The sequence below is a fragment of the Mercenaria mercenaria genome, unplaced genomic scaffold, assembly GCF_021730395.1.
Source record: "Mercenaria mercenaria strain notata unplaced genomic scaffold, MADL_Memer_1 contig_3710, whole genome shotgun sequence".
NCBI classification, from domain to species: Eukaryota; Metazoa; Mollusca; class Bivalvia; order Venerida; family Veneridae; genus Mercenaria; species Mercenaria mercenaria.
Window position 1 is genome coordinate 1 of NW_026461876.1, and position 71,386 is coordinate 71,386.

General features: G+C 34.1%; 2 protein-coding genes across 2 annotated transcripts; one reads left to right on the forward strand and one right to left on the reverse strand.

The window, feature by feature from the left end:
- Positions 1-40: 40 nt before the first annotated feature.
- On the forward strand, positions 41-30,564 carry LOC123543467 (uncharacterized). Its single transcript, XM_053534467.1, has 10 exons — positions 41-135; positions 341-368; positions 735-1,313; positions 1,508-1,579; positions 1,813-2,199; positions 2,568-2,780; positions 3,078-3,226; positions 11,769-11,934; positions 13,451-13,501; positions 27,309-30,564. The coding sequence occupies exons 3-10, from the start codon at positions 1,256-1,258 to the stop codon at positions 28,469-28,471; spliced, it is 2,259 nt and encodes a 752-aa protein (XP_053390442.1). The 5' UTR covers positions 41-135; positions 341-368; positions 735-1,255; the 3' UTR covers positions 28,472-30,564.
- Positions 30,565-52,850: 22,286 nt separating this feature from the next.
- LOC128553331 (uncharacterized) lies at positions 52,851-62,695 on the reverse strand. The gene is made up of 5 exons (XM_053534468.1): positions 62,587-62,695; positions 61,130-61,871; positions 60,086-60,249; positions 59,575-59,801; positions 52,851-59,200 (listed from the first exon to the last, which is right to left on the reverse strand). Exons 1-5 carry the CDS (start codon positions 62,692-62,694, stop codon positions 59,032-59,034), a joined length of 1,410 nt encoding a protein of 469 aa, XP_053390443.1. The 5' UTR covers position 62,695; the 3' UTR covers positions 52,851-59,031.
- Between the last annotated feature and the right edge of the window lie 8,691 nt (positions 62,696-71,386).

Sequence of the window (71,386 nt, forward strand, 5' to 3'; positions counted from 1 at the left end):
GATCCGGGAAACGAGGTACATCTTCAATGCCAGTTTGAACGTTACTTAATACAAAAACTGCAGCCATGTATTCAGAACGAGCATGACACGAAACTGAAAGAATGGTATCAGGAGGTATCCAAAGCTCAGAAACAGGTATCTATCTATAATAAAAGAATTTTGTTGACATTTTCAACCGGACTGTGAATCAAATCTTATGCACTTTCATGATAGATTATAAGTTATTGAAAAACCTTATTGAGAATCTCCCTGTTTTAGGGATTTAGTAGTAATTTTAAATTTTCTTGTGCTCTGCATTATGTTCCGGTTACTTTTATTATCTTGTTGTCTTCTTGAATAGGTAAACGAATATCTCAAGAACCTTGAAGGTAAGTTAGATTCTATCGTGTATTTGCTAGACATGTAGGACAGATATATAGCTTTTCTCGTGTATGTACATTTTATACATATCACACATTATGAAATAAAACATTCTGCACTTAAACCATGTAAAGTGATTAAAAAAAAGAAAAGAACAGCAATACTATAATAATCTCATTTAATTCTTAGTATACTGTAACCTTGTTTTCCAATATTTGCTTAATTTTACCATATAAAAGAAGTAGATTTTATAAATTGTAAGAAAACATTTGTTATAAATGCCATTCTGAATATATCTTCTGTGTTTTTCTTTATAATTTGATTGTTTCTCTTCTTCTTGGAGTAGATCTTTTAATTATAGTTTTATTTTTAAGGATTCAACGTTTACTTAAAAGATAAGTCCGATCGATATGAACGTTACATAAAACTTTTGGTTAAAGGCGGGCGATTTGTATTGTCTGCTCTAATTAAAACAAAATGTCAGCAAAGCGATTTGAGATGCAAACTGGATGAGAAAGAAGATATACTTAGGGGAAAGATCACTGATGCGGAACATTTAGAAATCCTCTATCCATCTGCCTCAGATCGTTTGGCTATCCCGTTGGATTTGTCAGTTTGGGACATTTCGTTACTGGCTGGGGTATTACTGTATGCTTTTGAGTGCAGTGATGACCTGAAGGAAGCAATTGGCAAACTCTACGATGCACGGAAAAACTACGCAGAAGTAGCTGTTATATCATTAGATCCGGAAGCCTTTTTTGAATGCCTATATGGTCTCAAATGCAGCATTGATGTTGCTAAACCTTATCTAAATTCGGAAGAGAAATCTCATATTAATGAAATATTGGAAGAGAGTAAGAAGAAAGCAAAGGAAGATGGCTCATTTAAGACATACATGGAAGAACTCAAATCGCAGGGTTTGCAGATGAAATCTTTTTCAGACATTCATAAAGGTAAAACTAAATTATGAATTTCATGTCTATGTTGAGTTGCTGTAATATTTTGCTTCGATTATTAATAAGGGACAATAATTATGCTTTTTCAAATGGTCAAGATAAACAATTAAACATGTTCCTAAAATGACGAAATAAAATCTGGACTTGATGTAAATAATAAAAATAAAATCTGCACTTCTTGTTTCTTTCAGAGACTGTTCAGAAAACGAAAGAAACACTTCGACAAATGATTACACATGGAATAAGCTTCGACAGTAACCGCAGTATGCTATTATGTTTGTTTCTTTCTTTCTTGTTTTTTTTTTTTTTTTTTTTTTTTTTTTTTTTTGTTATTTTTGACTGTTGCAATCATTATTGCTGTTTTTTGTATATGTTGTACTAGATAAATTAATTTCTTTATACTTAGTATTTCTCCATACATAATAATATTTTCTCCATGTTCTATTATGATAGTAATTGAAAGTGCAGCAATCTTCTGGTCTTTTTGTAATTTCAGTGCTAGAATTGAAAATGATAACTGTCGGATCCGACGAAGAGAAGAAGAAAATTGCAGAAAACATTTTGTTTGAAGTGTGGCAGACAGCATTGGATCGAACAGAAGACAAAGACAATTTTCAAGACATCCAGGAGGAAGTAAACAAGATTTTACAAGAGATAAAGTCAAAGAATATACAAAATATATCCGTTGAACAGAGATGTATCCTTCTACAGATTGCAAGTAGGGAACCTTGTGACATGTTGGCCCTTATTGAATATTTCGAAAGTGACTTATTCCACAAAACCCTGGATGATATATGTAAAAAGGTTGGATATTATTGCGATACGATTGTTGCAATATGTTCAAATGTGACCATTGAATCTCTGCACGGCATACTTAATGCACGTAAGTATCACCGACTTAATTACTTACTAGTGTTAAACAATAATATCTTATGTTTGGATAAAGATTGAAATTGTTTGGATGCTGAGCATTGTGAATAAGTTGTCAACAACATCATGGATCTATGGCTGTGTTTGGGGTGTTCTGTGCTTCCGTGAAATCTACCCTTACCTTTTATCAAATATTCATCTAGTCTAAAGTTAGTCGTTCTACCCTCGAGTAATCATAATAAAGAAAACATAGACTATGTCGGTTCTCTTTATCCATTATATTGTTCAGCTATAAACACTAATGTGAAATAAATCATTAATATTCACAAATACGATTTTTATGTTGCTGTTCTTGTTACTTTCGTTCTCGTTAATGTACAGAAAATCTACCAGAGCAACAAGAAAGTGGCATAAGAGTTCCAATTACTGTTTCTTCGCCAGCTGCCATGTTTCAGTTGTGGAAATTATTTCGAAGTGAGCAATTTTCAAATAGCACAAATGCTATTGCGGAGAAGTTGTCAAAACACTCTAATACATCAGTTACCCTGAAAACCTTCACAGATATGAAAGAGTTGAACGGCGTCTTTGATGGAGGTTTGTTTTAAATATACATGTACATTGTGTCAAAGTTTTCTGTGACTTAAAGGAGTAATAAATAACAAGTAAAAGCACTTTCCTGCATGCTTTGAGTATGTCAACGTTGTGACAACCAGTTTTTCGTTCTACTAAAATAAAACACTACAGTGAGGCCTTGCAATAAGTTATACCAATAATTTAAGATATCTCATACTTCCACCATTCCATCATTAAATTCAGTCGTTGCAATATTAATAGAAAAATAAACATATCCTTCAAATCAATCTTCTTATGTATAAATCTAATATTCCACAGAAACTGAGCAAAGCAGTACAGACAGCGAAAATAATGATTCCTCGACTCAAGATAGTAGCCAAACGTTAAACACCGAACCAGATTCCACATACCAAGGAGATTTAGCGGGACATCCAGCTGATCAGTCGTCCCAATATAACAAACAAATGGTTAGTATAATTCACTTTGGGGCCCATATTTATCAAAGTTTTAGACTTACACTTCAAAATGCTAATTTTTCATTTGTTCTATCATTGTTAAGCTAGAACAGAATTACAATGTCACATTTTATGAATGTGTTTTCTGCAGATACAGATAGAAAGAAACTGTAGTGGACAGATATAGCGGACGAGTTGCTTCAAAAAATCCAACAACAAATATATATTGATCATATGAAAGATACAAAAATAGGTATGGGTTAGAGACAGGGATGGCGTTGTTGGTGAAATCATTGCCAAAGTCGAACTTACGTAATTGCGCTGCCCGTTGTGAACTGCTTCAATTTAGTCTATTTGGGTTTGGGTGTATAACGAACAGACAGAAGAGCTATATTCCAGTTGGGATCTCACAAGAGTCTTGTAAGCCGTGGACTTTTGCGTTGGCATTTATATGTCTGCAAAGGAGACATAGAATTATAGAATTTGATAAGCCTTTTTATTTGATCTATTTACGACAAAGATCTTTTAAAACGCCCCGTTTATTTAAATACTGATTTTGATGAATAGAGATTTGATTTTTAATAAAAGCGGGGAATTTGGAAAACCTTGTTGTTCACGAATTTGTAATCGATGTCAGCACATTGTGATATTTAATGTTTATAAATGTGTATCGTGCATTGTGTTTGACGTAAATACAGTCGTGTCCATTTAATACGAACTCGCTTGATACGAATTTTCGACTATAACGAACGAAGTCCGGATTCCCCGGCCGAGTCCTTCTATTTTCTTTGTAAAATTATTTCGGTAATAGCGAACTCGCTTCATACGAATTTTCGGGAGATACGAACACATTTTGGAAGTCCAATGAGCTAAAATGTTATTACTTTCCATTTTTTATACGAACTAATTTTAGAAGTCGGCGGCCATTTCGCCCTTGCTACGCTTGATTTTTGAACAGTTTGAATCTGTACAGTGCTGATATTAAATCGAAGTGATTATCACCTGTAATCGATAAATACATAATAAAGAGATTAACACTATGTTTGCAGTTATTTTATTTATTACAATATAGTCCAAGTAATAATCAGCACATTGTAATATTTAATGTTTATAAATGCGTATCGCGCATTGTGTTTGACGTAAATACATTTAAATTCATTCACGAGCCAAGATACACGTGCAATGGGGAATAAATTTTTCTATATGGATGAGGCGTTTTTTAAGTCCTTGAGTTTATCTGTGCGTCTCATGTGGATAGAGGTATTACGAGTTTATACACAGTAGAATTGGTATATCACGTTCATTCCGTCAGTCATGTGGCTCAAAAAGCTTCCTTTTTAAATGTCAGTCCGTGCATTTATTTAATAGAAAACTTAGGAAGAAATTGAAATCATATTTTAAAAAGAAATGGAACGAAAAGATAATCAGTTTACACTGGAAATTTTGAACTTTGCATTACCTCTCATGAACAGACTCAATTAAACCAAGTCTGCTATGTTTTGCCTGGTTGTAATCTTTGATTTCAAATTATCTTTTTACAGATTTTAATTACATTTAGTTTTACCTTGGAACATGGTGTATAGAAATGTGAGGGCTTTTTTACAGTTATCCGATGTAATCTCTCCATTGTTGTTTTTCCTCTCCGCACAGGGCGGAGCCCAACAGTCTTACTTCTTTTGTTTGTTTCGTCTGCTCGTTGTCTATATACGATTTAGTTTGTCTGTGTAGTTATGTGTACATATTAATCATGTACACATCCAGCGATATAATGCTTTACGGTTACAGTTTGAGAAGTCTGCTTTCTTGGAAACTTTTAGCATTTAAAGACTTTGTGCATGTTCCACCTTACAGCTGCGTTGGCAATTAGCGTCACGAGATAAATACATACCTATTTTATATCTCCCAGCAATTTATTTGCAACAGAACTTGGCAAGCTTCGTGTACTAGTATACAGTTACACATAACCAAGTATCCATGGGTGGAGTGCTGTATGTCAGATTGCGTTCTTTGAAGTTGTCTTTTCCTGTTGCACTTTTGTCGTTGTTTTTCAAGCTATTTCTCTTATATAATTATTAACTTTATTTTTTAATGGATAAATCAAAACTTGGCGACGTTGTATTAATAAAATCCTAATGCGTCAAAGAATGGCTTGTTCAAAATCTACTTTATAAACTTTTGTCATCAATTATGAAATCACATATAGGAAGTACTCTCTTTTTGAAATAATCCAAACCTTATACTCTAACGGACAGACTTCTTCCTTTGATCAGTACGCGCATTGCTTTAGTTTTCTTAAATTATACTTAGGTTTCAAGTTGTGTTGTTATTTTATATCGTGCTATATCGTCTGACATAAGAAAGATCTACAAAAGTCTTTTGACTTCCAGCTCAATGTATATGGTATATGTATATATTGAGCCCCAAATCAATGCTATGCATCAAAGGTATTAGTTGCATGATATTTCCACTTATAGTTATTTTTACTATTTTCAGAAAGAAATAGACGAAAACAAACAAACAACATCCTCCTTATCAAAATCTGAGGCAGGTATGGTAAATTGTAAAGTTTTCTCAAAACAAAACTCTCGTTTTATAGTTGCACAGTATACGTCTTATGATTTATTGTTGAACGATACAGTTTATGGTTGCACAATATGCTTGTACCAATAATTGCAAATATCTCATACTTCAACCACTCCATTATTAAATCCAACCATTAAATATTAATAGCAAAATATACATCTCCTCAGATAAATTATCATATGTATAAATTTAATATTCCGCAGATACTGAGCAAAGTAGTAAAGACAGGTACAGAGAAAGTAATGATTCCTTGACTCAAGGCAGTAGCCGAACGTTAAACACTGAACTAGATTCCCAATACAAAGGACATTTAGTGGGACATCCAGCTGATCAATCGTCCCAATATACCAAACAAATGGTAAGTATAATTCACTTCTCTTACATCTGGGCCTATATTTATGCCCCCCATTTGAAGAAGGTGGGACATATTGTTTTGCAGATGTCAGTCGGTCTGTCCGTCGGTCGGTCGGTCTGTATGTCCGTAGACCAATCCGTTTCCGGATGATAATTCAAGAACGCTTGGGTCTAGGATCATGAGAGTTAATAGGGAGGTTGATGATAACCTGCAGATGACTCCTATTGATTTTGAGATCAAAAGGTCAAAGGTTAAGGTCACAGTGACCCTGAACATTTATACGATTTCCGGATGATAACTCAAGAATGCTTAGGCCTAGGACCATGAAAGTTAATAGGGAGGTTTGTCATGACTATCAAATGGGTTCTATTGGTTTTGAGATTAGTCGGTCAAAGGTTAAGGTCACAGTGACCCAGAGTAGTTAAACAGTTTGCGAATTATAACTTAAGAATGCTTGGACCCCGGATCATGAAAGTTGATAGGAATGTTAATCATGACCAGCAGATGACCCTATTGATTTTTAGATCAGTAGGTCAAGGTCACAGTAACCTGGAACAGTTAAACGGTTTTCGGACGATAACATGAGAACGCTTGGGTCTAGGATCACGAAACATAATAGAGAGGTTTATCTTTACCAGCAAACTACCCTTATTGATATTTAAGTCAGTAGGTCACAGGTCATGGTCACATTGACCCAGAACAGTTTAAATGAAAGTTGATGGGGAGGTTGGTCATGAGCAGCAGATGACCCCTTTTGATTTTGATTTTAGTCGGTCAATGGTCAAGGTCACAGTGTCCGCGAACAGTTTCCGGATGATAACTCAAGAAATCTTGGGCCTACGATCATGAAAGTTGATTGGGAGATGGGTCATGACCAGCAGATGACTCCTATTGATTTTGACCAGCAGATGACTCCTATTAACTTTTAGGTCAGTAGGCAAAAGGTCAAGGTCACAGTGACCCGGAACAGTTACCAGTAACCATTACCGGATGATAATTTGAGAATGCTTGGGTCTAGGATCAGGAAACTTAATAGGGAGGTTGATCATGGCCAGCAGACGACCCCTATTCTGAGGTGAACAGGTCAATGGTCAAGGTTACGTTGACCCAGAACAGTAGAACATTTGTGCACAGTGACAAAATAATTTCTGTTCCTTGTGCAATTACTGAATGCATCGGGTGGGGGATAGCATTTCGTGTTCTACAAGCTCTTGTTATCAAAGTTCTAGACTTACACTTTAAAGACTTTAAGGGGACGCATACTTTGAAATTAGAAAAAAGTGGGTGGGGTATGATAAAATTTACCTGCAAAAAAGTACAAGGTTTTGGTACATGAAATGGATACTGTTTCAACTGTTATAAGTACACAAAGGATTGCTCAATAAAATAAAAATGAGAAAACTGAAACAAGAAAGTTATTGTTGAATTACATAAGACTTATTGTGTACATTCAAAGTCAACAATTAAGACTTTTTGGTGCGAAAATTATTGTGCTTCACCTTGTCCAAAGATTTATCAATGTCCTACAGATTCTAATTTAAAGAAAGAATGTGAAATATGGTCACTGTCTTGCTTTTCATTTCGCATATGTAAGCTAAAACACATTATTTAGTTTGTTTACAAAGTAGTGCATAAGAAAAGATACGATGGTCAAGGAATGCCACATTCCAAAACTAAAAGAGTATATTCCCCTTAATACATTAAACATTTATCGTTACAGAAGTCTAGTGGCTTACAATAAGGGCCTAGAAATGTTGCCATTATTAATTTTTAACTTGGTATTCATGAACTACAATGCACTTAAATATCAAAACACATTCAACAAACTTTTGAAAATGTATTGTCTTAAAAATCCCTAAAATAAGGTATGAAATTTGGTTGAGGGGTCCAATCAATGTGTATATGTGCAAAAGTAACATTCTAATCTTGTTCACAAAAGTTACTAATACACAGCAGGCATGTCAATGATCAAAACTGGACGAATATACAGTTATCCTCACTTTAATGTCATTTATAATTTGTCCTTGAATTCTCCACCATACTTTTCATAACTCTGTTTGCACGAGTTGCACGAGAATGCTGTCATTCACGTAAAAAATGGAGTCAAATAAGTTGTAAATGCAATATCATCTAAACGTAATTAATGGATTATGCAGTTCAAGATAAACTTTATCTCATAACGTAACGAACATGTATAATGTTGTAAACAACAACTTTACTTACACTGATTTAAGTAGCAGTCGGTTTATAAGTGACTTTATTGATTCATTTTGTGTTTTGTTATTGTTGTCAAAAAGTATAACGGAAGTGCCTCACAACTGAAGCGGAAACCAGTTTGATGCGCAAAGTAGTCCAATGTAAGTAATATTTTTTGACAACTGTCCACAGAAATTAATAATTTTCTAATATTAAAGACGAATATCTGAATAGGATTCATTATTTGATAAGAAATTATAATCATCGACATGTTTTTTAAAAAATCGTACACGTGCTGACACCTAAGTTGTCTCCCGTTGTTTATTAGAGTTACCTTTCGTCCGGCGCAGTAATACATTTGCAGTGAATCGCCGAGAAGTCGTGGGAAAATTAAAAACCATGTAAACAAACTGAAATTAACCACCTTTTCAAGATGAATTTCAAGTGATCGCCATTATGCATTTAACCCGCCTGACCTGTGTAGCATCTTAGATATCTGTTCTAAGGTATTCACTGTGTAGAACGTCATGTTATGCCCTTGCAATGCTAATCCCACTCTGATTTTTTTGTTTACATTTTTATCAATGAGAAATATGGCGTCCATCCCGAGCTGAAATGACGTTGCGTTAAATTTTTACATGTTTAAGCAAACCTGGTGTGTTAGAAAGAAAATCTCATCCCTTCAACATTATTTGGAACACTGTTATTGTAAAAAACCTGTTTCTTCCATATACAAAAACTTAATATTTTGTGTTGAATGTACTTTCACAAAGACCTCTGTTTTCCTATTACATTCATAGTACCACATTCTTATCCACAAAATACTGAATATTACAGGTGTCCATCAGTATTATATCAGTTCAGGAATATGTTTTTTATTTTCCCACCATCGATTTCTTGAATATGCACCCCTTCCCCATTTCTGTATGAACTGTGAATGTAGCAATATGCGTCCCCTTAAAGATACCAAATAAAGACAAATAAAAAAGCATAACTCTTAAAAAAAGACTACACATTTTGAAATATACATCTAAACATTACGATAGCCGTGCATTATTCCTTTCAAATCAAAACATGTGCAGAGAAACGAATGATTATTTTTTTTTTTGTATTTTCTTAGACTGACATGGGTGGTCATTTTGTCCTACTTTCATGTTTATCGTTTTTCCGTAACCGATCGGAAATTCTTCGGGATCACGTGATTTTATAATTAATTCAGACGAATATCCGTTTAAAGACGCGCCACAAACTATAAATAGAAAACGATAACGATAACGTTATCGGAAAAGTCGATTATGTCTTTACTGGTTATTCAGGGTTTACTGCATGGTAAATCAGGGTTTTCTTTATAGTCAATACGATTCAAATGTAGTGCACCTATTTTGTCACGGATAATGGTTTCACTACCCGATTCCCCTTTTCTCAATAATAACATAAATAGTTTTTGTACAAATACCGTTCGCGAGTACTATATAACTATATTTTTTGTTTATTTCCATGATATTAGTTATACTTGATTTGCATGAAAAATATGAGATAATCAAGCTTTTACTTTTAAAATGACAGTGACGTATATTAGGCCAAGACAATGTGTTTAATGTATAAAATTTTATTGAATTAATGTAGCAATATGTAGATAAGTCAGTGTATGTAGGCAAATTCCAATCACATTTTGTTTCTACAGTGTAAGATAGCTATTCATCTATATTCTTAAGAGATTGATGAAATAAGTTTGCAGATCAAGTTGTGAAAACACATTTATTGAGGAAGGGCCTAAATTGTCTACCCGAAAACTTGAGTATAGCTGTATATTACCTGTATTATAAGAATGATTTTCATGAAGTTTTTATGAGTTACAAAAATGTTGAAATCCCTGTGCTATGTTTGTGAACATCACGTTATCGTTGGATATATTTATAAATTATAGCCTCGTTTCGGAGCATTCTTCCGAAAAAATCCGAAGATGCGCGACGGGTTCGTAAGCAGTCGGAAAACATACTTTCGGTTTGAAACAGGCAAAAGGTTTTTGTTTATTTGTTGGTTATTCTTGAACATATTCACGGCTATTTGGTAGATCCGATACAGTGGGTCATATGTTCTGTAAATATTAAGTCTCAGCTATAAACTCTGGCTTTCATATAATACTCGTTCGGGTTTTAGTAGTGGACCTTTAAACATTAAATGATATTTTAGTTGTTTTTAATCAAAGTAAATGAATTTTTGCTGTTAATTATATTACCGGTATGCAATTATATATATTTTATTAATAAAAAGTAGTGTAAATGCAATTGATGTCATGTCTGTTGTCCCTGGGATGTTTCGTGTGTAAGTCAGAAGGGGAGCCGCGAGTTTCTTTATAAATGATTTCGGTAATTTATAACACCAAATTTCAACCTTAACACATTTTTTGCATATTAATCAAAACACTATGGAAATTTCTGGCAAAAAAGTAATTAAAGAAATAACAACTAAAACAATAAAAAAAATCCTCCTCCAATACCCTGACATGCTCCAAAAATAACATCCGGGCTTTGAATTAATGCCCCGTTTTCTATATGCAATGCAAGCCAGATTTGGATTGAATCCGGGCACCGACCTGAAATTGAAAACAGGTCTCAGAATTCTACTTTGTTGGACCTACGATTAATAAGTAATAACTGGAAACAGCTATAATTTTCCAGCGGTAACTAAGCAGCGCAGTGTAAACAAATAAAAATGAATAAAACTAAACACACAAACATTCAAAAATTATTTGATGACCGAGCAAGGAAAGCGGTACCTACCATAACCATTTGCATGGCCTTGAACGTTCAGTAATAAATACATAAAAGTTCAGTCAGGTAATGAGAAACGAGTATTTTCTGTTGGATTTATACAAGTTTGCCATACAAACCGGTCGTCAAATATTCATAATGTAGTTTATATTCATTTTTGTGCATGTGTAGTGCGTGGCACCCCTAGGTTAGAAACGGGACACCACAATCTTTAGAAAACTACTTTTCTTGTGTAAAGTGATTGTATTCCAACAATAGAAAACATTTCTTATTCAGGTGATCATGAATGTGTTATTTAAAGAATTGAAATAGTAAGAAGTCTTAATATGAATTATCTAATAGAAAAAGTGGAAACATAATTATGCATATGTGTGAATATGCAAGTTAAATTGTATCCAGACTGAGCATACTGTTTTGCTGTTCACCAAAATGAGTAAATAAAAAGAACAAATTAGATCTAATTATCATGAGTATTATGTTTTCTACTTCAGTTATTCATACTCAAACATCTGTATTATGTCCGTTTGTCACAATCTAAATTATGTACACCTTCCACTTGGGCTTCCCTTTATCAAAAACATTCCCTGTCTTTTGTTCGTCCATTTTGCAAAACTGTGTGTTCCATGTATATTTATTTGTATTTCAGCGAGGGCAAATGATGGCTACAGATGTTTCAAGTGGTCACTATTCACCAGAAAATGAGAACTTCTGCAGATACTTTCGACTAGTGAATGAAACTGGTGTGAAACCTTTATGGAAGATCCTTGAAAATGAAGCAACATCTCTGCAGATGACTGTCGAAGGTTTTATGGGTAGGCATGAAACAACTATGCAAGTTTTAAGGCAGAGGGGTACAATTCAGAAACATCAGTTCGATATAATGTATCCACCAACAGGAAACTTTCAAATAAAAAAAATGGATACAAGTCTTCTTTGTTTATTTATTATGAACACTTGCACTATATCATCGAGAGGTCGGACAGCAACGGAAAATCTTCAGAATTCTACAAACGATCTTTATCACAATCCAGTAACAGCTTTATCAAGATTAGATTATGACACAAAATTTTTGAATATTCAAAATGTCATTAAAACACTTCTGAAAGAGTGTCAAGATATAAACTTTGAGAATGACATCGAAAGGGAGATAACAAACATTAAGGAAGGTCCTTTAAGCGTGGCATCAATGCTAAAGCTATTTAAGGAATTTATCGATGTGCAACGCTCAATGCATAATTTTGATGACAAACTATATCAGTTAGAGAAATCTGTATATGTACTGTATGAAAGAACTGGAGAGTTACACAATGAATATGCAAGCGTCAAAAAGCAGCCAATGCTAACTACGGAAGCTATAGAAAAAATACTTCAGTTGGGTAAGTCCTCTTTTTTGCATTCAGTAAATTGTCACATATGCATGTACTAGAGATCAAACATAATGCCACTTTTTTAACCTGTGATTAAATAGAACACATGTTAAATCTCTGACTTCTGACTGACTGCTTAAAGGAGCACATGCCGTGTGGAAGCACATCATGTATCCTTCTTCTCTTACTTGTAAGAGCCTTAATTATCTTAAAAGCTGTGTTTTCTCCCCTCAATTATGAGCTGGTTATTATTTAGAAGCTACAATATTTTGAGCTAAAACAATTGGAGCATTTAGATTTGCCGTTCTCCGTACAACGTACGTACTTCCGTTCGAACATGTATCGTGTATCTCAAAAAGTTTGTTTGAGAATGTAGCCATTGATATATCATATAAGATAAAGTTATTTGATTTAATGAAATTATCAGTTTTGAGTTATGAATATGATATATGGGGTTTTCATAGGGGCATCCGATGTAGAAAGACTGATTTAAAATTCTGAAACATATCTAGAAAGTTCGCCAGCAGACAGAGAGCGCAATTTTTTAAAAGTTTAAAAGTGTTCCTTTGCTTATTATCCGTGAAGTTAGACTGGTTAAATACTGCTTTAGAATTACGAGACCCCAAACTAATTACTTTATATGAACTTAATCAGAGTAAAGAATATGAAAATTTTGATAATATATGATGTAAATGTGTAAAACAACTTCTAGACGGAATCTGGAGAATTTTCCAAACTACAAACATTTGTGTATTTAAGAAAAGTTTTAATTAATGAATAACTTTATTTTTGTCTATTATGTATTTTACACATTATTCACTTTTTGAACGAAGGAGATTAAGAAAATATCGACAGAAATCAGAGAATATGTACTAAACGTAACATGAATTCTACAGCTACAGCAAATGAATATCATTTTCTTCTATTTGAATTATTTACGGAGGTTTAATTTCTACTTTAGGTGCTTCTTCAGCACAGACAGGGATAAATCCAACGGTAGAAACACTTCTAAGTAAGTACAGTGTGTTTGTTTTATATCATATGCAACGTATGGACTCGTTTTTTAGTTCAAAGCAGTCAGATTATAGATTTTATGCTGTCAAATTAAAAATTTATTAGCAACAGATAAAGAACTGCATTTCATTTAGGGCAGCGAACGTCACAGTATCCAATCGTTACTTTGAAAAACCGGATCAGTAACGCATGATCTCGGATCAATTGCAGCGGTTTTCATATGGGAAAATTAGACCCATCGATTTTTCACACGAGTGAAAATATTTTATATAGCGCAAAGAAGGAGCCCTTTACTTTATTTAAATTCATGGAAAAAGTATTATAGGTATTTTAGCTTTGCTGTCTATCTACAATTATAATACAATTAAAAATGGAAGAACAACTTCAAACTGGTTTTTAATTTATTTCTAACTACTTTCGGCTTTCAATGCCTTCATCAGGGGTATAATGTTTACAATCAATAACGTTGATGACATCATGTAGAACATGACGTCATAACAACGACGTCAAAACGTATGCAACAACATGGCGTAATTTAACATTCAAAAACATTATACATATAATACAGAAATGCACAATGTAAAGGTTCTATGAAGATGCATTATTTCCAGAGAAAATGCAGATAGCAAAAAGGATATTAAAAGTCTGGAAAAAACTTCTACAATTAGAAATATAGTAAAATATGGATAATTTGCTGAAATTTCTTCTGTTTAACAAAGAATAAATAGATTCTTATGTGTGCTAAAAGACCTTTGCAAACGACTTCGTAATCTATATTCATTTAGCTATTGTTTCATACTAATTTCAGTTTTCTAGGTGAAGAAGAAAATGGTCTTTTTTAAGCATTTTGCAGATGAGCATAGGTTTTTTTTCCTTATCGGAAAGACTCGAACATTCTCGTATGGTTTCGTCAATTCTTACGGAATTTAAGCTCCTTAACGGTAAAGACTGATATCTTCTCACCCGCTAAACAGCACACATGTACGGATTTATAAATTAGTGGACGCTCCATAATATGATTTGTTTACATTTTTTGGCAAGTTAGAAGTAGAAAATTAAAATTCAAATTTTGAAAGGATGATGTTGAATTTCGCTTACATTGAATTTCGCACAGACTAGGAAATCGAAATTAAAAAGAATTCGTCGAATTTCGAGGCAGAATTGAAGCGGTCGTCCAGTGAAAAATGTGTCGGCTGCTCAACCCAGGGGTCGTGGGTTCGAGCATCCGTGAAAGGGGTCACGACCATGACTTCTCATATGACACCAGTACTGGGTTTTCCCGGAAGCTGGCTGTTTAAAAGATAGTTTCACATTCAATACCAGTTTTAAATTCGATTGCTTTGAAAATTCGAGCATGCTTGAAATATAATACCGAGAATAATCTATTTAGATTTTTAACAAGGAGCTGTGTTCAATAAACGCTTGATGCCCCCGGTGGCATCCTTGTCGATACAAAGCAACCTAAGTCCAAAACGAGGTCAAGTTCAAGGTCAAGGTCAAACTGAGGTCAGGTGATGTCTGAAGATGAGGAATGGTCACAGGTTACATCTGCATTAGTATCAAGTCATTCTAGTAAGGGGTATTGATGCTAGACGAAACGGTCCCATTTGGTTAACCTCGTGCGGATGGGCGGACGGACGGACGGACGGACGAACGAACGGACGGACAGGACAATCACTATATGCCTCCCGCATCAGTAGATGCCGGGGCATAAAAACTTGAATTTCGATATATCCGATCTTGCACGATTTTTAATCTTGAATCTTGAGCAGATCGCAGTTTCAGTATTATACTGAAATTCAGCTTTTCAAAATTTGAAGTACGATTTTCGAGATGGCTCGACACTAATTGCTTGCTCGATATTTGACTTTTTCATTTCAATATCAATCTTGGAACAGGCTGTTCATTCAGTACGAGATCGAAACTTGGCTTTTGGAATATTATAAATCTCGATCATAGAGCTGGCCCGAAATTAAAAGCTATTTTGCAATTTGACGTTTTTCAATCTTCAGGTGTAGCTTAGGATCAAAATTCGATAAGTTATGAAGTTGAATTTCGATCTTCGAGCTGGCATAAATTCCAAGCTAGTTGGACACCGCTCACGCCATAATAATAAATGTGCAGTTATTTGATTACATAAACAAATTACTTAAAATCTTTATTTCATAATCATGAACATCAAAGAAAGTATTATAAAAGCAAGTTTTCATCTGATTGTAAGAAAGTAGAAATTACTTTTGGAAAGTCATTGTTTGGTTTTATAATAATGTTTGTTGAGAATACCGTTATAAATGATATTCTGATTTAACCACCAACAGCCATTTAGGTTTCTATTTTCTAATCTATCTTTGCAATCACTGTAAATTAGACTTAACAATATCCCTAAATCCATATGATCAAAAGTATTAATGTAACGGTACATTGGCGAAGAAGGGTTAGACATCGGCCTTGAAATACAGAGTAGGCCGAACACTAGCGAACAGTCTCAACAGCCGATTTACCTGGCCAAACGTATTATCGGTTTTTGTGGTGATTTTCACGATGGGTCTAATTTTCCCATATGGGTGATTTTGAGTAAGAAAATCATATTTTTCTGTTATTAAGAATTTGTTGTCAAGAACGGCATATAGTGCAAGATGTGCTCCGAATATTATGAAATACTCCTTGCTATTCATTTTCCAGCAAATCTAAGCACTTTTCTCAATTACATGTACTCTTGAAAACCATGCGAAAATAGCAGGTAAACAATGTCACTACTAGAAAAAGTATCATGTCAGAACGTTATTTGGCAAAAACACTAAATTACCACTTCCACGATATCACTGACACATTCTTGTAACTTATTTTATCATAAATGATTAAGTACATATTTCTTGGAAGACCAATTTATTTTATGCTAACTGGTGAAATACTGAAAAATATCAGTGAGATATTTCTCTATATCACTCACAGTGCCGAACTTCTTTTTTTTTCAGATAAAATTATCTCCCTTGAAATATATTCTTTAATTAACTCCCTTTGTTGCCTATATAATGGCTGGTATCCTATTATTACCATAACATTCAGGCCATACAGGAGACATGTACAGCTAAACAATCCTATATAGGACAAGCTAGCTATAATAAAATTTGCAGAAGAAATAATATTATAGATCTGATGCTCTAGAAATGTTACCTTCAAAAGTGGTTGCTTGGCCTTGCTGTTAATGTTTTTTTATAGCTATAGATACTTTAGATACGTCTTTCCTCCACTTTAAGCACATTAAGTTTGTTGTTGCCTTAGTTTATTATCACAAGACATCAACTCAACCTTACGTAATATGCCAGCATTTTCGTCAAATTCTTCCCCACCCAGCCAGTTGTGTTCCAAATTCCATCACTATTCGTTATGCTATATAGCTCATGGACCAATATTTCCATTAAATCCATGATAATATTTAATTCTGCAGCTTGATTTTCCAAGGACTTTCGGATATTTCCCAGTTGTTTAAGTTTTTTCGGGTTGTTTTTTAATCTGACCTTCAGCGTTTGTAAACAAAACAAGCTTCCGGTTATTTAACGAACTGATGGCATTGACCGAAAAGTTTTAAATATGCTTACTTAACTACTGTCAGTTGGCCGCGGATTGTGCATTTATTAACAAAATATTTTAAATGTAGTTTTTGTTTTCACGGATCTAATCACCAATATTCGATATCAATGTGCCTGAGTGTCCATGGTAATTTAGCGGATGCATCATATGTAACACAGTAGCCTAAATAAATCCTAATATCATCATGAAGCATTGATTTTATTTGAACAGGATAGCATGTAATAAACAGAAAAAAACGCTTATCTTCACCAATTAGCATAAAATAAAAAGAAAATTTGTTTGTTTGCAGTGTGATATCGAAAAATTCCCTTATCGGTGAAGATATATTTCGATATCACACTGCAAACAAACAAATATCCTCTATATAAGGCCATTCATGACCGTGCCGGTCACTAACGCAGAAGACATATGATCACCGACTGCAAAATGCTGTAATATAGGAGCTTTCCTATTTTCTCATCAATTAACAAGGGAAAAGAATTATCATCAGTAGTGGCAACACAAAGAACAACATGATCAAAAAGATGCTCCAGTCTGGTAAGAGTTACGTTACCCTATGTTGTTACTAAATTGACGTATATGAGAACTGAATAGATAAAATTAGAACAAACAGGATGGCTCTAACTTACATAAGAACTTGAAATCAGTACTGATACTTAAGGTATACAATTAAACAGGTTGTAATAAAAAGCATTCCATACTGTGGACATACCATTGGGTTCCCTGTTCCAAGAAGGTTTACACCAGCTTGCCAGCATAGTAGAATGATTTATTACACCTGTTACACCAGCGAATTTTGTCTTTGTGTCTTTTCATATGTCTCTTCAGGTTTGATTTTATTTGAAAGTATATGGAGCACATGAAGCAATAATGATAAGAATTAATGCATCATTTTTCTTTGTTTGAAAATAGAACTACTATAGTTCCGTTAATTATAGCGCTGCAATGATGGTATTATTAACTCTTTTTCAACTCGCCTCCAAAAAGAGGAGCTAGTATTTAAAGGCCATGATTTTGAGAGAATAACTTGCAAAGCAGTAGCATGATAATTTGCTTTTTTAGACAAACTGAATTATTTCTGCTAAAGAATTGCTAATCCCGTAATTCTTTAGTTTAGATACTGTCGATTTTTACTATTTTATAAAGTTCATAGCGAAAAGTCTGTGATTGTCATCAAGGACCCAAAAGCATTTGCCTTACTTTTAATTTGAAAAAGGAAAATTTACACACTTGTCTAAAGGACGTAAAAATGGTAAGGATGAGAACCATCTAAGAACAGTCACGTAACTGGGGACAAGTTCTTACTTGATGAATCCTTAAAGGTATTCGTGTGTGTTCATTGCAAATGGGTATGACATTTTGGTAGAAACGCATTAATAGATGTGCTAAGGTGAGAAATAAAATTACACTGTAGTATGAAAAGTAGTTCTTAATCACGGCATTTTAATTTTGATTTCAGGAAAAATCTCTCGAAAATGGCTCTCTCGCCATCGTGGTTATAATTTGAAATGGGGAAAGCTACATGTATCAGTGTATATATTTTTTTACTTTATATAGAAAATATAGCCAAAATTTTTTACATGCATGCCTTTTTCTGTCTAAAACATTTTGATCACAGTGCGACCGAATTCCTGCCCTTAAATCAATAGCAATACATGTGGTTTCATCAGAAGAATGATTAACTATATAAAAGCAATAAATTGCTGTTTAGACTAGAACGTTAATCAAAAGACAATAATTATCGCAGTTCTAAAAGACAAATTAGGTAAATAAAGGTACGTGTCCCTTGGAAATTGATAAAAGCGAACACAGAAAAAAGTCTGTAGCTCCTGCGTTACTGTATTTTGCTGCCGCTGATCATTTGGCTCCTGTATTTCTGATCAGTTTATTCATTAATCGCATATATCGGCCTATCAAATAATTCATCTTTTGTAGCACTAGTTAACGTGTTACATAAATGTATCAGTTACAACAAGGACTTGGTTATATTGTTTGTTTATCAGAAAACGTACTGGAAATAACGCATTTTCTGAGTCATGGAATTGTTTACCTGCTATTTTGACATGGTTTCCCGAAGTATTTGAGAATTATACCCTTAATTTTGTTGATCGCCATAAACATATGAGAATAACTTTCAGTCAAGATGGTAAATGGCATGTACATGTCAATAACATTGTAAAGTCTGCGTCTAAAGTCCTCGGATCTATGCGTTAGTTAGAATACAAACTTAAACGTACAACACTTAACCAGATCTATTTAAGTTACTTAAGATCCGTAATAGAATATGCGTCAATAGTTTGGGAAAACTGTACACAATATGAAAAAGACTCGCTAGACAAAATCCAATATGAAGCAGCTAGACTAGTTACAGGTCTCATGCGTTCCGTATCAATTGAAATGTTACTAAACGAAATCGGCTGGGTGTCACTCTCAGATCGCAGAAAAATACAAAAATTGACATTAAATAAAGTATAAGCACGGCCTATTTCCGGAATTCTTAAACGATATATTCCCAAATTCAGTAGGAGAGGCCACACCTTATAACTAAAGAAACGACACCAATTTCATAACTCTGTCTAGACGAATAGAAATATACTCCAGATCTATTATTCCGTCATCTCTTGCGCTATGGAATGAACTTGAGAATAATATTCGCGATTCACACCAACTCTGTTGTCACTTAAATATAACCTAAAAAACTGTTTAAACCACCCGAGGTACTTTCATTTTTCTAACATGGTGATAGATTTCTTACAATTCATCATGCCAGAATGAGAAATATGTGTAGCAACTTGAATAATGACCTTTTTTGAATCATTTAAGAGAAGATCCCAACTGCCAGTGTGGTAACGGAATAGAAGATGCAGAGCATTTTTTCTTCTAATGCAATAGATTTAGAAATGCAAGGCTTCAACTGTTTCGCAACACTCACATTTTCCATCCATTAAGTTCTGAAAAAATGCTTTTTGGTGTAGCTTTCTTGAACGACGCAGAAAATCAAACCATATTTTGTGAAGTACAAACATATGTAAAGAATACAGGTCGTTTTAAACCAACCTAGTATTTATTTCATTTGTTCCCTGTAAAATCCTCCTGTTAAAAAAGAAAATATATTTGGGGTTGGGTGGTTGGCTGGGGTCGGTCGGTGGAACTTTGTTTGGAACACATCAGCACAAAACATTTTTTTTTCTTTCATATCATCTATTAGTGTACTCAATTAATTTCTTTTTCCTTTTTGTTTCTTGTCATCTATCCATCATTTGAAGATATATTCCATCATCGGTTTAATCTACGTAATAATGACGAGGTTGTGGGGGCTGTTTATAATGTTGGCATACTTTTAAGTCCAACCTATTTGCTGTTCTTTTCATTTCAATATATGATTATCTATTATGTATGTTATGTATATATGTAGAAATGAAAATTATACGCAGTAAAATATGATTAAACTAAGAGTGCTTAGATTTGCTAGAAAACATATAGCAACGAGTATTCCTTAATGTTCAGAGCACATCTCTCTGACAATAATTTCTAAATAACTGGAAAAGACAATGTTCGTACCAAAACTGCTCGATTTGATCCAAGATCTTACGTTACTGATCCGATTTTAAAGTAATGATTGGACACGGTGATCGTGTAGCAATGAGATCCAGTTGTAAGCCAGTTCAGAGTTTTAAAGTGTGCATTTATAAAATACAAACAAAATGTGTCTACATTGCTAAGACTAGTCATTAATGATAAATATTGTGTATATGTAAAAATACTTATAGATCTGAATTAATGAATCACAAGCAGATAAAGTCCACCATTAAACAGATGAGTCTTAGACCTTTGAAACTCTTTACTGTAAATACTGCAAATGCAGTTCATAAAGAAATCCTTTGGAAGCATAGAATGTTATCAAGAAAAAGAAAGCAGAAGACCAACAACTTGGTTTGATAACTTAGTTTGATCATGAGAGGGAAAACACTAAAATATTAATCATGCTCTCTTAGCATTGACATCAGCTGAATACTATTAATTGATACATTCAATAAAATCAACCAAGTAAAACAACTACAGCGATTTGGTTTGATTATAGTCTGATCGTGAGAGGAAACGAAATTGCAATACTACTTTGCATCGGCTAATGCGGAATTCCGCAACTAATAACTGGACTCCACAAGCCTAACTAAACAACCAGAATATATTACAACACTGTGAACCTCAGAATTTACTTTTAAAGCACAGGTTAAGTTTGAACAGTGTGTTTGTTTTACAGAGGAAATATACTACATACTTCTTGACAAATGCTTAAGTATTAGATTTGTAAGATGATAAGAAACATTCTAATATTTATGCTTGTTTCTGTTAAAACATGCTTATTTGTAAGATAATAAGAAACATTCTAATATTTACACTTGTTTCTGTTAAAACACGCTTACAGTTAAGTGCTGTCACGTTAACGTCATGTCTTTTTGCGACCAAGCAACAACACTGCAAAAATTTTACTACTGTTTTAGATAACTAGCATAATCATTAAAATCGAAATAGTGTATAAGAATCGTTTTTTTACGTAGGGACACACTTAGGGGTCTATGGACACTTTTTATTTCATACTAATTCACCATAATTTCCTCAGATGCCTAAAAAGCAATTTTAAATATACGAGGGGCGTTCAATAAAGTATATACCTGAGTGTACCTTACTCAAATGATTATATTTTTACTTTGAATCTACCGATTTTTATAATTCTTATGGCATTTTGTTTCCAATAAATTGCTTAATAATGTGTCGAAAACCGCATTTTAAAATAACAACCGGTTACAGAACTACATACGGAGTAACATTATTTATTGAACGCCCCTCGTAAAACCTTTATTTGATGAATTTCCAAAATTAACAGTAGATATTTGACATGTGTTTGCAATAACACCCTTCTCAAAAGGACAGCCAGGCTATAAATTTAGTCACGGTATTTCTGGATTTCGAAATGTGGACTTGTAAATACATGGAATGGAATAATGAAGCAGTCTGACTCGTTGCCAGAAAAATAAGGGAAGTTGATGAAGGTGTGGCCTACGGATTTAGTTCTCGTTATACATTTTTTTGTTTTCTCAGAACAGAAATTCACAACCTGGTGATGTGTTTGGTGTGTTTCAATTCCTTTATTTATGAAAGAAATTGCATAAAGATTAGCAGTTTGTTCCTATATCCTAAGGTTAGGTGCACCGTAAATAATAAGGTTAGATGCATCATAAACCGGTTTAAACTCCCCAGTGGTGGTTTTGCCACTGACCGTTCAAAGGCGGTGCCCCACTGTGTTCCTGTGTTTGTTTGTTTTTTGCTTGTGTGTTTATTTTGTCTGAGTGTGTGTGTGTGTGTGTGTGTATGTGAGGTGTGCGAGTGTTGTTCGTTTGTGCCTTTGGAGAGGCTGCGTTTTTGGAACGTGGCTTTCCCTGTTGGATATTCTTCCTGTTTTTTTGTTGTTGCTGTTGTTTTGTTGTTGTTTTTTTTTTTGTTTTTTTTTTTGTTTGGTTTTTTACTGACCGTTCCAAGGCGGTGCCCCTATTTTTAATTGGCTTTCTGTCTTGTATTTTCTTTTGCGTATGTTGTGTTGTTTCTTGTAAGCGCTTTTTCCTCCTTCTCCTTGCTCCCCCTGTCGCTCCCTCCTTTCCCCTTGCATTTGCGCTCCACCGTTTTCTGGCGTCCCCTCCCCCTTTACCATGTTGGTTTTCGTGCTCCCCTTTATTTTGGCTGCCGGGGCCCTGGGCCGGTGCACAACTGTTTTTACCTGCTTTTAGGTGTGCGTTTGTGTGCAGTTTGTGTGAAGCGGTGCCCTCCAGTGTTCTTATACATGTATCTTACTTGTCTGTTTTCCTGTTAGTTAGTTGGGTGTGGTTGTGTGTTTATCTTTGGTACATGAATGTCTGTGCTATTGCGGTTTACGTTGTAGTGTAACTGTGGAACGTGGCATTCCCTTTGTATATTATTTTTAGTGCTCCGTGCTTCCGAAAAAACCTACCCTTACCTATTATCTTATTCTGACTCACCCGGAATACTATGGAAATGTAGTTTATAAAATTCAGAAAATTAAACGTAGTCTTTATTTTCATAAGATATTTGTAAAATGTGTTAAAAAGTTTATCAAAAGAGGATACAATGCGAAAATCGTAAAGCTTAGTGGTGCATGTTTGGTGATTGACTCCTCTACAGTTAAACGCTACGCTTATTATCTTGCCCTAATTCAAAAGACTTTTGCCAGGGAAAATTTCTCGCTTGCAATTCCGTTAAAGAAATTTTTACTAGTTGCATTGTAAAGAATTATACTATGTGAACCTGTGACGAAGTTTGTAAAGCCCTTTCCTTTTTATTTAACATTATTTACGTCAGGTTTGGGAATGCAGTTTTCAGACAAGTAATTGGTATTCCAATTTGTGCACCCCTTGTCACAGATTTGTTTTTATATTGTTATGAAGTTGAGCTTTTCTCAAGATACACAGGCAGACATTATTACAGCATTTAATAATACTTCACGCTATCTGGATGATATACTTAATGTGGATAATCCGTTTTTTATCAGTTAGTGGAAAATATTTATCCCAGGGAGCTGCAGTTAAATAAAACTAACAACTCGGATAATACTGCTTCATATCTAGATTTACATCTCTCTATTTACGACGACTTTATAAATACCAAAATTTATGACAAATTTCAATATTGTAAATTTCTCCCATTTGGATGGCTACATCTTATGCGTTATATATTTCTCAGTTAATTCGGTTTGCTAGAGCATGTAGTCATGTTGAGGATTTCAATCAACGTAACCTATATATTACAAATAAGCTTCTTCAACAGGGCTACCGTTATTATAAATTACGTAAATACTTTTCAAAATATTACTATCGTAATTCAGATTTTATTTTTAAATACAATATCAATTTAAAGACACTTCTGCGAGAAGGTATATCAAAACCCGCTTTTTATGGGGATGTGGTTTACATCCCCTTTCTAAATTCCAGTTTGTTTAGTTCTGCCCAGTGTTTTCTCGTTTGGGGCAAACGTATTACTTTATCTGGGGACCAAACGCCGCTTTTCATGGAATTACACTTAACAACACGTGAATTATTGAAGGTTCCATGTGCACCGCCGTTTGAAAACATCTGCGGATGTCTCTAAATTGCTTTTTGTACTTTTAGCATGTGTAAATGTTGAGTTCTGCTCAACCCGGGGCTAGAGGGCGTGGGTGGTAGCATGCATTTCCACTACCGTCCATGAACAGGCTCAGTCAAACTGAGCCTGCAACATTTTCGTTTTTGTCATGTTGAGCGACCTGTGAAGTAGTGGTTTACGTTGTAGGGTAACTGTATTTAAGGAATGTACAATTCCCTTTTGAATTTTCATCCTTGTTCAACTTTCCCCCTCCACCCTCCACCCTTTTCTACCCCTACCCCATCCCCCAAAGATTTGTTTCTATATTTTGCATAAAATCAGGGGGTCGAACGTAAAGTGTTGTTGTGGGAGCCTTTATGTGAGGAGCTGTTGTTGTGGGAGTCAAAATGGCGGAAAATGATGTTTTTAGCCGAGAATTTTCTGAAAACCTCGTAAGTGTAACTGTTTTTGCAGTTTTTTCTTAATTTCAATTTGGCCAGTCCAAAATAGAAACCAGGACCTTCCCATCAATATTTACCCACAACAACAAAATGTCATAAAGTTATCCCCGCAACAACATAACATGCGTAAAGTGAAAATAATTACCAATACATATATTTAAGAGCGTGAAAATTGGATGAATTTCTTAATTAGCTAGTGATTAATCAAAGTTAACATATAAAGGCCTGAGTAGGGTTTAGATACGTTAAAATGGAGAAAAAAGTCAAGGTATTTCAAAATATTACTCCAATCAGCCAACTTTTTGTTTTTAAATCTATTTAGCCAACGATTGGTGTCGATTAAAGCACAAACGTAGCTCACTGGACTGGTCACATTGAAATTAAGAGAAAACTGCAAACAAAGTTACACTTACAAGGTTTCCAGAAAATTATCGACTAAAAAAACATAATTTTCCGCCATTTTGACTCCCACAACAACAGCTCCTCACATAAAGGCTCCCACAACAACACTTTACGTTCGGCCCCCTGAAAATTAAAATGTACTTGTTGGATTTTCGAAGCAACCCGTCTATAATATTTTTCCGTTATAACTTATTTTTGTTGTTGGCATACTTTGCAAATGTGTGGCTCTATAGCTGTGCTTGTGGTGCTCAGTGCTTCCAAGAAATCTACATTTGGAAGGGTCAGTAACCTATATAAAGAAAACTGGGGGTTTAAACGCGTTTAGGGCATGCCAACCTCGCACTTACCCTATTTTCAACAAGTTAGACAACACACTTTAAATAAATCCCGGCTAAGAAAGGCTCTAACATTAGCGAAAAATACCAGATTAATTAAGTAAAACATAAAATTAAGGTAATCTAAGGTTAAATTACACCAGTGTACTCAACAACTTGTACGTAGAGCCTATTAACTTTTAAGGGAACGACTAAGACAGCTGCAAGACAAAATTCAACTCCCTCCGTCCGTTTTATGTGGGATTTAGGAGAAAAGCATCATGGAGGCTTACACTCTATTAGTCATCGCACCATCAAATAGGAAAGCGTAGCGATTACCTGTAGAGGGGTCAATCATTCACTGTGCTTCACGATTTTTCCATCGTATCCTCTTTTGATAAACTTTTTAAAAATCACATTTTACAAATATCTGATTAAAATAAGGACTGTGTTTATTTGTCCGGATTTTAGAAACTACCTGTCCATAGTATTCAGGGTGTGTAAGTCCAAGTTTTAAAAGTGTTTTTAGGTTAGTATTGTATTTTCAGTTCGGACGATCTGCAGTAAAATTTACTGAAAGCTTTCCGTAGCTTCTGATAACGGTAACCCTTTTGTAATAATTTCTTGGTGATATGAAGATTTCTATCATGAAAATCTTTGAGCAAACTCTTGCAAAACGAATAAGCTGTGAAACATAGACATATATTTTTTTCTAGATTATTATTCACAATAATAAAGTTTTAAAAGTGTTATAGGTTAGTATTATATTTCTTTAACAGTTCGGACGATCTGTAGTAGATTTTAGTAAAAGCATTCCGTAATTTATGATAACGGTAACCCTGTTGTGTATTTGGTGATCTGAAGATTGCTATTGTTAAAATCCTCTTACTTTGAACAAGTTCTTGCAAAACGAATAAGTTCTGAAATATAGACACCGTATGATGTTGCTCGCGGGACATCTCTGACAAGGTGCGGGAAGTTGATAATTACTAAATTTCTCTTTTAACATATATTTTCTGAATGTAATGTAACTTTTAGGCAATTTGGGCATCCCATACTGCACACAAACCTTTGGCTCATTGGAAGTACTGAGGAGAGAGTTGAATCTGTTTGATTATAACAATAGACTTTTACATATGTTGTTATCTTATGGAATCATGATGCATAAGGGGCCTCCGTGGCCGATTGGTAAAGGTCGCTGACTTCAAATCACTTCCCCCTCATCGATGTGGGTTCGAGCCTCACTCGGGGCGTTGAATTCTTCATGTGAGGAAGCCGTCCAGCTGGCTTACGGAAGGTCGGTGGTTCTACCCAGGTGCCCGCTCGTGATGAAATAATGCATGGAGGGGCACCTGGGGTCTTCCTCCACCATTAAAGCTGGAAAGTCGCCATATGACCTATTATGGGTCGGTGCGACGTTAAATCCAACCAAAAAAAATCATGATGCATAAAATGTTACTAAAGTAATACCATGGTAGAGTTCAATTTTTCACCTTCAATTTAGTATGCTAGACATCATGTTTATTCTTCAGAAATGGGGAGAAAAATCATGTTAAAGAAGGTCAACCATCGGTCCCTAAGTGTGTCCTTAAATACACTCAAAATCGGTTATACGTCGGCGGAATAATTCATTCGAGCAACGCTCTCGTGGAATTATTTCGCGGACATAAAACCTCTTTTCGTGTATAAATAACGTTAAACCACGGTTTTTCTATACATTATTTCTTAAAGATAAGAACCATAGAACTCTCTGTTGTTGCGACTTCCCTTTTTCATGTTGATCAATTACGAAGGACAAACAACATGATTTTTTTCTTTTATTTCATTAATTTCTATTGAAAGAATCGTACATATCTGACATTTTCAACGGAAATAGTGAGTTATTTAATCATAAATTGTATTTCAGAGCAAACGGAAACTGTTTTAAATAAGAAGTCAGACTTTGTCCTTACAAAACAGTTTCAAGAAGCAGAGGACAAGTTAATGTCTTCTGGAAGTGTGATTATAAGTGGGGGAGCCGGTGAGGGGAAAACGTACGCTGCCTATGAAATTATGCGCCGTAAAGGACAAAGAAACAATTGTATACAGATCAACAACCCTAGTGATGTTCACCTCGTAGATCCTCGAATCTTTGATTTCGTTTTCATTGATGACATATTCGGAAATCATGAGATCGATGAAAGTAAATTACAGCCATGGATTCACGTGTTTGAAACGCTGCAACGACTGGTGAATGCAAAAGCATTTTACCTTATTATTGCAACACGAGAAATTATTCTAAAACAATGTAAGAGATCTCTAGAAAAGTTTTCAATTTTTAATAACACAATGAGTTTGTGTTCCAAAAATTTGAGTCAAAGTGAGAAAGGTAAAATTCTTTCTGTTGTATTAAAAAGTAAAGAAAGACAATGTTCTCGCGAAATTGTAGAAGAATGTGTTTTAGCATTCAGTTCAGATCTGGGATTTCCTTACATGTGTAATTTATTTGCTTCTGATGACAATTTCTTTGGCGAAGGGCCATCTTTTTTCAAGCATAATTCTTTTATCGATCATGGGCTTTTTACACAACTGAATAAAAGTAAACAGTTGTCCCTTCTTTTTCTTTGGATGAAAGACGGTACCGTTCCTACCGCCCTTAACCGCACAGTAGAGAACGATCTTATACTGCAAAAGTTGTCGCGTACGTTGAAATACGATGAGGCAATTGATGTAATATATGATGACGTTTATGCTCATTGCAAAATTATGGATGGTGTATTTGTAAATGTTAGACCAGGTGGATACCAGTTTTCCCATAACATCCTCTATCAGTCTATTGGGCATTACCTTGCTGGGATAGGTCTCTATGAAATAGTAATAGAATACAGTAATTTAGCGTTCTTTATGGAATGTATTTCTGTTACAGAATTCCGTTATCGCCCTGATCGTGTTTTTATAAGAAGTGAATTTTATCAACATTTTGTCGACCGAATAATATCAGAAGTGATAGATAAAAACCATTATCGTGAAATGGCAATGCATCCATGTTTAACGCAGGATATCCTCAGGATCTTAATTGAAACTCTATAAAAGAAAAAGAAATTAAAAGAGTTTTTTCTTTCGGGTGTTTCTGCAAATAGTGGAAGAAGAGATTATTCCAGATACAATTGCTTTCTTGCATATTATGTTGAAACCTGCGCAGCTGAATCGTGTTCATTCTTACAGCTGGTACGTAGTCATTGTAAGTGTTTTATGCATCTACCAAAAAGTAAAAAGCAGTGTAAAATTTGCCAAATGTATTTGCAAGTGTATCACGGCGCATGCTGCGGGGGAAATATCGATGCACTTAAAGTTTTACGTTTTGTGAAATGTGACGGAACAATGTTGCTTGACGCAGCAAGCAGCGGAAATATAATGATGTATGAGTATATAAATAAATTGATGGGTCCAAGAGAAGTTACATTGTACCACAAGGAGGCACTGTGTATTGCCGTAGAAAAGCCAGATTTCGAAATGTATGCTATGATAAGAAAATGTGGATGTATGCCACAGTCGAAGTGCTTGTTGATTGCGTCAGAAGCGAAAAATAGTGAATTACTTGTACGTTTACTACTCGACATGCACGTGTCTGATGTTTTGGTAAAGGACAAAAATGTAGCATACATCAAGCGCACATTATTTAGTATGGACGTTTTTAATACATTTGCGCGTGTTGGAATGTGTCCAACAAAAGAGGACATTGTCCGTTCTTTGGTAGCGGACAAGAGGGCAGTCGAATCGATTTTATGGGATTTAAAATATATGTGCAAGGGCAAATCACACTATGCAAATACACCTGCGTCAACATTATGGATTCAGTTAATCAAAGATGGCGATTTTCGGGAAAACCTTGAAGAAATTGGTGTTCTGAAGACGTCGGATTTCCTCGGCCGACAAATTCAGAATGGAAATATCGAAATCGTAGACAATGTACTAAAGCATTTGATTCGAAATGACGACTGGAACCCCCAAAGCACACGTGCTCTCAATTTTTTAAATTCTTGCCTTCCATCGCAAATAGATATGTTTGAATTTTTAATAAATTTTAATATTATTCCAACGTACGCCACTTTGTATAAGTCGATTTCAACAGAAAATGTTGATATCGTAAAAATGACCGTTACCAAAATGAAAAAAGCTGAAAATTTTGATCCAACACATAAAAGCGCAAAGAATGCTCTGTTACAATCAGTTTTCTTTTGTGACATTTATAATTATCTGATAGATGAGGGTATGAAACCAAATGCATACCATTTTCTTTTTGCTGTTGAGTGTGAAAAAGACACCCATACAAAAATTAAAGTGATTAGAAATTTATACTCAATGGTTGAGAAGTGTAAAAATGTTCACTGTTTTAAAAAAGACGTTATGCAAATGGCCCTTCTAGGTGCTTTCGACAACATCGATGTGTATATATGCCTGAGGACAAGCATGTTTCAACTTCCACCGCGAACATTACCTGTGATAGCATCTCGGGGAAGTGTTACACAGATTAAACGTTTACTAGAAACTTTAAAAGATGAGAAAGAATGGCCACCGTCATGTAGTGTCATAAAAATGTCATTACAATGTTCTTTCTACAGACCAGATATTTTCGAAGTGCTAATGACTGAGATACATGATATAAGAAAAGATGTTGTGGTGACAGTGTTTTCAATATTATTAGCATGTCGAAAGCAGACTTTTTATAAAGTAAAGGAATATATTTCTATTTTGAAAAGAAATAACTCATGGAATCCGAATGATATAGTTTTAAAATGTGCCCTTCTTGAAAGCCATAATGACAAGGCAACGTGTGACATATTTAAGCAGAATGGAGTAGTAATAGATGGTATATTAGATGAAGCATACAGCACGGGAAATTTTGAGCTACAGTCATATATAACAAACTTAAATAAGACTTTAAAGTCCTTTGTGGAAGATACACTTTCAAATGTTCTACTGTCAAAAGACGAAGAACAGTTGAAAAAAGTATTGAATAACGACGATTGTTCTTATATCAAAAATGCGTTACCAGAAGTTTTAAGACAAGTTTCGTTTCAAGAAAACACTTAGACAAAGGTTGCATGCAAACAATATTCGAATAGATAGACAGCAATAATTGTGGTCCGAGCTTGAAAATACTATCTTCTGTCCTTAAGTCAGATACAGAAGGTGCGATAAAAGTACTTTACGGATTATCACATAAAGACAAACGTGATCTCGACAAAAGAATTTTAGAGACTGCTATGGAGGAAGCAATGTTTATGAACAAATCAGCACTGTACTGTTTGATTTTGAAAGAATGTCATGAAAGGCCCACCACTTATTGTTTACTTTACAGTCTTTATCACAATGATGATGATGATGATGTTTGTTTCAATATAACATTGGAAAAACTTCCTGCATTAAAAAAGACATGCCATGATCCATATTATAAATCGGCACTTTCCTTGTGTTGCAAAAGGTCGGAACTTGATAAATTTGGGGTTCTTTTAAATGCTAGCGAATATTGTGATGCAGAACTGTTATATGAAGCTGTACTCCACAATAATACTATAATATTTCAAAAGATCAAAGAAATATTAATGAAAAATGACCAATGGGACTATTCTTTGAGCGAATACTGGATTTCATCAGCACTGATCGAGGCTACTGACAAACCTTTATTTACGAGTCTTTTTTAATCGTACTACGATGATGTAAAAAAATGCCGCTGACGATCTTTACTTGACTCCAGTATCGAAACATGATAAAGATGATACAGACAATGAAGACATAATGTCTGAACACGAATATGAAGTAATAGAGAATTTCGTGTAAAAGGAAAATTCAGAATCATTACAGCATGTCAATCAAGATTTCAAGTAGCGACAAAACACATTCACTGCACTGTGTAACTATATGATACCTGGATATCCTTTTGTGAACTTTTATGCGTATCAGTCAAAATACTGACTACTCAGAAATAATAAGTATTATAGCTGTTGGTAATGCTGAAATTGCAATACTTAGTATACCATTCCCTTCGCTCTTTTTATTTACACTGTTTTGAACAAATATGTATTTTCCTCACATTATTTTACTCTATAACTGTGGTTTTTATGAAAGCCGTACTCTTTCTTCTCTTTTTACTAAATTGAAGGACAGTCATGGCATGGGTCCATCTTTCAAATATTAGATCTTTTAATTAATTGGTTTTGTTGTGCTAGACACTGAATAAACCTTGCATTTCGACAAAAGGAACTGAGGGGTCTTTAACACTGACTGTAAATAACATCTGCTTATTGTTTTACTATTTTCAAAGCAGTGTTCTTTGTCATTTTACGTTTAATTTGTAGGAATTTTGTTATGTTGTATGAAATGTCAGGTTTACACACAGAGTTTTGTTTGCATCGTATAGAAATATATTGATGATTATCTCTTTTTCATAGTTTACACCATTTTTTTCAGGCATTCTAACTGATCAATCAGAGAGCTACATTTTCAAGTACCGCCATTTTCAACTTTGGCAATACGAAGCATTTTTGCAATAAACATACAGTAACTTTACAAATAAATAATCACACTTTTTTTAGAATTCAAATTCAGTATTTAATCACAAATGTCCTAGATGATGCTAGGGACTAAATAACTTCAAAGTTTCATTTAAATATCGTATGGATTTAGTACTTTGATTTTCATTTGAAGTTGAAAATTCTAAACAAGGAAGTCTATGGTAAGACCTAGGTGATATTACTTTCATTCCTCAATGTATCGTACATGTTAAAATATTGAATATTAACATTTTATATGGTTTTGAAATTAGCGATATTTGAGCGAAAATTGTTAAGTATTTTCAGATGTTCGAAAAATATATTAATAATGCATCATAAGTAAACAGATTATCAAACATGGAGCACACTGTATGATTTAGGAACCAATGATAAATTATACTGTGTCAAGTGTTTTCCCCTGAAATGTTCATAATTGTGGCATTATCATAGGCTCCAGATAGATATTTTATGAGGATATTTATGTCGTTCGACGACAGAAGAAAAAATAAGTTTTTGAAATTTAGATTCTTATGAATGTTTATACTCTTTTCTAAACAATATATGAGATAAAACATCCATTTGGTTTTCATATGTAAAAGGTTGTCAAATTTTAAACTTTGTATTCGTTATCACTGAAGACTAAATCCATAATTGCTGTTCAAAATTTTTATTGTGTTTATGTGTAAAAGTTAAAGCTGGTATAAAGTGTAGCAAAAGTTGTTGCGTATTTGCATATATGCAGAATTATTGGAACGCACCAGATTTCATGTACATTCACTAATAAAATATGTCTGCCTGTATAGAGATATTTGTTTGTTTCAGCGTAAGTCCGAGTAAACATTTGATGTAAATATAAGATACGATGTTCACAATTGTGATTTTTGATAACGAAATTTTGAGATAAATTTTCATTTTGAAAAATACATTTTGTAGCATTACATGTTTGACGTCAAGGGAGTGAAATAAAGCCATTATATTGATACACTTTAAATTGTAGCATAACATGTTTGACGTCGTGGGAGTGAAATAATTCACTATATAATTTTGGTATTATTAAAAGCATTACTTTAGAATTAGAGTTTCGCGAGGCGGAAAGTTTTTTAACTTTTAATTAGTTCGCAAAGTAGAGTATTCTTGATGAATGGCCAACTTCATAAAAAATTAGGACTTTTAAAATAAATACAGTACATATTTAATCCTCATAAGAATCTCGACAGTGTACATACATTACATAACATTACATTACATTCATAATACTTAAAATCTAATGCACATAGGCATTCTAATATTAGTAAGTTATAAGAGAATTAAATCATTATTCCTAATAATTACCGTAACATTTCCCTGTAAATTTTGCTAATCGCAGTAAGTAAACCAGTAAATACAATTAAAACCATCAAGTTTTAAGAAACAGAAAGGCAAAAAGAGCTGTTTTATAGAAAAGAAATGTTTTGTATTAAGAAATCTAAACCCGCACTGATAAGACTCAAAGTAGCAAAGTATTAGCGAATACAGTCAATTGGCGAATAAAGCTTGAATGTATTTCTCGCGAAAATGACGGATTTTCAATATCAGTTATCTACATTTGTGTCATTGTTTGACTTTGACGATTGCTTCAATTTATAGACTCGTCTGTCAGTTTGGAAAATTAGCATGATTTGCTTAACATTATACAAGTTATAACTAATGGTTGCATTCTTTTTCCATTTCGTAATTTCATCATTTTATATGCTTTTTTATTATTATTGTACAATGAAATTTCACTTCAATGCTAACTACGCCACATCAGCAATATTTGCTGTCAGTGGCTTTTACCAGCCAAGCGTTGCAGTTGAAACATTTTACTTGCAGATATTTACAAACGCATATAGTTTGAATATTCCATAAAATAATTTATAGTTACTTGAAAAAGGTTATTACAATTAGCCATAGACTTCCATATTATTTCATTTGAGCCGTGCCATGGGAAAACCAACATAGTGGGTTTGCGACCAGCATGGATCCAGACCAGCCTGCGCATCCGCGCAGTCTGGTCAGGCTCCATGCTGTTTGCTTTTAAAGCCTATTGGAATTGGAGAAACTATTAGCGAACAGCATGGATCATGCCCAGACTGCGCGGATGCGCAGGCTGGTCTGGATCCATGCTGGTCGCATACCCACTATGTTGGTTTTCCCATGGCATGGCTCATTTTATCTGATTTTCTCATGAATTGATATTGTAATATTTTGTGATAGTCTTTGAACGGCAATGTGCTAATTTTATTTATGTATTGAAATGTAATTTTATACAGGTTTATGATATGGTTCATGAATGGGACGTAAATAAAGATTAATATTCATATAAGAAAATTTAAATTCATGCACCGATAAAAAAAATGTAGAATGAAATAGCATTAAAAATAGAATGTCGGATATCGAACCCACGCCTTCTAAATACAAATATTACAATTTTATGTCACTGAAATCAAAATTAACACATACAAATTGTATCTAATCGTACTAACTGTTCCCTTATTGAAATGTTGTGTGTGTGTCTTTTTTTATGGGGAGGGAAGGTTGTTTGTTTGTTTGTTTGTTGTTGCTTGTGGGTAGGGGTAATACTCACGTTTATACATGATAGGAACAGCACCTAAAATATACGTGCAGTATTATATATTGACATTGTGTTTTATCCCCATGTTTTGTAGAACTGCTTTGGTATAACACAGACCATGTTCTGTTCTGTAATGATATATGATGTAATGTAATAAGGCTTGCTATTCGTTTTGTAATCTTGGTTTGGTTTCGGAAGGATGCATGTCGGGATATCTCAACCAAACACCATCTTTATTAACAACAAATGTACCTCAATCTAGGATTGGGTAAATCTGTTTATACATAATGTAATGTGTTTTAGAAAATGAGTTTCTTGTTATTGTATAGAGATATTAAAAAGAAGTACATACATAAAAATGTATTGGAGACATCCTAGTATGATTAAATTGGTACAATTATTTGAATGTAATATGTACTAGTAAATCAGATTAGAAATCTTGGTAAATATACATAGATCTACTATGCTTTTGCTTTAAGAAATGAAATAGTATATGGTACAAATAACATTTAATTATCTAGATGCATATATTTAGTGAATGATTGCCCATTTCTTTGTATTTTTACATTATCATTATGTCACGTATATAAAGATTGATATAATTTTTTTCTAGTTTGTAGAATGTGAATGTTCATTTAAAAATATATTTAACACTAGAGACCGTGATCAATCTTACAGTTCGTTCCGATAAGGTTGATCCAACGGTTGAAGATCGTTCAAATCATCTGTGAACTTATTTATATTGACTGAACTATTTTTGGAATTCTATTTTCTCCATCAATCTTACTTTTCGTTTCGGTAAGATTATGGTAGTAATCTAATTTAGACATATTCATGAAATGTGGTTCGAAAAATATTCTTCGTTAGAATACCAATGAAATACATGTATATTTTAGTCTTTATTATAGTCTCATCTGCAAACAATACAGGTACATAAAATAATTATAAAAACATCAGTACACAGTCATTCCATACATTAGAATTATAAGAGACTTTAATTTGCTATTGAATACTACACTATGTCTAACACTCACATGTACATATTATTACAGTGATAAAACCAAGATGTTGTTGCTAACTGTTAATTAAAAAACTAATAAAAGTACGACCTAAAATTACATTAAACCACAATAAAACTGTCCATAAGACAGCTCGCTCGACCTTTCTCAGTGCTTAGTTGCCCTTATAAGGGGCTTAACTCACTCAAACATATTATAATCAGAGCTATTGGGATTGTCTTTCCTGGTGTAGACTCTGACAGTAAATAACTATTTAAAGTCTCAAGTCAAAAGCTATTGATAATAACAGAGATATTAGACTTTATCAAAATCTCCAAGTTAAAAAGGTACCTCTGTCAAAATTCAATCACAGTTATGGAAATTGTTTATCCCGATGTAGACTTTGATAGTAAATGACCATTTTAAGTTTCAACTCAAAAGCTTTGACAGTAACAGAGATATCTGCCTTTATCACTTTATCAAAAAACAAAACAAAACAAAAAAAAAAACTTTAACCAAAAAATTCTAAGTTAAAAACGAGCATAACCCTGTCATAATTCAAATCAGAGTTATGGGGATTGTTTTACCTGTTGGTAGATTATGATAGTGAATAACTACTTTCCTTTTCAAATCGAAGCTTTGATGGTAACAGATATATTTGACTTTATCAAAAACATTAACCAAAAAAAATCTAAGTTTAAAAGAGACATATAGAACTCTCTGCTTTGTCAGTGTACCGTATTTATCTATTTATGTAAAATATGTTTGTCTTACTTTCCCCATATATTACCACTGTTCGTTTATATTATGTATATGTGTACCACCGTGGGCTTATAGCATATATTTGAATATATAATATTGAGCCGTGCCATGAGAAAACCAACATAGTGGGTTTGCGACCAGCATGGATCCAGACCAGCCTCGCATCCGCGCAGTCTGGTCAGGATCCATGCTGTTCGCTTTCAAAGCCTATCGGAATTAGAGAAACTGATAGCGAACAGCATGGATCTTGACCAGGCTGGTCTGGATCCATGCTGGTCGCAAACCCACTATGTTGGTTTTCTCATGGCACGGCTCATATATATATAATTTCACTTTATTTAGTAAATAATTCTGTTTACGTGTAATAATCAAAATCAACTGAACCAAGCTGATTTGGTTATGACATTAATTGATGTTTGTCTAAACTTTATGATATACTGAATGTTCATAATATTGATTGTTATTTTTATTCTATATTGATGCAATTATGTTTTTATATTCATTTGCAAATGTTGAACTCGTTGCTGGATGTACTATCTGAAAACGCAGACAATATTTTCGAGCGTTTTCGTTATATTAAGCGATTATTGTACCCCGAAATTTAGATACTAACTAAAATATATACGAGGACATAGCCGTGGCGTAGTGGTTAGATCCCTAACTTCTACGCAGGTTATCATAGTTTCGATTTATTAGAGCGATTGATACTAGTACATAGCACGAGAGGATTGGCTATTTTTAGCTCACCTGAGCACAAAGTGCTCAAGGTGAGCTTTTGTGATCGCCCTGTGTCCGTCGTCCGTCCGTCGTCGCCGTCAACAATTTGACTGTTAACACTCTAGAGGTCACAATTATGGCCCAATCTTAATGAAACTTGGTCAGAATGTCACCCTCAATACAATCTTGGACAAGTTCGATATTGGGTCATCTGGGGCCAAAAACTAGGTCACCAGGTCAAATCAAAGGAAAAGCTTGTTAACACTTTAGAGGTCACAATTTTAGCCCAATCTTCATGAACCTTGGTCAGAATGTTACCCTCAATAAAATCTTGGATGAGTTCGATATTGGGTCATACGGTGTCAAAAACTAGGTCATCAGGTCAGATCAAAGGAAAAGCTTGTTAACACTCTAGAGGTTACAATTTTGGCCCAATCTTAATGAAACTTGCTCAGAATGCTACCCTCAATAAAATCTTGGACGAGTTTGATATTGATTTATCTGGGGTCAAAAACTAGGTCACCAGTTCAAATCAAAGGAAAAGCTTGTTAACACTGTAGATGCCACATTTATAACTGCATCTTCATGAAACTTGCTCAGAATTTTAATCTTGATAATTTCAAGGTCTAGTTTGAATCTGGATCATGTAAGATTAAAAACTAGGTCACCAGGTCAAATCAAAAGAAAAGCAAGTTAACACTTTTAAGGCCACATTTTTGACCGTATCTTAATGAAGCTTGGTCAGAATGTTAATCTTGGTGATATATAGGTCAAGTTTAAATCTGGGTTTGATGGAGTCAAAAACTAGGTCACTAGATCAAATCAAAGGAAAAGCTTGTTACACTCTAGAGGCCACATTTATGACTGTATCTTCATGAAACCAGGTCAGAATGTTAATCTTGAAGATCTATAGGTCAAGTTCGAATCTGAGTCTTAGGGGGCCAAAAACTAGGTCACCGGGTCAAATCAAAGGAAAAGCTTGTTAACACTCTAGAGGTCACAATTTTGGCCCAATCTTAATGAAACTTGGTCAGAATGTTACCTTAAATAAAATCTTGGACGAGTTCGATATTGGATCATCTTAGGTCAAAAACTAGGTCACCAGGTTAAATCAAAGGAAAAGCTTGTTAACACTGTAGAGGCCACATTTATGACTGTATCTTCATGAAACTTGCTCAGAATTTTAATCTTGATGATCTCAAGGCCCGGTTTGAATCTAGGTCATGTAGGGTCAAAAACTAGGTCACCAGGTCAAATCAAAGAAAAAGCTAGTTAACACTATAGAGGTAACATTTATAACCATATCTTATAGAGATTTGGCCAGAATGTTAATCTTGATGATTCCTAGGTCAGGTGAGCGATACAGGGCCTTCATGGCCCTCTTGTTTTAATATTGATATGTTTTCATTAGCTTACAACTCTGAAGCAAACGGCTTCATCTGTGAGCATTGAACTGCCGATATCTTGTATATTGAATGCCATAAACCAGTTGCTGCTTTTGATGTGTTGTTTTGCAAAATGAGCAAGATTAATAAGTACTGTTTAAGTTCTGTTTAATTGTATTATAAAATTGATTCTGTAATATTGCATACGAATAAGAAATTGTAAAGAATATGCAATCGTTATACGATGTGCTATATAATGCACTGTCAAAACAAACTGTTCTCATTCTACGTTCTTCTTTGTTTATTTTCATATAACTTTCACGAAAGTCCCTATTTTTTTCTTACCGTTATTTTTTTATATTACTTACATTATGGTAGCTTTATGTTACGTGTCTTGAAATATCCAGATAGGTGATAATGTAGTAATCTTTTCACAAAACTGTCAGGGTTTAGGAAATTGTCAAAAGAGAAGAGACTTATTTCATTATGTTAGAAGTAAAAAATATAATATAATATGTTTGCAAGATATTCACATAACAAAACAACTTTGTGCGTTTGTAAAGTCTGAATGGGGAAACGAAATATATATTTGCCCATTTACAAGCAATAGTCGAGGAGTTATGACCCTTCTACCAAATAATTTTGAACAAAAAGTTGAAAATGTTATAAAAGATGAAAACGGAAACTTTCTTATTCTAGATTTATATATATTTCAAATAAGATTTACATTAGTTAACCTATATGGCCCGAATGAAGATAATCCATCATTTTATCAAAATATTTACCAGAAAGTTTATAACATTGGAAATGATAATGTTATTTTTTGTGGTGACTGGAATTTAGTCATTGATCCCAGTTTAGACTATGAAAACTATGTATCTATCAATAACCCAAAAGCAAGAAAAATTGTAACGAACTTAATTGAAAATGAACATTTTATTGACATATGGCGTATTTTACATGATAATAAGAAAAAATTCACATGGCGGAGAAAAAACCCAACCCGTAAGCAATCTAGACTTGATTTTTTTCTAATAACTGAAAATACCATGAACTTTGTAACTGATTCTAATATCATCCCTGGTTACAGAACCGATCATTCAGCTATAACACTCAAATTAAAATTGAATAATAATGAAAAAGGAAAAGGCTACTGGAAATTTAATAACTCATTACTGAAAGATGAAGACTATATAAGTTTAGTTAAAAATACCTTAAAAAATTTAATTGAGGTACATACGGTAGTCAACCAGAATGAAAATATACCAGTAGAAGATGACAACTTTAATCATCAGCATATTAATTTAGATATAGACGATCATTTATTTTTGGAAACATTTTTAGTCATTGTCCGTGGTGAAACTATCAAATACTCATCATATAAGAAGAAAGAAAGTATGAAAAGGGAAATTGATTTAGAAAAAGAAATTGTTTCAATAGAAAATGATATACAAAACAATTATAACACTATAGATAACATGATATTAGTCCAACTTCAAGAAAAGAAGACAGATCTCGAAAACTTACGGAAACATAAGTTAGAAGGTGTTATGTTAAGATCAAAATGTAGATATGAAGATCTTGGTGAAAAACCAACTAGCTATTTTTTAGGTCTAGAAAGTAGAAACTTTATAAATAAAACAATTAACAAACTCATAGATGAGAATGGAAAAGAACTTTTTAACACTAAAGATATTTTATCTTACCAGAAAGAGTACTATGGCAAATTATATAAAAACAATTTTATACCATCAGATGTATCGTTGACTGAAAGTTTTGGCGAAAACATATTTAAACTTTCTGATATGGAATCACAGAAGCTAGAAGGAGAAATTACACTTGACGAACTCACTGCTGCAATAAATGGTATGAAAAAAAATAAAAGCCCCGGTCTAGATGGATATACTGTAGAGTATTTTAGCTTTTTTTGGAAAGACATTGCACATTTTATCTTGCGGTCAATTAATTTTGGGTATAATAATGATAGATTGTCAGTGACACAAAAACAGGGTGTTATTACTTGTTTACCAAAACCGAATAAAAATAGACAATACCTTAAAAATTGGAGACCAATATCCCTTTTAAATGTCATTTATAAACTAGCTTCGACAGTCATTTCGAACCGCCTTAAAATGTTTTTAGACAAAATAGTTCACACCGATCAGAAGGGATTTATTGCAGGCAGATTCATTGGAGAAAATATAAGATTGATTTATGACATTTTGTTTGAAACTGAAAAACAAAATATTCCAGGACTATTGTTATCAATAGATTTTCAACAAGCTTTTGATTCTATTTCATGGGATTTTATTCATAAAACATTAGAATATTTCAATTTTGGACCTTCCTTTAGAAAATGGATAAAATTATTTCAGCAAGGAAGTGAGACTTGTATTTTACAAAATGGGCATTTGTCAGATTTTTTTCGTTTAGAAAGAGGTTGCAGACAAGGAGATCCAATATCTCCTTATCTTTTTATTTTGTGTGCAGAAATACTTGGATTAATGATAAGAATGAACAATAATATTTCAGGTGTAACTATTAGTAACAAAGAATATAAAATGAGTCAATACGCAGACGACACGCAGTTGTTTCTAGATGGAACTGAACAATCTTTACGTCACTGTTCGAGTACACTAGACAAGTTTTATAAAATTTCGGGATTGAAAATAAACATTGAAAAGACAAGAGCACTTTGGATAGGATCATTGAGTCAGTCATTGATAAAATTATGTCCAGATTTACATTTAGACTGGTCGCAAACACCTCTAAAAATATTAGGTGTAACTTTTTCTTCACATGTCAAAGATATTTGGGATTTAAATGGTCCACTTGTTTTAGAAAAATGCAAAGATTTGATACGCTCGTGGTCAAAGAGAAACTTAACTTTATTTGGCAAAGTAACAGTTATCAAATCGCTTGTAATTTCGAAATTTGTGCATTTGTTTATAGCATTACCAAATCCCCCGTCAATCTTAATTAATCAATTAAATAATATAGCATTTAAATTTTTATGGAATAATGGACCGGATAGAGTAAAGAGATCAATTATAACAAATGATGTTGATTCCGGTGGTTTAAAGATGATAAATATTAACACATTTATACATAGTTTGAAGTTGAGCTGGTTAAGAAGACTTTCATTGAATAATTGTAATACTTGGAAAGATTTAATAAATTTTCCTTTCAAGAACATTTTCACTTTAGGTGCAAGTTATGCCAAGTTAATGGCAGGGAGAATACAAAATCCATTTTGGAAAGACGTTCTTAAAAGTTGGTACTGTCTTTGTGAATCTATTGATATTACAGACCTGCAACACATTTTATATTCTCCTCTTTAGAATAATCACAACTTCAGATTCAAAACATATATGAATAACAATTGGTACAAGAATAAGATTATCAATGTTATAGATCTTCTAAATGAAAATGGAAATTTTTATACGATAGATGAGTTAAAACGTATATATTCAGTAAATGGTACATTTTTAGACCTACATAGAATTATGAATAATATACCAAACGAGTGGAAAGAAAAGATAAGAAATAATAAAACAGCTGTCCGCAAATACAACGTAGATATTAACCCATACTTAAGATTACTTGTTAAAGATAAAAAGGGCAGTAGCTCTTTTTATAATACCATTACAAGAATTAAGGAAATATACATACCAAATAAATGGAACCAAACATTAGGACATATCTCAGAATTAGAATTTAAATTATTTTGCAAAAATATAGAAACAATCAAGGAAATCAAACTAAAAAATTTTCAATTTAAGATAAATCAAAACATTCTAGTAACTAAATCATTTTTGTATAAAATAAATAAAGTCGACAGCAATTTATGTTCATATTGTCGTCAACAACAAGAGACAATAGAACATTTAACATTTGAATGTGCACATGTTAATAAGTTTTTATTTGACTTAAGTAATTGGCCAAAAGAAAGATTTAATATTGACATTAATTTACAGGAAAAAAATTTCATTTTTTCGTATGATACCTGTACCAATCGAGCTGGAAATTATCTTGCTTTACTTCTAAAGTATTATGTTTATAAAACAAAGGTTAAAGAAAACTGTTGTAGGTACCTCTCTGTACCAATGTTCAAAGTTTATTTTAAAGATAAACTTATAAGTTTGAAATACATTTCAGCCATAAATAATAAAATATCTGAATTCGAAAAGAATTGGTCTCAAGTTATCGAAACGATAGATAACTAAGCAAAAATTAACAACAGAATTTAAGAAATAAAGCAAAGTAAAATATTTCCTAACCTGCCAAAAGATCATCTTTAATAATACCAAAATATTGAAAAATAAAAACTTGTTAATTCCGATCTTTTATTAATAGAGCTAACCATAACTGTCTACTAAGAGTTATTAAGGGATTTTTCATTTTATTGAATCAGTTTCCCCCATTTTTCACTTTTTTCTTCCTCTTTTCTTTTTTTTTTTTTTAAACAACTTGCGCATATTTCTGTTAAATATGTGCTCTTTTTTTTTCCTGTCTATATTTTTTTTTCTCATACACACTTCATCATATTTTCGTAAAATATTACCCCAATTTGTAAATTGCCTGATAACAACTGTCAATGGCAATATACGACTTAAGATAGTATATGAAGTAGTTATAAAAATATGTATACATAATAGATCACTAAGATTACATGTTGAACAATATGTCTTGATATTTACATTATTAACTCATGTAATTGTACGTTTGCATCATGTGTTTATATGTATCTATATATGTACGTTTGCATCATGTGTTTATATGTATCTATATATGTATACAATTTGAAATAAACGGGGTTACAAAAAAAAAAAAAAAAAGAATATGCAATCGTGAATGCATCTCTGTAGTTCGGAAAAGCGTTGCAAAATATGAATCGGTGGTCACTGTGTTATGAAAGGATATAATGTTTGATAAACAGTTGAATAGTTTCGGGCTTCTTTCTGAAAAAGATAATTTATAAAGAAATAAAATACATTGGGTTAATAATGAAATTATCACTATCTCAAATGACGCATTTCCATCATCATTTTATTATTTGCTGAATTCAGTTGCGCATATCCTACCAACAAATAGCAATTAGTTTGTTTCTTACTTTAACAGACTGGAAAACATGTCTTAAAATTTGTCACTTTGTTCACAGTAGTATAGAAATAGCATGCCAGAACAGAACAAAAAATGCCGTTGAACATGTTATACCCTACCCCTACGTATACTATAAGAACCATAATCATGAACGGGAAAATGTACTTACCCATTTCAAACGCAAATATCTCTCAAAATCAAAGCTTTATGCATTCCTTTCGAGCTTTTAAGTAAAAAAGCACAAATGTTTTTGTTAGCTTATCTATAACAAAATGGCTGCCACACACCTGTTCATCCGGATAAAGTGGTGCGAAATGGACACACTGGGAAAACTCTTTGAACCATTTGACAAGCTCCAAAAATTTAGATTAAATCATTTATTTATATGCGAGTCCGCAACCTTCAGACATAATCTGGGCAACGTCTAAGTCTAAAACATTTCTTGACTACATCTAGGTACTTTTGTCGAAATAAACTTAGACTTTTCGAATCGATTAGACTGGGTCTAGAAAAATGATTTATAGACTTATTCTTTAAATGTTTGAAGCTCATTTGAACTTATATAGGCTGTCCCTACCTATATATATGCTACTGGCAGGTGCAACCAGGACACACATGCCATTTCAGTCATTTACAAGTGATTTATTCACTTATTCAAACTTAATCATGTTGAAAGCATCATTTTTGGTATTATAATTTTTTCCGTGAACTAAATTATTTTTACAAAGTTTTCTCTTTTAACGTTTTATTATTCCTCCTCTTGAGAAGGAATATTATAGTTCAATAAGTCACACTTGACTGAGCTTCTGATACCGAAAGCTGTTGTCATTACAAGCTGGCCAATAAAACTCCGTGACCTCAGAAATAACCTCTGATGTTAGACTATTCTTTCCTAATTAAGGCGACTCTCTGACTGAACGCGTTCCGTGGATTACATATTACTAAACCCGAGGATGTTATTTCCTCCATTCTTGAAGAACATAACATACATTCAGTCGACCAGATAGACATATATCAGCAAATTTAAATGTAAACAACTAAATATTATCGTTACCTTGAAATGCATAGTTAATATATGAAAACAAACCCCATTGCGACCCTCTAATTATGCGCAACAAATTCACGCATCGAATCGTAATGGATTGACCGGGTCAATGTCTTACTGCCGTATTTACTCTACTGAAAGTGGTAACAGATTTAATTTGTTGTTGGATTTAACAATTTATGTAAAAAAACTAGCGTAAATACTTACTTGAAATTTTTTGGCAGTATAAAACAGACATTGCAACCAAAATTTTACAAGATGATCATTTTATATTTATATAGATATGCCCTAGAAGGAACTTTTGCTATGCTTTAACTTGTTTTAGTATCAGATCCAACACAAATCAACTTCCAATAAAATTTAGGAGATAATATTGGTTTGTATGAGTCGAACATGAATGCGACAAGTGATTTACAAAGAACGGGTCTAAACCAAACAGTAGTTCCATGTACATCGATCGATGAAGGTACGTGTCTGTTACACTAAGATTACGACATGATCTCTTAAAATGGAAGAAATTTGTTGTTGGATCTGACAAGCGGACGTGCTTAATTTAAGTTGTACTTAAAGACATTATTGGAATCATGTAGGTCATTATATATCTTTTGTTTGATTTGTATTGCTGACTGTTGGGTTTACTTAAAGATCTGAAGGAGCACTCCTTATGACTTAGTCACCTTTTCGAAATTTAGAAGTTTTATGTGTTAGTATTCAGTGATTTCTTGGCAGTATATATTTATAAGACCACATGTGTACTATGTAAAATATGAGTAAAAACTGTAAAGCATTAGTCACAGCTTACGTATTGATTTTTTAGTTAAATATTATTGATTTATGTTTTAAATACTCAGACTTGTTCAAATGTTTTCAAATTACGATTTTCAGGTCAATCCATTGAAGATGACAAATGAAAAGTGTCAATCATATTGTAATTTATATTATGCGATAATTATGTATGTTGAACGATGAATAGCATATGTATGAGACAATCAAATAAAAAATATGTAATAAAATGACAGTTAATTGGTTTCACTTCTTTCATCCTCTGTTCTCCAAACCAATGGATATTTAACATCGACTTTTGCCGTATGTGTAATAAGCTTTATTTTATCGTTGCCATGAGCATGGTCAGGGCCCGCATTCTTTCAATATTATACTTTTTCAGTTTTTTTTTCTCTGAAAGTCAAAATACAATACTACGGAAACAGCTTAAAAAAGGAAAACGATCTTACACTTTGAATCTGTGAATATCCGTAGCATATGTGCTTATGGAAGTGGACCCGTTATGACATTCGGCAGTTGCCGTACGGTTACATATTCTCCGTGTGTGATTTATGCATTTTCCGGCTGGTTGCCCCTATAAAGTACATTAATAACCGAAGAATGCGGAAGTAGTTTACTCTACCATTAGGAGAATTCGTAATCGAGCGTAAGTTGTCGAGGGTTATTACGAGTACATTAACATAAAGAAATAAAGTCTGATCTAATTTGCCATATTAGTCTGGGAGCCAAGGCGAGTAAAGCTAAAAAATACATTTTTTGTGCACCCGTTGCTATACAAATCATTTCTAGGTTATTATGTTATGGGATGTCTAGTGTTTATGAAAAGTGACTTTGGCCAGCTGACCGCTCTTGCGGATCTGAGAAATCCAAGATGGCCGCCAGCTCATAGACTATGAGTACATTTTCAAAATTGAACTGAGAATTTTTAATAAAAATGACCACTGTCACTAAAGTGTTAATTTAAAACTTAACAGTATGTGTGACTTCAAAAAAAATATAGAAATACGGAGTTTACAGTGTCAAGGTCAAGGTCAGATTAAAGGTCAAAGGTCCAAATTTGTATTATACCACCAGTTTTCTTTTATTTATTCTATATTATTGTCAGAAAGTAACTTTATCTCATGCCAAAAATGTTTGCAGCAGCATGTTCTAATCTCTGGCCTGGCCTGCCGAGCCAGGCCAGGCCAGGCCAGAGATTTCAATTTCGTAAAAGGCGAAAGTGATTTCTATAGCATCTTTAAAATCTGACTTTTGGAATAAGTTTGGATATTTCAGACATTATATAAATACATTTTGAATTCCCACTCTGTAAAATTCTACACCTGGGAATAAGCCTATAGCTAACATAACTATTATGTCTATTTTAAAGGTGATGCCTGATTAATTGTTATGACTATTATCAGGGGATCTCCACCTCAATTGACTCTTGACTGGTGGTTTGGTTTTCCCCCGATTGAATAACCTAACTAATTTTTATTATTTTGTCTATTGAGGATTATTTAGTATTGTCCGAAATTATTGAACTAGCACTCAAGAATATTCCGTATGCTTCCGTTAAACAAAATTCGGTGCCCAAACATAAATAAAAATATAAATATTGAAAACCAAATAAGATATAAACATTTCTTTACCAGGTCGTACATGCAGATAAAGTTGTGCTGACAAAACGTTCAGCTACCAATCTCGGGACTGTAAGTTCGAAACACCTGTTTGACCATTTACATTATATTTTTTTAATTTCATCTGTAAACTTAGAATGCAGGAAAATTGTCACGTATCGTGATTTATTGTTCATTTATTGAAAGAAATACACAAGTATTTGACATTCTTCTACATACAAGTTATTACCATAAAATGTTGTAAGAATAAAAACAGTATCAATAAAGTGACATTATATTGATTTAATGAAAACAATCTGAATTGAAATCGAAACCACGGTAACATGTGTGAAAGTTATCACTACGCCACTGTGCCATTGGTAAACTTTGCATGTTATTTTGGTCAATTTTGATATTTTCAGGTTACAAATATGGTGTAAAATAAAGGGCATGTTCTAATCTCTGGCCTGGCCTGGCCCGGCCTGGCCTGGCCTGGCCTGGCCCGATGAGCCCAATTTCCGACTGAGCCGGGCCAGGCCAGGCCATAGATTTCAATTTCGTGAAAGTGATTTCTATAGCAACTTTAAAATCTGACTTTTGGAATAAGTTTGGATATTTCAGACATTGTATAAATACATTTTGAACTCCCACTCTGTAAAATTATACACCTGGGAATAAGCCTGTAGCTAACAAAACTATTATGTCTAATCTAAAGGTGATGCCTTATTAATTGTTATGACTATTATCAGGGGATCTCCACCTCAATTGACCCCTGACTGGTGGTTTGGTTTTCCCCAAATTGAATAACCTAACTAATTTTATTATTTTGTCTATTGAGGATTATTTAGTACTGTCTGAAATTATTGAACTAGCACTCAAGAATATATTTTGTATGCTTCTGTAAAAAACTGTGCCCAAACATAAATAAAAATATAAATATTGAAAATCAAATAAAATATAAACATTTCTTTACTGCCAGGTCGTACATGCAGATAAAGTTGTGCTGATAAACGTTCAGCTACCAATCTCGGGACTGTAAGTTCGAAACACATGTTTGATCATTTTCATTATCATTTTTTTAAAATTTCCTCTGTAAACTTAGAATGCAGGAAAATTACCACTTATCGTGATTTATTGTTCATTTATTGAAAGAAATACACAAGTATTTGACATTATTCTACATACAAGTTATTACAATAAAATGTTGTAAGAATAAAACCAGTATCAATAAAATGACATTATATTGATTTAATGAAAACAATCTGAATTGAAATCGAACCCACGGTAACATGTGTGAAAGTCGGAGAACTTATCACTACGCCACTGTGCCACTGGTAAACTTTGCATGTTATCTTGGTCAATTTTGGTTACAAAAATGATGTAAAATAAAGAGTGGCACCTGTCAATACTAACGGACAACAACTTTCAATTTCTAAAATAATGCTACCTCCGTTCTAGAACCTGGGATAGTATGGTGCGGGGAAGCGATATATAAATTTTGTAGTTTAGGTTATACACATACTGAATATTTTTGTAAGATTGTTTTTATATTGATCTAAGTATGTGGAAAAAAATCATACAAAGTCTTGTGAAACAGGCTCAAGAGCATCTTTTAGCATGAAATATATCACTTAGAAATAACATAAACGCAATGCACCATTATTTTTGTGTGCAAGAAAAATATCAATAATCTAAAATGCCAACACCCTGACAATGAGTTAGAGGTCTCACAATTAATGAATATTATTTTCATTACTTTTCCAGAGATTGAACATCAGCTTAACTAAACCAAACACATTAAAAGTTCAACTGAACAGTTAAAAGGTCAGCTAAGGATAGTAGGGACACAACCTGTAATTACAATTCCCATAGAGATGTGTTCTCAGTGCATGTAAATATTCATTTATATTGCAGCAGGTAAACTTATCAATGAAATTAGCCATTAGTTTTAAAACCAAGTGTTAAAGTTGACTTTAAATAATTCAATTACAGAAAAAATGGGTAGTTATCATTTAGTTACACCATTTTCTTCAGTGCAAATCTGTATTTCAAATAAGATGAATGACAACTAATTAATGATTCTCCAGAGGACTCGTTGACATGCAGCAAGTAAACAATGCATGTTAATACTGCCTGCTATTGTAATTGTATATTTAGATTTTATGCCATTCATTTGTCTGTGTATAATAAAATCTGGCCTGGCCTGACCCGGTCCAGCACAAAATAGAGCTCATCGGGCCAGGCCAGGCCAGGCCAGGCCGGGCCAGGCCAGGCCAGGCCAGAGATTAGAACATGCCAAAATAAAGAAAACGCCCGAAAATATTGGCGAAGATTAATGAGTGGCGCCTGTCAATACTAACGGACAACAACTTTCAATTTCTAAAATAACGCTACCTCCGTTCTAGAATCTGGGATAGTATGGTGCGGGGAAGCGATAAATAAATTTTGTAGTTTACGTTATACACATATTTTTGTAAGATTGTTTTTATATTGATCTAAGTATGTGGAAAAAAATCCTACAAAGTTTCGTGAAACAGGCTCAAGAGCATTTTTTAGCATTAAATATATCACTTAGAAATAACATAAACACAATGCACCATTATTTTTTTGTGCAAGAAAAATATCAATAATCTAAAATGCCAACACCCTGACAATGAGTTAGAGGTCCCACAATGAATATCAGCTTAACTAAACCAAACACACATTAAAATTTCAACTGAACAGTTAAAAGGTCAGCTTAGGATAGTAGGGACACAACCTGTAATTACAATTCCCAAAGAGATGCATTCACTGTATGCAAATGTTCAGTTATATTGCAGCAGGTAAACTTATCAATGAAATTAGCCATTAGTTTTAAAACCAAGTGTTAAAGTTGACTTTAGATAATTTGATCACAGAAAAAATGGGTAGTTATCATTTAGTTACACCATTTTCTTAAGTGCAAATCTGTATTTCAAATAAGATGAGTGGCGGCTAATTAATGATTCTCCAGAGGACTGGTTTCTCATTTTGTTTGACGTGCAGCAAGTAAACAATACAGGTTAATACTGCCTGCTACTGTAATTGTATATTTAGATTTTATGCCATTCATTTCTCTATGTACAATAAAATCTGGCCTGGCCTGGCCCGGCCCAGCCGAAAATTGGGCTCATCGGTCCAGGCAAGGCCAGGCCAGGCCAGAGATTAGAACATGCCGTTTGCAGCTGTTGAAATCTAAACAACAAAACTTGTGTTACCATCGAGAAATTAAGGTGGCCCCAAACAGGCTCTGTATGCCAAACGGAAAAAAATGTGAAACGAGATTATTTAACCCATTGATTTCATGCCAAAAGTATCAAGTCCAGCCGCCTTAAAAGCTCACATAAAACTTTTATGTTATGTTTGTATTATAAAAATAGCTATCAACTGTTTACCGTCAACGCTTAGAACGCTAAGACGTGGCGTCGTCAAGCGTAATATTTGACGTTCCGCTAGATGGCGCTGTATAAAGCTTTCTTGACCTTAAACGGATTTTCATTACAGTTTAATGGGCCTCTTAAAGCTAAAATTTACAAAGCTAAACACTGATATTAAAAAAAACAAATAAACACAGAAATTGAAGCTTACAGAGTGGTGTGGGACCCACCGTTTCCTAATTTAATCGTATCTCCAATTGGTCTCTTGCCTAAGGAACTCCCAGGGGAGTTCAGGATGATTCATCAATTTTCCTACCATCCTGACGAGTCAGTCAATTATTATATAGATCCTACGTTATTCTCTGTTTAGTATATATGTTTCGGTGAGCCGGTTATGCTAGTACAAAACCATGGGAGACATTGCATATTGTTTAAAGTTGACATTAAGAGTACAGTTCGTTTTGTCCCAGTTTCCCCATACGACTTTGAGTTATTAGGGTTTAACTTTCGTGAAAAGATTTATATTGACAAAGCTCTTCCTTTTGGAGCATCAGTTAGTTACATCACCTTTTCCATTCTTAAGAAGTTGTCGTCGAAGTCAGAACGCAATATGTGTCTTGTGAGAATCCTTACATTAAGGTGTTTAAAGCTAAACATGCTTATTAGGCAGATCCAATCCCTCGTCAGGTACCAGCTTTTCTCTGGGATATCTTCAGCCTAGAGCTATTACGGTTTGGTGTAGCACACAACTCTTTCTCTCTCAACCTATCAAGTTTAACGATTTAGAAAAACCTAAGTTAAATGAGATTTGGCCAGCTCCAACCACCCACATAATTCTTTTTATTGCCCATTGTTTTGCAAAAAAGATCGTCACCGAAGAGCATTTCAACTTATACCTTGGGATTGAACTATTATCACTTATTTAAATTTTAGGACATCTCAGGTATTTTCATCATTAAGAATATCTTACAGAGCTGTCATAGGAATTTAACGTTTTCCTCGGGACAAACGGGCACGTATTAATGGCGTTATGTGCTACTCTTCCGAGTGTCACCTCATATCATTACGAGTCTGTCGTATTTCTGTCATTGTTTTACTTGCATTCTTTGGCTTATTCAGAATTAGCGAATAAGTCGCTCCTAAACAGGGTTTGGATGGCCAAATGAAGTTAAGTGATGTGTCCAATCCTTGAAAAGACATTAACTTTAAATCGCTTAAAAATTAATCAGCGGGGTAATCCGGTTCACTTAAAAACCAAGAGTGCCCTGTAATACCACAGTCACACATACGGCGCAAATAGCTACGTCTAGCTACGGATAGAAACGTAGTAACCCGTATCGATCCGTACCTGAGCCGTACGGATTGGTACGAATTGATACGGACTACTACTTTAAGGTACGTCTCAGGTACGTATCAATACGGATTACTACGTTTTTATCCGTGGCTAGACGTAGCTTTCCGCGCCGTATGTGTGACTGGGGTATAAAGGCGTTTTCAAATTATACAGCAATCAGGCCAAGCATCAAGGGTTGCCTATTTTGTCACGAGAAACACATTCCTGTCATAAGACCTCAGTTTTTGGGGGATTCTTAAAAAAATAATGCATTGCTGAAACAACATTTCATTCAGGACACTACAGATCGCACGGTTTCAGAATAGATAGAGGACAGCACTTTTACAACAAATTTAACAATGTAATGATATTCGTTAATACCACAGTCACACATACGGCGCGGATAGCTACGGATAGAAACGTATGAGCCGTACGGATTGGTACGGATTGATACGGGTTACTACTTTAAGGTACGGCTCAGGTACGGATCGATACGGATTACTACGTTTCTATCCGTGGATAGACGTAGCTATCCGCGCCATATGTGTGACTGGTGTATAAGATAACGTAATTATGTCGGTAGTTATGATTACAATAGCTGTATAAATTTCTCCAACGAATATCTGCATAAAACAATTACAAAAATGGAGTTGTAGGACCAAATTGACTTCATAATTATAATGATGATATCATGTATTCTCACTTTGAGTAAAAGTATATTTTAAGTGCAAAGAAGCTTATGTAAGATAAATCCCTAAATAAATGTTCTGATACTCGGTCCCATAGGTGATATTTGGGCCAATTTTTAACACCTATATATTTATTATATAAAACTGGGAAATATTTCTAAACATTCATCATAAAGACAGTAACACTGTTACAATGAAATGTAGCTTCAGTTTAAATTTAATGCAAAATCTTCATAACTGAAGTTCTAATAAAACTTTAAATTTCATGCAAAGAACTACGTAATGCAATAAAAAGCCATGCAACGATGTACTTATACAGAAAAACGGCTTTAATTAAAGGATATTTATTATCATATGCAATAGGATATCAGTCTAGCATTTTATTTAGACAAAGAGAAAATAGTGCATGAAGTTTAAAGTGCTTTACTGCAATACAGGTATAAATCTAACAAAAAATCTACATACATACATTGTATTGATATTCATTAAGATACGTCTTACATATAATTATGTGGAAAAGACAGACTTTTTTATTTCTGATATAAATGTGGCAAAAATGTCGAAGCACATAATGGATGTATCATTAAAGAGATGGGCATAGAAAATGAACTGGTCCACTGATGAACTGGTATGTATTTCTTCATGTGCATTTCTAAAATATTGTTCTGCCTAATGATTAGGCATACTGTCAAACTAAATGGAAGTTGGTTGCCTAATGTTTTACATAACTAAACTTGATGACGCTATATCTGTACAGTTTAACTACAACTTTGGTTTTGATGCAAAGTACCTGCAATATTACATTACAAGAGTGTACTTAAATGGAAGAGAATATATTCCATCATTCAACGCATCCCTGAATTTTAAACAGAATTAAAGCTATATCGATGTTACACCACCTCCCGGTTTGTGAATAGCAAACTTGTGAAGACTTTCGTTTAGATCATTATTTTAGATACAAAATATTATTTTCTAAATGGTCTAGATGTCAAAATTGGCATCGATATAAAAATAATAACTCCAATTTACTTTGTTGGTAGAAAACTTACTGCCTAGTACAAAGGTTAAAGCGCGGTGCCGTACTTGTCCCAATGCGCGACTCTCGTTACCTCCCCTGACGGTCTGTCTAAAATCTGCGTACTTCAGTCTTTCAAGCATGATTGCAAACATAGTGATGATTTAATGGCGAAAAGAAAACTATTTCTGAATAGCAAATTTATTTTTGTGCTTCTTTTTGTGTAATACATTTTTATGCAGAACATGTCAACTAACTTGTCTGTTCACGAGATAAATGCATTACCTACAGCAAATTAAATATATTTATTTCATTGTTCATACTGTGAAGCCTATAATTTATGTTCGGATGTTAATCACTAATGATTACGCCTGTTTTCAGACGTGGCCGAGCTGGACGTAATGTCAGACTGAAATGAAATGAAAGTGATAATTATGTCACGAGTTGGACTACCATTGTACCTACTGAGCAAAAGTGTAACGATATAGCTTATGGCGTTGAAAAGCGTCCGTTTGCCTGTCTGTCCAAGGAGTTGGGTAAACAGCTGTTTTACTCTGACAGTCATATTAGATCATTTTTATTGCCTACCGCTGATATTATAAATAAGATATAATAAATTATAAATCGCTCATACACTATGACGTCATAGCAGGCCCGGATCCAGAGGGGTGCCGAGGGGGCTCGTGCCCCCCCCCCACCCCACCCCACCCCGGTTGGCTGAGAATTGACCTATACTCATCAAAGATGCGCCCAACTATCTTGGCAAAGGAATAATATTTTCTCAAAATTTAACTTGGGCAGTACCAGTTATTATTCAAAGGGATGTTCACTGAAAATTTACTGACATTGCAGACATTACTGACATTGCAGACGGATGTGCAGGCTGATCTTGGTTTGCAAAGGCAAAGCAGGCTAACATTGTCTTCCTTAACCTTTAGCCTGCTAAATTTCTAAAATGGACTGGTCCATTATTCAGTTTGGACAGTAACATTATTATTTGAAGGGATATTCAATGAAAATTTATTGACTGTATAGCGAACAGTGCAGACCATGATCAGGCTGATCATGGTCTGCACTGGTCGCAAAAGCTGAACCACTTGCCTGCAGCAGGCGAAAGGTTAACTTATAGAGGACTGTGTATTAACTGACACTATATTTTGTGAAAAATGGCCCAAGACGGTAACACTTTTAACTATTTCTTTTTTATCGGCTGATAGCATGATGTTTGTTATTGTAATAGTTTGCTGATTTAATATGTCGTGGGTAATCTAGATGATGGCAGACGGAGGTAACTGCTTTCATCTGACGTGGGTGGTTTTTGAGCATAAAAAATTAATGAACAAATTTAAACAACAAGGGTCATCTACTGACTATTGGCTTAACTCTATGAAGAATGATGACAATATGCATAAGCATTCTCCAGCAATTTCTGAGAAACCATTTAGTTTCAATGTCACATTGACATTTGACACATTCACATTTGACCTTTGACCTTTTGAATTTAGGGTCACCTATACTGACCACAGGCAATCATTCTTTGAAGGTTGATCATATAGGTCCAAACTTTCTCCAGTTATTGATCTAAAACTTTTTCCAGTCTGAAGGTCATTCTAATCTTGACCTTTTGCTGTCCTTCGGATGTATAAGAATATAAGCAAATAACATAAATTTCATTGCATTTTTCCTTACGTACATTATAATGTAAGCAAAATAATTGAATTATTAAAACACCGCTTCAACAAATTGAAATTACAATAGTCAGTAACAAATGTTTAAGAGCTCACTGGTCAGAAAGTAGAAGTTGTAAGATTTACGAAACGTGTACGTTACCTTACTAATAGTATTAAAACAAGATAACGCAGAGCAAAAGTTCCTTCTAGGGCACATCAATATAAATATATGATGATAATCTTGTAAAATTTTGGTTGCAATGTCTGTTTTAAATATTGGTCATCAGTGTGTGGAACCCCAGGATCGGACACAAGGACAAGACCCATTCTACCTTATTGACATTCCGTATCCCCGCGTTTAAACGCCCCCGATGGCGTTACATCTTGCACCAAGGGTGCGTTTATTTCTGTACCAAATACAAAATAACTAGAATTTTGAAAAAGAATGTTGTTTTCTACTACCGAAAAATGTCAAGTCCGCTATTTCCAAAGTATTTACGCTAACATACATGTAAGTTGTTGAATCCTACAACAAGGTAAATCCGTTACCACTTTCAGTTGAGTAAATACGGCAATTAAGAGTAAATACGGCAATTAAGAAACACTGGCTAAAAACATTGACCCGGTCAGTCCACATGTAGAGTACCATTCGATGCGTGAATTTGTTTCGCACAATTAGAGGGTCGAAGTGGGGTTTGTTTTCACATATTGACCATGCATTCGAAGGTATTTTTTTAGTAACGATGTATGTTAACCTTTAAACAAATAAGATGTTTGACATCTTTTCCATCCTCGGGTTTAGTAATACGGTATGTAATCCGCGGGGCGTGTTCAGTCAGATAGTCGCCTCAATTAAGAGGAACAATTATTAATCACAAATATTTACATTCGCCCTATTCTTTTCCATTGAAAATTATGACGTTCATTTCGTATAAACAGCAAAAGGAAAAGAAAGTTACGTCATCGCTGCTTAGGGATAATCGACCGTTGTTTTGACGACGTCCGCGTTACGTGTAGTTCTGGGAGAACGTTCCTTAGATGACGTCGCAGTTGTTCCGTCTGGTGAACAGAATGGCCGGGAAGCTGGTTTTAATGTTAAATGCCACGAAATATGTGGAATTTATAATATTATTTTGTTTAATTTAATTACAAATGGAAAGGAAATAAAATGTAAATATAAGAAATGAAACTATTTTTTTCGATGTTCATGCGAAATGAACGACAGAATAGGATCGGCAAATTAAACATGAACCGCTAGCGAATGAACACCGAAAAAAAAATCATTTCATTTCTTAAATATCAAGTGATGTCATTGAATGATACCCGTAACAAGAGCTGTCACAGGAGACAGCGCGCTCGACTATTTTGATGCTGGATAGTGGAACTGGGCACATCTGAGGAAACTAGAGCTGTCACTGGGGTGTTAAATGACTCCAATTGTGGATGAAGATATTGCACAATAGCCTGTGTCTATGTCAAAAATATCAACTTAAAGTAATAAGAGAGGTAAAGATAAAATGTATCAAACACTATATAAGTATATCCTAAGCAAAAAGGGGCATAATTCATTAAATATTGGTGCCAGAGTTATGCAGCTTGTGTCATATAGTGTGGGTGATGATGTTGAACAACTATTTTAAGTTTGAATCAAATCCATTCAGTAATAACAGAGACAGAGTGAAAGTGCATCAAAACTTTAACCTAAAATTCTAAGTAAAAAGGGGGAATAATTAATGAAACATTGGTGCCAGAGTTATGCACCTTGCGTCATATGGTGCGGGTGATGATGTTGAACTATTATTTTAAGTTTGAATCAAATCCATTCAGTAATAACAGGGACAGAGTGAAAGTGCACCAAAACTTTAACCTAAAATTCTAAGTAAAAAGGGGGAATAATTCATGAAAAAATGGTGGCAGAGTTATGCACCTTGTGTCATATGATGTGGGTGATGATGTTGAACAACTATTTTAAGTTTGAATCAAATCCATTCAGTAATAACAGAGATAGAGTGAAAGTGCACCAAAACTTTAACCTGAAAATCTAAGTGAAAAAGGGGGATAATTCATGAAATATTGGTGCTAGAGTTATGGCCCTTATGTCAGATAATGTGGATGATGATGAGGAATAAGTATTTCAAGTTTGAATCAAATCCATCGAGTAATTACAGAGATAAGTTGAAAAAGGAGAAAGTGCACCAAAACTTTAACCAAGGTGGGGACGCGGAAAGACGCCGACGCCGACGCCGACGCTGGGGCGAGTAGGATAGCTCTCCTTATACTTCGTATAGTCGAGCTAAAAATCACATGACATCACTGGTCGGTAAATATAGATCGTAACTGCCACGTGATATCACAAATCGGTGAAGGCCAATCGCGATTTAATTGGTAAATATCCGTTGTGACTTGATAAGTAGGTAAGTACTGCCTGCCTTTATGGTTTGTTACTAGCAGCTGCGTGAATCATCTGACATCGATAATCGGTAACTAGCGACTCTACACTAATCGGTAACTAGCGGCTACAAGTATCATTTGACATCACTATTCGGTAACAAGCGGCCACATGTATCGTTTGACTGCACCGATAGGTAACTAGCGGCTGCAAGTATCATTTGACATCACTGATCCGTAACTAGCGGCTGCAGGTATCATTTGACTACACCGGTCGGTAACTCGGTAACTAGTGACTGCAGGTATCATTTGACTACACTGATCGGTAACTAGCGACTGCAAGTATCATTTGACTACAATGATCGGTAACTAGCGACTACAGGTATCATTTGATATCACTGATCGGTAACCAGCGGCTACAGGTATCATTTGACTACACCGATCGGTAACTCGGTAACTAGCGACTGCAAATATCATTTGACTAAACAGATCGGTAACTAGCGACAGCAAGTATCATTTGACATCATAGATCGGTAACTAGCGACTGCAAATAGCATTTGACATCATTGATCGGTAACTAGCGACTGAAAGTATGATATGAAATCACTGATCGGCATCTAGCGAGTGTAAGTATAATTTGACTGCAGGTATCATATGACATCATTGATCGGAACTATCGAGTAAAAGTATCATTGACATCACTGACTGGTAACTATCGACCGCATGCACCATTTGACATCACTGACCAATAACTAGCGACTCCAAGTATCATTTGACATCTCTTATTGGTAACTAGAGGCTGTAAATATCATTTGACATAACTAATTTGTAACTAAAGTGTGACTGCAAGTTTCATTTGACATCACTTATCGGTAACTAGAGACTGCAAAGATCTTTTGGCATAAGTGATTGGTACCTTGCGACAGCTAGTATCATTTGACATTACTGATCGGTAACTATGCAGTTCTAGCGACTGTCAATATCATTTGACATAACTTGCTGATAATCAGCGACTGCAAATACCATTTGAAAGAACTTTCTGCAAGTATCGCGTGACATCACTGATCAGCAACTATCGACCGAAAGTGCCACAAGATTTCTTTGAACGGTACCTTATGATCGCTTGAATGACGTGGCACTATTGACCGATAAATATCCGTCGCAATTTTCACAGTACATGTATATATAGTGACTGAAGCTTACAATCGGTACGTTAAAGAATACTGAATACAATATGACATCTGAGAGAAAAAAAGCAGAATTCCATTTGTAGTACTAAGAGTTAGGGCAAAAAATCGTACTATGTGTAAACAATGATGAAGCTGTAAGAAAAATTTCGTCAGGTCTTGAAGCCTTCCAGAAAAGATGTAGTAACAGGATGGAGTGTTCGCTTTTTCTTGCCGTTCAACGATAACCATATAATTATGCCTTCTTTTAAAACATCCCAGTTATATTCTGTGTACTTTATAGCGGTCTTATTACTTACGACTGTCACCGACCTGGAATTTGGACAGACGTCCGCGTTGTGAAATTCAGTCTGCGACGCTATTTCTTTCAAAATCTTATTATACCATATTGGCATAATTGTGTGGTGACAACAATCTTCCCTAGCGTATAAAATGCTACTTTTTAAAATCATTTATCCATAACGTTCTATTGTGAAATTTTTCAACCACTTTTAATATTGTTTTGTCAAATATTCGTTTCTTCTTGTTTTTGCACAGTCTCTGGAAGTCTGAGTAGCACGTGCGATAATGATTAATGGCTGCCGTAGTCTCCAGTACAGTAACTCTGAAAGAAAAAAAAAATGTTGTTTTTATTCACCTGCACTCAGAAACAATTTCAGATAATGCCAATGGCGTATATCTATATTTTAGGTCGAAAATAGACGGGTCTGCCTGTGACTGACACACGTTCATAATTTCAATTCAAATCCGTCCTTCATATGCTCCGAGTTCATTTTTCCGGGGAAGAAGCGGAATATGCCCCATTACCCTTCAACTGTATGTCTGCACATCCTTTTGCGGCTAAGAGGGTAACTTCTTAAAAAAGAAGTATGTATTAAAATCCTTACAATCTAATAGAAAATCTACCGGCATAGCAAAGTTCAGCGTAAAGATACACCAAGTACATTTTGGTAAATAAGGTATTTTGAAAGTTCTAACCTTTCGTAACCCTCCAAAGGCTCGAACTCGTGTGTGTCGATGCTATCTGGTCGGATCCGGCCAGGAATAAGGACATTTTTCTGTCTCGTATAGAGCGCCGGTGTTCTTCGTAAATATTGCACAATATCAGAACCACTTGTGGTAACTGTTTTGTTCCAGTCTTTTGCGAAAATATAACTCTTAAATGTAAATCCGGCAGCTTTAGGAAATTGTTCAGTTAAATTTCTCTGAAACGAAAATGAAAGAAAACGTAAAGAAGGCAGAAAAAGCATATGAAGTTTTAGTTGTGTAAAACCCGTCAAAAATATCGTCTGCCACACACTCCCTCTTTTTGTTTTTAAAAAAATCTTTATAATTATGTATTTATAAATATATATATACTGCATTTCAAAAGTAAGAAAAGACTTAAATTAATCTAGCCTATGGAAGCAAAACTCGACAAAGCATTTTTCATCATAGCAAAATACAATTTAATTATTGGCATCGACAAATAAATAAAAAGTTCACACACCATCATGCCTTTTATATCTTTGTGTCTCCTTGGTAACAGAAACTCGTCAAGGTCAACAATGGCGATATACGTATAACCATGGAGACGCTGGTAACAATCGAACACAACAACCTGCTCATCCTGCCAAACGTTTGGCGACTTCACCCCTACCTCTCGTTTCATAACTGTCAATAAAAAAACAAATGCAAGTATTTAGAAGAAAGACATTACAACTAACCACTGCTGCGACAGAATGGCACTGATGCTTTGTTGTTAAACGATGAAAAGAACGTTCAGAATACATCAGGGTGTTATTTTTTTTTTTACATCACAAATGACCATAAAGGTCGAGAAATACTATATTAAAGGTCATGACCTTGAATAGATCCGAACATTCGAGTTGGAAGGAAGAATAGACCAGAAAATTAAGAACAGGCCAGGATCGAGGTGGAAAAAACATTTAGTATAGGTTAGGAAGTTAATAAAATAAAAACATTTAGAAAATGGCTGGAAGGAAAATTGATTCAAACATTTGAAATAGGTCAGGTAATTGAATAGATCAGCATGTCAGAATAGGTTATGAAATTAAAATAGATTCACATATCAGAATAGGTCAAGAAATTAAACTGATCCACATATCAGAATAGGTCAGGAAACTGAAGAGATCCACATATCAGAATAGGTCAGGAAAATGAACAGACTAACATATAAGAATAACCCTAAACCCTTTCTGGGTAGCTGAGGAAATGAAATAGACTCAACCATTCACAATAGGCGAGGAAGTGAAATAGATCCAAACATTTAAGATAGGCATTGAAGTGAAATAGATAAAAACATTCAATACTGACGAATGTTTGAATCTATTTCACTTCCCCGCCTATTGTGAATGTTTGAATCTACTTCACTTCCCCGCCCATTGTGAATGTTTGAAATAGATGATGTTTGAATCTATTTCACTTCCCCGCCTATTGTGAATGTTTGAATCTATTTCACTTCCCCGCCTATGTGACAAAGTGAAATAGATCCTACAACTGAGATGAATAGGTCCAAATTTTCCATACTTACGTCCATCTTTTTTCCATGGAAAATCAAAATGTCTTCTGTCTAAGAAACCAATATTTGTATAATGTTGCAACACAGTTTCTATATTGTTTGTCAGATTATATGTAAACATAAACACCTTATCCACCTTCATTTCCCGGTAGAATTCCATCCAATCAACTAGTAGCTTCATATCAATGTTACCATAGACTATTTTAACACAAATTGCAAACGAGTGTTTCGGTTGTACCTTGGGTAGAAATGGTTTGATATACACAGATTCGTCTCTTGGACATTTTTTCTTACTAAATTCTAGCGTTATCCCTCTTACATCTATTAACGGCCCTCTAATTGGACATGTAAATTGTGTAGCCGGAAGTCTGCTTTTCTTCCAGTAAATTTTCTCTGGAGCCAAATAATATGTAAATTTATTTGAATTCCACAATACACAGCACTTAATCTTCATGTTCCTATGTTTCATTCCCTCCCAACCATTTAATTTGATTTCTCTTTTATAGCCTCGTTGTAACGTAAAATTTGAACCAATGGCGCTCAATATAAACACTGCAAGAGCCTCTTTCTGATACTGGCGCCATTGCAGCAAAGTGTCATGGTATGGGGTAGCGGTGGTTGTCAAACTGTTTCCAGTATCGTTCTGTTTATTAACATCATCTTGTGATCTTGTTATTGCATGGTCTGATTCTAAATATTTTCTCGATCTCACAGCAAAAGAACCGCCACTGGTTTGATGAATAATCAAATAGCCCTGAAAAATATAAACAAATAAAAAAGCAAGTGTTTATGCATATTAGTTTGCTTTTCGCTTTCCGCTTTCCGCAACATTAAGAAAAGTTCAATTTAGAATACTTTAAATAATAACAGTAATGTAAGTGGTAAAATGTTGCGCTATCATTTCGGGATATTTATTTTTACCTACCAAAGTTTTGTTACACGACTTAAGCTATAACACGACATAAGTATAGACATTAAACGTTCTTGATACAAAAGAAAGTATAAAACAGAGTTGCTTGGCAATATATTCTTTAAAATATGGATTTCGCGTTTTTCAACTTCAAAAAGTGTTCTCGATAGCAAACAGAAAACATGCAGTGCCAAACAATTTTACAGATCGTCAAGTTGTACTGGGGCCTCCACGGCCGAGTGGTTAAGATCGCTGACTTTTATTCAATTGCCCCTCATCGATGTGTGTTCCAGCCTTGTTCGAGACGTCGAATTCTTCATGTGAGGAAGCCATCAAGCTGGCTTAAGGAAGATCGGTAGTTCTACCCAGGTGCCCGCCCGTGATGAAATAATACATGGAGGGCAACTGCGGTTTTTACCTCCACCATCAAAAGCTGGAAAGTCACTATATAATCTATAATTGTGTTGGTGTGGCGTTAAACCCAACAAAACAAACAAATAAATTGTACTGCTGCGACTGTATATACAGCGAAGAAAACCTCGTCCAACAGTTACCTTACCGTGTATGACTGTTGTAACATACTGTTCTGCAGGAGAAGGCAAACCACGCACGTGCTGAGCACGAGCACGACGATCCGTTCCGTCAACTTTCGAAATGAAACCCTCATACCTGAAAAATATTGATCAGGGCTTGTAACTAATATTCCGGCTATACAACGCTTTCTTCATCACACAGTTCTATATATATAGTTTTATTTATTTATTATATACACCTATTTATAATTACTTATCGGGCTCATTTATACGAGTACCACCGATCTGCCTATATCCACGACTTTCAATATTTGTCATTTCTATCATTAACATCAAATAAGTATTTTTATAACTCTTTGTTAACATGGATTAATGTAATAACGAATAAATATGAGACACCTTCTGGCTTCTGAACAAAACAGATGTATGTACTATATCTGTGTGCTTTTTTCCCCTGTTTTTGATATACAAAGAGCAATTGCTGTATTCAGTTAAAGCCCTGCTCCGCGGCTATTCAAATTTTATTGTGTATTACAATAGGTAACGCACGCAAAACCACAAGTATTTTATATAGAATTTTATATAAAATAGACTCTATTTTGACAGGCGTCACTGTTCATAGTCAGGATTTTCATGCTTTTTCAGCGATAATTAAAGGCTGAAAGGTAGGACTGGAGCAGCTCTTTAAAGGAGAGTTAATTATTGTAAAACATATTCTTTGTTCGATTTGAAATGTCCCAAGTCTGAAATAACAGAAGTTTACAAATGCGGCATCAGAGCCAGAGAATTATACCATAATTTAGCATGTGTTTCAAATATAATTTCACTATCCCCATAGTGAAAACCTTATTTATCGTTCTATGATTATGAAACGCTGATTCTGTATTTTCATTACCTAGGATTTTAATGAAAACATACCTCTACGCACTTCTTGATTGTATTTCTCAAGTCAAGGTCCTTCAATTAATCTCGTATGTTTTAATATCCATTTTCATTTAATACATTTTTTTCTCCGTACGACTTTAATTCGAAACTCGCAAAGAAATACCAGGTTAAACCAGGACAGGTTTTAGTTGACTTAAAACAAAATAAATGCGTCCAAAACTGACCGCTTAATATAATCTCAATGACCAAATATTAACCTGTCATACCTTCAGGCGTTCTTCAAAGTGCAAAATTGTGCAGACCAACCAAGCATAAAATGACCAAACCTTGCGAAAGGATTACAGGTGTTAAAATGACCAATATATACACTATACGTCAGGCTTTTGTAGTCTTATACAATGCGGGGGTAGGGGTGGGGTCGATTTATTCTTTACAAGTCAACTTGCGATTAAGACACGGATTAACATGTTTCGTTTCTCTTACAAACTGCTGTGAAATATTATCTAAAAGTTTCCACATGCATTTTACCTATAACACCGATATACATAGCTACTTTTATGTTTATATATTTACCGGAAAATTAGTGTTTTTTTTTTTTTGTTTTTTTTTTGTTGTTGTTTTTTTTTTTTGCTTTTTTGGTAATCTGGCAAAGATAGTGGTCTTAACGAACCGAAAGCGGTGTTCAAATTTTGACAAGCGCTCTGTAGATCGTGCTACAAAGAATTTAAATAAGGATCCTCAAGTGATGTTACTCAAATGTATTCACTTTTCTTTTTCATTTAAAAACTCCGAAAATTCTACTAGATAGCGATATTTCTTTTTTTTTTCGAAGCAGTGGTATATCGCCATGTCCACGAAATCACATTTACCAGCGAATGACGCTGATTAAAATATTATTTCGTTTGCTTCGGTGGTTATGAAAATATTGTTACAATTAGGTTAAGTAGATGGTGCACTTTTCTTGACTGTCTGCGTCACTGAACTGTTTCTATCCGCTGGCGCCGTGTCAAGTTGGTAAATATTATCTTTCCCCGGACTGTTTATATAGAGGACATGAACTTGAGAGCGGTTGACGTCGAGCAGAATTGAACGAGTATTCTAACATTGCTATATTTTTGTAGGAAGTCAAGCGTTGTATATTCTGCGATAAACAACGGTTTACGCCCAGGTAGTTGAGAGAATTTTTATGACGTCAAACAGTCGCATGACGTCCGATTCATTACTACACGGCTGAATGAAATACAGTATACTTTATATCATTTTGTGTTAAAATGAAAATAAATAGGACCGCCGTTCATATACTTGTATATTTAACCACTCGGGCTAACGCCCGAGTGGTTCAGTTTCCGCGCATCTATACTCTGAACCGTGGTAAACCAGGCGATTAACAATTCCAGGGTCTTGATTACTTGGTACGGAAAACGAATGGCGTTAACAAAAATAACAGGGATATATAGAAAAAATGTCAATGTAAATTAACAATATATGTTTTATATATTTGCACGGGTGCATTTTTGCACGAGTATGTTTTTTATTATCGAGCATTTTCTTTGGCCGTTGTACACAGGTTGCCGTTGTACGCATGTTGTCATTGTATACAGGTTGTCATTGTAGAAAGGTTAATTAACGGAAAAATTGTCCGTGTAGAAGGGTACTTGCTCTTCAGGGTTGTTGTTAACCGATGTTGTGCAGTATTATAACAGTAAACAATGACACAATCAGTCAATGTTTACATGCACTTGATTATGTAAATATAAAATGGAAATGAAGTTTTGCTTTGTGTGGTTCAATTTTTCGGCATTACAATACATTGTAAAGCATTATTTGTATAATCTGAGAAGCGTAATGGTTACGAAACTGGTCGGTGTATCTTAAAGGGACATGCCTCCTGATCAACATGAAAATTTCAAAAAAAAAAAAAAAAAAAAAAAAAAAAAAAAAAAACACACACACACAAACAAACAGCAGTTAAAATTTGAAGGTAGTAAGCCAGTATTATTTAAGTAGGTATTTTAATGTGTATTACACAAAATACAGCTTTTTTCTCTATTTTTTATATCAAATTTAAATAGCGCGACTAACGCATTTGAGAGTATGGTGTTTTTCTGTTGCATTTACCAACTTCAGAAGGTATTTTAAATTTTCGAATAATTTGACATAAATGAACATTGCCCCAACCATGCAGCTTAAAGACTTCTTCAGTAAATTTTGTTGTTATAAAATGTTGCTTTTTTTCATGAGTGAACCCCGAAAACAAATAACTTCTACAGTTTCATCAACATACCATACTGCCAGAACTATGTCATAAGGATCTTAGGTAAAGGCTGCCGTGAGCAATTAAAATGTGTAAATGCAGTGTTTTTACTCTGCAGTTATACCTTTATACAGTTTTCTTTTCTCGTGCTGAACACTTACCAAACATGTGAAATGTCAGTTCTAATATCAAATGCAAAATACAGAATTTAATAATAACTCTAACCTACTGAATTAATCCTTGTCAGACACGAAAGGTATCAGGTACGTTCACACGCGGCACGTTATTCAAAAATTACCGCACGTGAAAATGAACTATATAATTTCCTCGTAAATTTGATACGTACAACAAACGTTGACAAAAATGCGTGTTGCATTTTCATGAATCCCCGAGGAGAGAGTTACACTCTGCGAACAAAGATGAAAAAAAATCTCAAAAAATTAGATACTGATATAAACAAAACTTTCATCAAATTCACAATTGTAAAATAAATTTTGACTTAGAATTCAATTTCTAGATTACATTAAAATGTACTAGTCTCTATTTTTGAAAATTCGAGGTCCTATCTTTACATGTGCTCGTGAAGTGACCTGCATAATTTGTTCAAAGGTCATAGCTGATATATTTTGAAGATATTTCCAGAAACTGCAAAATGCAGTAGAAATGTTTAATTATGTAATTTATTAATAGCTTGTAAAAAAGAAAGTAATGAGAAAATAATAAAGAAGCGTACTTCAACTAGATTCCTTTAAGCGTGTATGCATCGAGATGTATTTAGTCCATAATTTCCGACTGTGTTTTAAACAGTTTTTACTATTCCATTATGTAAGCTTCCATAAAACTGGCATACATATCAATAACAGCAGTTGCCCTGGAAGTTACTCTGACAAAGACAGCCTTAATAAATAACCAGTATCCGTCTAATCTTTTGTGGTATCTGCGATGTTTTCAATAATTAACAACACCCAACTACAGGTGTAGACTAATATTGATTTACTTCTTACCCTCGGGTAACAACACTGACCAAATGACCATCCAGTTTCTGCTTTATTTGTTTAAAATTATGCGATTGTTTCGTCTTCCGAACAACAGGAATGTAAAAATATTTATACACTTGCAAAATGAATAAAAAAAAACGAAATTTACATTAAGGTTTTTGCCCATTTCTCTTTAAATATAAGGCAATGCTATTCATAATATATGTCATTCAAGAGAGCTTCAATTGTGGTAATTTGTAACTTTTTCAAATTTTCAAAATAAGATTAGTTTTGAATTTATCGTAAAAAAAATACGATTTTGATGTTGTATTTCAGCTATTTTTGGACACAGAAAAAGTTTAGATTTTTTTATTTGTTCAATATTCTAAAACTTACAAAGTTCTAATACATTAGTTTAACAGCATATAAGCGATATATTTCTTTGTAAAAGTTTCGTAAATTTTGAAACTCACTTCTAATTTTCATAAGTCAGGGGGAAAATACGTTTTCGGAAATTTTTTTTTCCTGGATGGTGCAATGCAAAACAAAAATACAGGAACAACTATTGTTAGGAACAGGCCAAGTGCACTTTGCCAAACACGTGTATTAAGGAGTTCAAGTTCTTTAAGGTGTTGTTTGGCAGATATATTGTTATAATATGCAATAGATCAAGAACAAGTACAGATATTATCAGTTGTATCAATCTTACCTGATATCATAAAACTCTAATTCTACACCTGTATATGCATATTGACAGTATAACACCTGTTATGTGTTAAGATGAAATCAAGTACAAAATCAAAGTCTGGGAATTCAGACAAAATACTGCAAATCTATATTGATTTATGGGACACACCTGTAAAAGTATAAACTAATTTTTCCATTTCCAAATAAGGCAGAGCAAATAAAATGTTATAAAAATATTTTTCCCCCATCTGATTTTTTTTTTTATTTCTTGCCACTGAATTACATTTTCCAAGTTCTACTTCTGAATTTGTCTTTAATACTATACACAAACTGAGATTTGCATTTTTGATGTTTTACACTAGCTAAAATGATCTGCTGAATAGGTTTTTTTTATTACTTATTATATTTTTTTATACAATGATTGTTTCAAGGTAATAGCTTTAATATTTTCTTTTTTGATTCAGAATGGTGGACAAGTTGTTATGTAAATATTGAACAATGAGATTTATAATAGATCAATAAAATCAAATTTCAAATACAATGATAATATTTGTACAGTTTGTTTTATGTTGTACCAACACTACTCTAGTTATAAAGCAACTTTCCAGCTTTTAAAGGGTGGAGGATGAACTAAGGCCCCGCTCAGCAAGGGTGGTTACCGGGTAGCACTGAAGACATACAAGCCAGCTGGATGACTTACTCACATGAAACCCCAAGCGAGATTGAACCCATTGAAATTATGGATAAATGATTCAGTAATCTTAATCGCCTGGCCGCGCAGGCCTGTGTCTTATTTCTTGCGTCATATTTTTTCTCAACAAAGTTTCAACTGATACCACAAATGCCCATTTAAAAATATAAAAGAGCATTTGCATTAGAGAAGGAAAATAAATTTATCAATGATTTTAAAAATAAATTATATGTTCTTTTTTTAAACAAGAGGATCATGATGACCCTATATCGCTCACCTGTTAAACTTGGCCTTGGAGTCATCAAGATAAACATTCTGACCAAGATTCATGAAGATAGGATCATAAATGTGGCCCCTACAGTGTTAACAAGTTTTTCTTTTGCTTTGAGTAGTGACCTAGTTTTTGACCCCACATACCCAGATTCAAACTTGGCCTAGGAATCATCAAGATAAACATTCTTACCAAGTTTCATGAAGATAACTTAATAAATATGACCTCTAGATTGTTAACAAGGATTTCCTTTGATTTGAGCAGGTGACCCAACATGACCCAATTTCAAATTTGGCCTAGGAGTCATCAAGATAAACATTCTGACCAAGTTTCATGAAGATATGGTCATAAATGTGGCCTCAAGAGTGTTAACAAGTTTTTCCTTTCCTTTGATTTGACCGGGTGACCTAGTTTTTAACTTCATATGACCCAGATTGGAACTTGGCATAGAAATTATCAAGATAAACATTCTGACCAAGTTCATGAAGATGGGGTCAAAAATGTGGCCTCTAGGGTAAAGCTTTTCCTTTGATTTGACCTGGTGACCTAATTTTTGACCCCACATGACCCAGTTTCTAACTTTGCCTAGAGATTATCAAGACAAACATTCTGTGCAAGTCTATCAAATCAAAGTACAAATGAAACCTCTATATTGCTGAAAGGGCCAAAATAGAAAATTTTGCACCTTTCTGGGGAAATAACTCTAGAACCAATGATGAAATCAAGCCAGCAGGATCTTACTGTGACTTAAGTTGTGTGTAAGTGTGTTTAAAATTGAATGTAAACTGTCACTTCTATCATATTCACAAGGTAAAAAATTAGCAAATTTTGGCTCTTTCATGGGTCAATCAAGGGCAGTAACTCCGGAACCTAAGATTGGATCTGACGATTTCATCATGAAAGCCAAGACATATTGTTGTTAAAGATATTTTGTTTGTATCAAATACTACTATAAATGAAGTCTCTATATGGCTACAAAAGCCAAAATAGCAAATTTTGGCCCTTTAAGGGGCCATAACTCTGGAACCCATGATGCCAATACAACTTGTGTGCAAGCTTGATTAAAATTGATTGCAAAATGTTTTCTCTATCGTGTTCACAAGAAATTGTGAACGGACGACGAATGGATGAAGGGCAATCACAAAAGCTCACAGTGTCACTATGTGACAGGTGAGCTAAAAATGCACTCATTTGACTGGCCCATATTTCATACATATAAGAAAAAATGTTATCACAGGAGTCATTATCACTTTTGCGGGTCAATATCACTTTTTGTGGACCCGCATGTGAACCCTTTTCGACCAGTCAAATGTGCGCATTTAAGAAAAATATATATTTATAATTACATGGTTAGAAAATAGGTTTTTACACTAAAATCAGGAGTTGCGCATTGTTGTGGAGGGTCATTTTATGATATTTTATACATCTCAGTTCATGTTTTACAGCATTTCTATGATGACATCGAGTCAATGTAAACATAAGCTGTATTTTCACGCCTAAGAAAAAGCATAGTCCTTGTGGAACTGTTTTCCGAAAAAAAATCTATTACCGCTACCCCCTCCCCTTCCTTTACCTGTGCTAGGAGCATTGTCTTCTATATTTTATGCAGAAGAAACATACAAACTGAGGGACGGACAAGTCCATTACTACACACACTACACATATCACCGTGTAGACCACTCCGGCTATACAGTTTTTGTTTTAGATAGAAAAGGCGAAACTATTTCATATAGATGAAATCACAAGGTGACTGCGAAAATTGTGTTTTACATTTGTAGGAAATTGATTTCATATGTGACCAAAATTTTGTTTTAACATTTGTGACGCTCTTTATTACATATGTCACCAGCAACGTTTTTACATTTGTAACAACGCGGTTTTACATTTGTAGAAAGTTTTTATACACGGTAAAATTATTTTACGTTTGTTACCATTTTTACATTTGGGGTTCCTACAGTTACGAAACTCACACCCTATAAACGACTGTGTCCCCCGCTTCCTCTTGCGAGTGATCAAAACAATAAAATGACACGGAAAAGGTACGAATCGTCATTAAATTCATTATTTGGCTTTACACTCTATGTGTATTTAAGTTAAACGATAAGTCTAACATAAATATGTGTATATGATGATATAATAGATGCAACTGACAGGTAATGTTTAAAAAATGTTGACTGATCACACTCATTGCATGAAAATTCTCTCGACGATGTCACGAAATTGATGAATATCACGCCAAATTGATTTGTAATCCAATTATCCATTTTGTTTTCTGTAATAAGTATGCATACTCCATAAATGTATGTAAATAAAAAGTTTTGTTTCTGTTGCGTTTTTGAATGAAATTAATTTTTCTCTAGTCGGTAAAAAAGCATTTACTGTATGCCGGCTTGCCAATTTTGATATTTGATCTGAATTCGTATTGCGAATGATACTGTATTCCATCTTGCGATTACAAAAGGCGATTTACGTCCTTGAAATGCGTAAATGAAATAAAAAAAATATGCATATAAAATTGTTTCTTTTAATCAGTCGTCATGTTTATACGGCCATTAAATGTCGAACCAAACCCCCCCCCCCCCCCCCCACCCACACTCCATGCGATGCTTATACTAATCCATTGGGGGTGGTTGGATTCGAGTGTCTGTGACTCGCTATCCTACTTAATTAAATAATTAACTGAATGCTTCAGCATCGTTTACAAGCAAGTGTTCAGAGTTGGCTTTACACACATATACTATCATAAAATACGATTTAGAAACTGAATGTATACACAAGGTCCCTACCATGTCTTGCAAGAAATTAATCGTCGATTTCCTATGGAAATCGCACGAAGTAATGTTACCTTACGATTTCAACATATCAGTGAGAGGACTATAGGTTGACCCCCGTCTGTCTGTCCGTCTGCAAGAAAATGATCCTCTGATTTAAAAACAACAAACAAAACTATTTCACCCGCAAGTATCCTGCGGATGAACGTATAAATAGAAAAGGATAACGAATATATTATCGGAAAAGTCGATTAAGTCCTTATTAGTAATTCAGAGTTAACTTCATGGTG

What these genes read in the sequence shown, in the direction of transcription:
- LOC123543467 (XM_053534467.1), top strand. Translation starts at nt 1,256, where the DNA reads ATGGAAGAACTCAAATCGCAGGGTTTGCAGATGAAATCTTTTTCAGAC. An exon ending in GAACGGCGTCTTTGATGGAG is followed by an intron (nt 2,781 to 3,077) that starts GTTTGTTTTAAA and finishes AATATTCCACAG; the next exon opens with AAACTGAGCAAAGCAGTACA. An exon ending in GACTGTCGAAGGTTTTATGG is followed by an intron (nt 11,935 to 13,450) that starts GTAGGCATGAAA and finishes TTTCTACTTTAG; the next exon opens with GTGCTTCTTCAGCACAGACA.
- LOC128553331 (XM_053534468.1), bottom strand. Translation starts at nt 62,694, where the DNA reads ATGAGGGTTTCATTTCGAAAGTTGACGGAACGGATCGTCGTGCTCGTG. An exon ending in TCCATGGAAAAAAGATGGAC is followed by an intron (nt 60,250 to 61,129) that starts GTAAGTATGGAA and finishes TTTTATTGACAG; the next exon opens with TTATGAAACGAGAGGTAGGG. An exon ending in CCTTTGGAGGGTTACGAAAG is followed by an intron (nt 59,201 to 59,574) that starts GTTAGAACTTTC and finishes TTTTTCTTTCAG; the next exon opens with AGTTACTGTACTGGAGACTA.